Genomic DNA, 72,089 nt, shown 5'->3' on the forward strand with positions numbered 1-72,089 from the left:
AACTCTATTGCTTTTATACATTACATTGAGTATTGTTATTTTCTCATTTTGGCAAAATATCCTCTATGAATATGTGAGTGTATGTATATATATATATTTATATATATATATAAAGAATTCATCCCACAAACTGATGAATTGACTGCAAACACAGTATTACTGGAAAAGAGACAAAAAGTAAATAATTATTTAGAAAGATAAATATAGTTGTTTTTTTGCTAGTGGTGTACTAGCAGCTTCCTATAAAAAAAACAGGTACAATTTTGAAAAGATTAGATACACAAAACGCAAATAATATAAATGCCACTCACTTTTCCTGCTTCTGGAAAGTGAAATGTTTCAGGAAAATAATGAAAAAGATTGTACTAATTATTACAAAGGATTCAGCAATAATAATTGTCTTTTGCATAGGGTTTTCACCTACAAAGTGTGCAGACTCTCATGGAAGCAAGGCTGTGAGTCTTCCCCATCTCTTAAAGAGAAATGAAAAAGAAGGTTGTAAAACCAAACCAGTCACAGTGACAGAGACAGAGACAGAAACTGAGCATCCTCATTCCCAGCACCCTGCTATAAGCATCACGAAGAAATAAAGAGATAGAAATACGCTGAATCCTTGCCTCCGTATCACCCGCAGATTTCTAGAATTATGATTAAGGAGACAACACAACTCAGTCAGTCAACCACCTGTCCTCCCAAGTAATTACATTTTAACTATTAAAAGGCTTTGGTAAACTGACAGCTGTGTGAATGTTTGGTTTGTGTAGCATATCCATTTGCCATCTTAAGATGATTAATGTAATTTCCAGCCCAGCAGACATCAAGTAATGAGTTCAGAGCAGTTATAGGTATCTGCATGCAACTGACCAAGAGACATGATGGAGTCATGCTACCTTTCATTTGTGGCTAGTGAAAGACTTCAAAGAAGAACTAGAAGTCAGACAACTTCCGCTGCAGAGAGCTCCTCACATTTCACTGAATCTAGGCTGTTTTATTCCACAGGGCCTCCCTCCATGGAAGACTAATAGTGCTCCTAAGCAACTTGGCTTGACAAAGAATCAAGAACAAATGCTTTTCCGGACTTGTATGAAGAACCAGGAGAGGAAAGTGACATGTAGTTATCAGGAATTTTATATGCAGTTTAGCACTTGGCTTCACGTGTGGTGCTATGTGGAACAGTGTTTCTGGTTCCTGCTTCCTTGTCTTTAAAAGGAAGCTGGTACCTAGCTATGAGATATGAGTTCCTCCTCCTGAGACTGCGGGGCTCAGTGTGTGTTGAACAGTTTGAGGTCTTTGGATGAATAACATAAAAAATCATTATTGGCTCCCAAATGTTTTGTATATTACGTAGTTGTACTCAGTATAACAATCAAATATAGAACATGTTTCTGCAAAGCCAGCACATATAAAATTCTCTGTTGTCTCTTTCTACTTTATCAAGTAATGTTTAGGAATCTTTAGAGTCCCCATTTAATGCTATCTACAATATCAAGGCTGATTTTACCCTCCATATTTTTGTAGTTTTCTCCTTCTCTCAAACAGGTAATATAATTGTGGGAAGAATGTCTCCCCTTAATAATTATTACACACAAAGCTTCAGACATGCAAATTCCAGGTAAAGGCCTGAAATTTTGAAGGCTGTCATTATCATTCCAACACAAAGAGACCTTCCTGAGGACCACTGGTTTTGCATAAAAGGATGTGTCTTTTGTTTCCTTTCAGTGTTACAATGAAAGATATGTCATGACTGCCTCATAGGCTTTTTGGTAATACATTTCATGAACAAACTCACTTATCGTATAAAGCTACATTCATGCAAGAAATGATAAGGTGTGGCCTAGGAGAAAACTTACACCATCTTGTCCAGCTGAAATAATCAGCTTCCACTGCATGTCTCTTGGAGTCACGGGGGCTAGTACATGAATCTTGCCAGCCCTGGAAATTATTCTAAATCAGTTCATCACATTCCAACCCAACACTTCTTCTGATTACAAAGTTAATAGCTTGAAATGGACATTCTAGAATTAACACTGTGACCTGCCTAATTGGTGACACAAAGAGTGGCAAAGTGTAGTGTAAGGGCCAGGCTGAGAGTGACAGTATCCAATGATGCTTGAGGCTCCACTGCTAGAAGCAACACTGGAAAAGGGAGATAATTGTAGGTTTTTCATTTCTCCTTTTGGCCTGTAAAAGTTTGCTTTCCATAATTGACTTTCACAGGCTACTTATTATGTATATTTTTCAATAGGAAAATATCAGTGATGAGCCATATGATGCAGCTTAATCAGATGCCTGGCAGATTCTATAATGTTTGAATGCAGAACAGAATTTCTGAGAAAGGAGTGCAGGATTCTAAGGACACTTCAGTTACTCAGAGCTCCCTGAAAGCACCTTTGAATGATTTTCAGCCAGTCCAATAACATATGATATCAAATAATACAGGTTCAGAGAAAAATAAATCATTTTTAGAGGAAGTTGCTTTAAGATTTCCTCTCAAAAACATACAAACAACTCCTTACTCCCCCAAAATGTAACAAAAATTTGCACCTTCTGCTGATTTCGCTATCTAACTGGGCTGAATAAGCAGCAGTGCTCACAGGGTGAAGGGGGCAGTGAAAGTGGGGACTGTGCTGCTGACCCCATGTACCCACTTGGTTGGCTTAGCTGTAAGGTGAACCTACTCTCTGACTGATGTCCAGGCCTATCTGTGGAAGTGCATGAGACAGGTATCAACAGAATGAGTCTCACTCTCTGGGAATGAGACTTGACAGGTCTGACCGTGGGTTTTAAATGGTTGAACAGGGAATGAGAGAGAGATTCATCTGATGAAAACTTTTCCTAGAACAAAGACAAAAACAAAAAAAAAGCCAGAATCCACACTCTGTACAACACTAAAGACATCATTTTTTCTTTGGAATTTATTCTACAGTTAACTGAATAAGAATGCTAAAAAATAAAGCTTCTTTTTATTCTCTCCTTGGATTTGCAATGGGAAGGATTTAAAGAACTATATTTGATCCATTAGGTTTGGGAACTCACAGTGCTGTACATTGTTTTAGTGTACTAAATTTAGTTGACTTCTGTCTCTTTCAATTACCCTTCTGAAAAGGACAGGTGAAAAATAATGTGTCTCCTTGTATCATTTGGTTTGCTGTTGTTTAATTCTTCTCTTCTAGTACTGGATTATGTTTTGTAGGGTAGGGAGGACAGAACAGCTTAAGGGGGAAAATGCCTTAGTAAAAAGTTATCTTTTTTTTTGAGTTTGAGTTTGAGCTTGAGCTTGTACCTTCTTCCCTTTCATATTTATATCTCACGCATAAAATGTCAGGATTGTTGATAAGAACACAAAAGTCACATGGAGAATGGGCTGGATCTTAACTCTGGTAAAATAGGCCTACTCTTAGAAATACTAAAAATAAAAATAAATTCCTCTGCAGTTTATCTTCATGCCAAAACAGTTCATCACTAACATGAATCAAAATCAAATAGAAGTTCTATGCATGTAATCCATTATCTTATCCATTTTTGCCACAGCAAAGAACTGTAGAAGAATAGCATGCCCTAATTCTTAAAAGAAGAGCTGTGCTTCCCATAGAGGTACTCTTAAGCATTTCAGAAATAGTTCAGTTCCATTTAGTATCACTTACGTGTATGCCCTCAGTTCAGCTATGCACAACATCCCCTTAAAACCCCTCAATCTCACAAAAGGAGGTAGAAAGTAGGCATGAATTCTGGGGCAGATCTTGAACTCAGCTTCTTCTTTGCAAAGGATACAACAGTAAGAGGTATTACGTTTCTGACTGTGATGTCCTCTAACCATCAGATAATTATCAAATACTTTGGTGAGGAGGAAATAAGAAGATGAATGTGCTTTAGCGATCCATTAAAAATTTCTAAATAGTAATTGCTGAACTTGACCACCCTCAAAAACCTTGTTCTGAAAACAGAAAGCAGCAGCAATGGTTTCTCCTGATTTTCTGCTGTGGCTAAAAGATGAAACAGACGCTAGATTTTTATTCCCCTACCTTGTTTCGGTGCTCAGACTGGGCTGATACTCCAGAGAGTTATTTTTAAAAGGGCCTTTGGAAAGGAAGGGCTCCGTTCAAAAGTTCAGCATTTCTTGTTAACCTTCCTGTTGGAAAGGTTAGAAAAGTCCACCTTCCTGTACCTGATAGTACTTCATTAATTATCAAAAGTAACCTACCACTGAAACGTAATGCAGAAAATTCAGCAGTGAGCACCTAGGTTTCACTAATTCCTCCAGAGACCTATGAGGCAAGGAAGCCATGCTCTGTAATAAGGCTGAGAAGAACTTATGACAGGAATGAAAAATTTTCTAGTGTATCTTATGAAAGTGCTGGTGACTGTGGTTTCAGTCTAGCTGCCAAAGGGAAAACAATAAAAAGTACTTAGATTTCTTTACTTTCTTTTCTTTCTTTCACTAGGGACAAGACAGCTATCAAAGGCAGAGATACTAATGAACAAAACTACATGGAACCATTGAGGGCTGTGACTTCTTGGAGCAAAGTATCTTTGAAGCAGATTTCCTGGCATTCCCCTTTCCCATCTATCCACCAGACGTTCTCTAAACTTTATTTTGATGAATGTCTTATTCAGATATCAGGATGTCGCCAGGATCTGGGGAAAACAGGCCACATCTGTGACATGGTTGCTACAAACATGAGTCCTTGGCAATGCCCATAAATTCTGCTACCAGGTATGTAAGCAGCAAGTATGATAGTCTTTGTGGGCTGATGGCTTAAATAACGTGCAAACAGATTACACAGTAGAAACATGTCACTGCCTGTGCTATGACAGCAGGTATGTTCTTACCCATAGCTGGAGTGCACCTACTAGGGCAGAGTTTGAGGTTCACCATCGCAGACAAAGATATTGTTTTCGGATTGTGACAAGGCAACAAAAGAACAGAAATATCTTAGCAGAGATGCATTTTTTTTCTGTAGGAAGAATTTATTCAATAAATGTCATTTCTCAGTTAAAGCTCTATTTTATGAACAGGCAATCATTCCTAAGACAGAAAAAAAAGATTAAAGTCCCTTTGCCACAAAAGGCTCGGATCCCTTTTTGGCTGTTTTTCTACCAGACTGATCAAGTGTTGGGCATTTTGAGCACATAAAGTCCCCTGGCACCTCTCTGAAGGAGTCTTGCAAGTAAGGAATAAAACTTGCAATTTTAAGATGTTGGATAGTCTCCATTGCTTGTTGTTGCTTCAGACTAACTGCTGACCTAAGTGGACTATCCATGCGTTCAAGTGGGTTTCCACAGTAAACAAGCTCCCAGTGGAATGTGAGATGATATACAGAAATATTTGTCTGTCTTCCAATATAGATACTTGAGAACTCATGAGATAATTAGGGGCTTATAATCTATGCTGCTTCTCCCTTGGGGACCATTACAACATTGAGAAACTAAAACACTCCTGAGAAACATAATCAAGACAACACATCTACACAGAAAACCATCATGCCTAGTAAGTGAAGGAATACTCTAGTGGTTGAACATCAGACATTAATATGGCAATTTGCATCTGGATAAAATATTTTTTCAGAAGAAATCACTTCTGCACAATACTTTCATTCCCGGTTTGCTCATCTTTTAGAACAACTAATAGGATTGTGGAAGGAAAGACTAAGATGCTGTAAGAACAGAGTGAACTGAAGGCTTATGGGATGAGTCTTCGGATGTGGTTGTGGGAGAGGAGCAAGGGGAAGATGGATGGATCCTACAAATAAATGGTCAGGGAAGGTGTTGGGGTAGGAGAGGGAAGATATGCACAGAAATCAGTGGACACCGCAAAACACAGTCTTCTCTGCTGTTCCTGCCCCCTGGAAGGCTCCTGGTGATACCACAGCCCCTGCCAGGCTGAGGAATCCAGACCACTTGCACCGATCCCATGGGCTGCTCTATTGCCAGTTCAGGGTCCAAACTACTGGTGCAAGAGCTTTGAACTTCGTGCCCTGGTCTGCTCCAGTTTCTGCCAGAGCCTCTGGTCTGCTCTGGCTCTCCGTATTTTTCGTAAGGCTAATTAGCCTAAGAAGGCTAAAAACCATAGTCTAATAAGGCTAAATGGCTTGTCGGACTAAACCAAAAATTCCCTTGGAAGGAGGAAGTATATTTACATGAGGTAATTAAAATAATTAATAAGAGAATATTCATCTTACCATAAGCATTCAGATCTCACATCCTCATATGCCAGGTGCTATGCAGATAGGTTAGAAGACAACAGCTTCTTGAAACAGCTTAAAACAAAGCCAACATGCAAAACCTGTGAAGAACAGAGCAAAAACACAAATACATTTCAATACATTTGTGGTTCCTCATTACCTCAATTACAATATCCTTAGTTAATCAAGGAATAGCATGTTCAAATTAAGTTCTGTGGGTGAACTTAACAGCTATTCTGTTGCAATGTGAAACCTCACTTATGAAACACTCGTGTCCTGTTAGGACCTCATTTGCAATTTTGCTCCTCTTTTTACAGGAGAATTTGGAAGTATGCTATATAGTGCACAAGCACCTTGCTTTAAGACAAGGGATACATTTTTAGAGGAGAATACACTTTATTTTCAAAGATACTGGATAACTCTTCCGGGCTTCAAATTATATTTTGGGCAAAAAAACCTCATATTTTTCTTACAAATGACTCAAATTCACCTCAAAACAGAACAGTTTCCACACAGAAAAAAAGTATTCTGGTCAGATGTGCCCCCAACACCCACTTATGTTAAAGTGAGAAACTCCCTTCTAGTGAAGGGATAAAAGAGCATCCAAGTGTTCCATCAAATGTTTTACTTACTCTGATATTGAATAGTTCTACAAGGAAGTCCTACCTTCTTGAAGAAACATTAATAACCCAGTGTTTCTTACTCTTTCTTAAAAAATACATATAATATTTCCTCCTTTTTGTTTTCACAGAATCACAGAATCACAGAATGCTTAAGGTTGGAAGGGACCTCTAGGGATCATCTAGTCCAACCCCCCTGCTCCAGCAGGGACACCTAAGAGCACGTGGCACAGGGTGGCACCCAGGCAGGCTTTGAAGATCTCCAGAGAAGGAGACTCCACAGCCTCTCTGGGCAGCCTGTTCCAGGGCTCTGTCACCCTCACAGTAAAGAAGTTCTTCCTCATATGGAGGTGGAACTTCCTGTGTTTCAACTTACACCTGTTACCCCTCATCCTGTCACTGGCCACCACGGAGAAGAGCCTGGCCCCATCCTCCCTACAATCACCCCTCAGATACTTGAACATGTTGATCAAATCTCCTCTCAGCCTTCTTTTCTCCAGACTAAACAGGCCCAGGTCGCTTAGTCTTTCCTTATGTGACAAATGCTCCGTCCCTTAATCATCTTCATGGCTCTCTGCTGGACCCTGTCTAGAAGCTCAATGTCCTTCTTGTACTGGGGAGCCCAGAACTGCTCGCAATACTCCAGGTGTGGCCTCACCAGAGGTGAGCAGAGGGGCAGGATCCCCTCCCTCGACCTGCTGGCAATGCTCCTCCTGATGCAGGCCGGGATCCCATTGGCCTTCTTGGCCATGTGGCCACATTGCTGACTTGTAGTTAACTTGTTGCCAACCAGGACTCCCAAATCCCTCTCCTCAGAGCTGCTTTCCAGCAGATCAACCCCTAATCTGTACTGGTGCCTGGGGTTATTCCTCCCCAGGTGGAGGACCCTGCAGTTGTTCTTGTTGAAGCTCATGAGGTTCCTCTCTGCCCAACTCTCCATCCTGTCTAGATCTCTCTGAACGGCAGCACAGCCCTTGGGAGTGTTGCCCATTCCTCCCAATTTAGTGTCATTTGCAAACTTGCTGAGGGTGCACTCTGTGCCCTCGTCCAAGCCATTGATGAACTTGGGGACACCACTGGCCACAGGCCTCCAACTAGACTCGGCCCCTTTTATAACAACCCTCTAAGCTCTGTCATCCAGCCAGTTTTCAATTCACTTCACTGTCCGCTCATTCAGTCCACACTTCTGGAGCTTCCCTATGAGGGTGTTACGAGAGACTGTGCCAAAAGCCTTGCTGAAATCAAGGTAGACAACATCCACAGCTCTCCCATGGACATCCAGCCAGTCACCTCATCGTACAAGTCTATCAGGTTCATCAAACACGACTTTCCCTTGGTGAATCCATGCTGAAAGTACTTACTTCTTTCAGTACTTACTTCTGTGTTAAATGCAGATCTTTCAGAGAAAATGTGGTGCTGTAGTTATGCGACAAATCAATGAAAAATTACAAAATTGTTTTTAGGAGGATTTTGGCTCTAGGAAGGGAAACAAGCAGTGAGATAACTTTCTGTCACACATGCAATTAGCTAATGTATGAAGATAACAGAGGCAAAAAATGTTCTGTAAACTGATAGATCCAGTTTCACCTGGTCTGGGTAAGAGATGAGCTTTAAATTCCATCTCCTTTTGGGTGTGATGCCAGTGGAAAAAAAAAAAAAAAAAGAAGTCTATAAATTATGGATGATTAGCTCTGTCACTAATAGAAGGAAGTATTTGTTAGACCATGTCCAGATTTGTTAGTCCATATTGTCTTCTAAATATGGTACTATTTATGCTATGACTTCCAGTATGGCTACTACTAAGCATTATTAGAAGCGAGTCACAGACTTCACATCTGCTAGCATAGACCCACCTTAACAGTTCCAAAAAAAAATGGTCTCATAATGGCAAATGAGTAAGAAATCAAAAAAAAAAAAAGGGCAATTTTACCATTTGCAGATATGTCTATTTGCTGAAAGGAATTCAATTTATTAGTAAAACCATTTTTGTTCAGGTTTAGCATCAGACAAAATTAGCTGGAGGGTTACTTACTTTCAAGTAGATCCACTGTTTCACTCTTCTCCTGGCAGAAAAGGAAAGGAAAGTACCTCTAGGTTTTCAAGGCATAGATCATGTCTTTCTTGTGGTATGAAGTAATTTCTTTTAATATTCTGCTGTGCAATTCACCAATTCCCAGAACTGCATGTTATAGTTTGCATTCTGAACAAAGCTAAGTACATTCCCTTCCAGGGCTCTTTTGTCTTCTAAATGCATCCTCCTTGGTTGTGTTTCATGTTATTGTGTTCACACTGGTTCTGTATAAATGAACATATTAATCCTTAATTTTCTAGTTTTTTTTGCTCAGTTTGCCAAGGAAGGATTTTTCTTCTCTCAGAAGCTGCAGATGCAGGTTACCACTGTGCCAGCTTCTGTCTTGTCCTGGCAAAGGAATTAATTCAGGAAAAGTCCATAAAAATGTGCATTTTCTTTTCATTTTTACAGTACTTTGTGGTTGTCTCACTGCATTCTCACCACTTTTCTATCATTCTTTATGAAGAACCCATCACAGCAGCCGAGGTCTGCAGAGCTGGAGCAGCAGATCTTTCCAAATGGAGGGCAAAGCTGCGGGAAACTGTCTTTCTCCCACAACTACCTTATCCTTTGCAGCACCCATGGGAAAATGCAAACCCATCATCTTGGCTTATTGCAGCATTCACAGTGAATAAGGAAAAGCTGCCAGGGTGCTCTTCATTTCTCAGCAGCTTGAGGTCCACTCAGAAGTACTTCAGCTATCTGCATGCATTTTCAGTAGACCTAAATGCAAGACAGGAATTAAAAAAGGAAGCCTGCACAGGCAGGAGATGTTCTAGTCTGAAAGGAAGCAGGTTTGGGATGGGGTGACATAATCCATGAGTGGAGTACAACCGCAATACTGCTGGAAACTTCACCCGTGAAAGCACAGCACATCAGTGCAGAGGAAACCGGTATGTGGCATCCTGCTAGAGTCCTTGCATGTTTCAGAGGAGTCTGGCCTGGATCCAGTCAAAGCTCAATTCATAGAAACAATATATTTCCTTTCCTATGTATCCCTTCTGGAAGAAAGCAGAAAACAAAGCCCTATTGCTGTAGAGGCATCATCCAAAATAATTTAAAATGGCCTAAAATGTACCAAAGTTGATGATTCATGGAACCACCTTTCTAGATCTTCAATCTAGAAACAAAAAAGCTGCTGAGTTAACATGTGGTTGCATAAAGCTATCCATGAGATCCTGGTGAGGACCCTAGGAATCACTGAAGAACAACTGCCAATCCTTTCATGCCTGCTTTCTGCTTGCCTATGGAAAATGACACCCATAGCACGGATAATCTCAGCCACAAAAGCAGACTCTTTCCTTGGAACCCGCTATCCGTCAGAACCACGGTAGGCGAAAAGATCAGGACTTATTGCCACAGAGTTTTTTTGGTATCAGTTTTGATGTCCTAGTCCAGCTACAAACAACAGGGTCTGGCTCATGGTCAGACTGCATAGCACGAAGCCCCTTTAGCAGAATGGGTGTCCCATGGAAACTCCAGTTCAGATATTCGAACATCCCTCCTTGAAAATGGATCAGCTAAACTGGTTACACAGAAATAGGTTGGTCCTCAGTTCACACCTGCTATGATGAAGTTACTTGTTCTTATCTACCATCATCCACAAAGGGCATTGCAAACCACCTCTGAAACAACACATCTGCAACAAGGTATGAAAACTCTAGCGGCATTAATATCTGATGTCTTTGGAACAGTAACGATATCTTCTTTTATGAGTAGAAGAGTCTTAAGAAAGTCATTATTTGTCACGGGGTGATCCAAAAGCTGTTAATCTCCTGTCTACACCTTCAGAAAGAAGAGAGGAGGAAAATCTAATTTAAACTAGTGCTGCTAGGAATAAAAAAATTCAGGCTGGTGCTATGTTAAATTACTCAGGAGGCTGAGATACCCAGCAATAGTCTTAAGAAAAAAAGAAAATTATAGGGTCTATCAATTAGAGAAGCGGTGCTCCGAGCCTATGTGCTGGCATGCTTACAGTTTTTTTAATGTCTGGCAGGATGTTTTACAAACTAAACTCAGCAAGATGACAATTCCACCAGAAGGTGCTTCAGATGGTTTTGCTAATAATTTTGATCAGCTGAAATGCAGAAAAACATCACTTCACTTATTTGGCTTTTCTAGAACCTGTCAAATCTGAGCAAACCATTAATTGCCCCCTCCTGCATCTCTCCCCCATCCCTCCCACCTCTTTCTGAACAGACACACTTCAGTTCATTTTTTCTTCAAGTATTCAGCATAACCAGCCTTTTTTTTTTCCCCAAAAAAACAAAGTTTGGTCATTCCTTGTGCACTTCCTTTGCCAGAAGGAAGTACCATTTCTTGAGAATATCCATTGAAGGCTGGGAATGCTAAAGCTGCAAACACGTAAGTGCTAACCACCATATATTGGCTTTTGTTTTAATAGCCTTTTAACCAACTTTGTTAATGGACTGAACACAATTTAGATATGGAACTTGGCTAAAATGTAGCTTCAATTGGCTATTAAAATTTAAGAGCCAACTAAGATAGCTAATTACAAAAAAGCTCCAGTGATAATGCTAAGCAGAATTAGTAATAGCAAATGACAGTCTGTCTAGTCTTATTCCCAAAGGGAAAGAAACTCTTAACTGAGAAGTCAACCAGACAACGTGCAGAAAACCTAATTGCATTACTGGTATTATGGCATCCCAAATCTGGCAGCTCACTAGGACAAAACAGTGAGTAAAGTCTGTCAAACTACTCAGAAAAGCAACTGACCCCCTTCTCAATGCTTGCTGCAACAGACATCAGGTATTATTATTTCATCTGAACTTATTCAGAAATATTCTTGTAAAAGCTATAAAATCAGCATCATCTGAAAAGTATCTTATACCTATTCTGAATTTGATTCTCTCTCCAGATATTTGGGATTAGGGGAAAAAAAGATATAAACAGCAATCTGTCTGCTAAATGCTGAAGCACTAAAAGCAGCATTCTGTGCTTCATTATCAATATCCTCATTACACCATCAGTTGAAGTGCCGACTAGTTCTCCTGTGAAGATTTATCATGTATGGTGGCCACTTTGAAACGTAGGTAGCAGAGTCTTTAACATTCCCTCCTCAAGTGTCTCCCTGCTGTGCCTGTAAATGTCAGTCCAGTTTTTTCACGGCTGTGCGCGCAGATTAGAAACAGCAGGAGAGCTTGGGAGTATGACTACAATACCAGTAAGGACACTTGTCTTCATGGCACTGCTCAAGTGATTCTTGGAATGCAGGACCCTGCTGTTTTCTAATATTTACACACAACTGGAGTCATCAAGAGCAGTAAATGCAGTCTAAAGGCAGCTTGCTTCTTTTGTGTTAGGGGCTTTACTTTCAAATGGGGATGTCAACAAAATCCTCTCCTATAAAGTGGCATATTTCCCCATCACGGTTTTGCAAAACAAATGCAGCCACACGAGCAGCAGCAGAGCAGGTCCCACCGCCGCGTCCTGCGTGGTTCACCCTGGCTGGCCCACACCTCACACACGACGGCAGCTCACAGGCAGCCGGAGATTCCGGCCAGCAGCTAACGTATTTCCACACACCGGCTTCTGCGAGCAGGCCCAAGACCTGGGATAACATTTATCCAGAGCAAAAAGCAGCCGCTCGGTTCTTAGAACACTTGTCAGCACAAACTTCCACCAAGATATTTCACAGTGGGTAGAGGACAGGAGAGATTTTAACCAAATCTGCAACATAAAAAAATACTTGACATATGCTGGAATCAACTTGTTTCTTGGCATTTGGTTTTGGTGGCGTCAAAAGGAAGCACCCTCTTTGAAAAAGTGGAAGGTAAAGAAGACAAGTTTAGCAGTAAGTTACTAAAATAAATAAATAAAGTAAAATACAGAAGTTCAACTAAGTTACAAAACAATGGGGTTAGCTTTGAATATGTAATAAGGGCAAGAGAATCTAGTTTGCTTTCCTGAAAACATTTCTTTCGAAGTGTGCATCACACATTTTGATCAAATTGATTCTTGCTGCCATTAAGGTTTGGTCTGAAGAGATTTAAGCAAAACTGGGCCTCAGAAATAGAATTTTTAATTCTGAAATGAAGATAATTTTATACTTAAATTTTTCAAACACACTTTGCTAGTGCACACCTGGGCAGAAAGAGATGAACTTATAGTGATCAAAACAGAAAAGACAAGGCATGTATTTTTCCAGTTTTTATTTCAAAAATCCCTAATTATTTTCTTTTTAAAAACTAACCCTAGCATTCATTCAGCCTTTACATTTACATCAGTTTTGTACTCAGACATTACATAATCAAGCAAGCAGAACACAGGAGATCCACACAAATACACTTTTCATGGCTCAGATGGATTTCTTTTGGTTTGCCAGACCTCAGAGCAGGCTCCCTGATAGGAATGATGTCCGTGCCCACCTTCCATGCATTTTTTTCCAGACTCGAAATGCAAAGTAGTGGGTGTTTGACACTCAAATTAATCATTGCATATTTTGACTTAAAACTCAGAGAAGACTTAAAAGCCATCAAAAAGTGTTTAAAAAAATTCAGAAGCATATGTATATATGTCAACTCTTCAAAAACATGAAATAATTAATTTGCTATGAGAAGCATTAAGATTATTTTCTGTCTTCTCTCTTCTCCTGGACCCTATCCCACAAATTTTGGTCTCTTTCACAAGAAACTACAAATACATTGGAAAATTGATACAAAGAAAATACTATGGAAAAAAAAAAACACTAAAATTCACCTGTTCTCCACAGAGCACATGGCGCTGCTGTAAACTGTTTAAACACTTCCATTTTGTAACAGACTAGAGTAGATGTGAAACATTATTTTGGTGGTGTGTTTTCTTGTTTTAATTCAAACACTCAAGCAACAGTTCAGAGATGTCTCTATCATTTCAGACCGACTGTGCAATGGTCTAAGCATTTCATCCAAGCGGCCTCCAATAAGACTATTCTCAAAATTAAACTGAGATACAACAGTGCTGGCTTCTTATAAAAAAAAAAAAGCCAAAACTAAATAATAAGTCTTTATTTCTACATTTTAAAGTAGCCAAAAGCACTTGCCATGAAGACAAGAAATTTTGTAGATAGAAAATAAAAATGTATCCTCACTTTAAAACTGGCAAAATTTTGCATTTTAAAGTATACGTAAATTATGCAAATATTTTAATAAAGCATTTATTTTTCAAAAAACAGGTACAAACAGCAGTCTAGTTTTTATAGGATTTATCATCTAAAAGGGGAAAAAAAAATTCCAGTGCTACAGTAACTGAGAAAAAGAGAGGTGAACAGAGGAGCATCTTATTTTGTTTCAACTACTTCTGGACTTTCTTTCTGGTTGTTACTCCCTTCTTGGCTTTGGGGGACGTCCTCTTCCGTGTTTTGGTAGCCGCTGCTTCTGCAATTCAAAAAAAGTCCAAACTTTCCATAAATTAAATACCAGAAATGTACAAAAAGAATATAATTTGCACTATTTTCAATAGATAGGTCGAATCAAATTACTCATTTAGCTTTGATTTACATGATGAGAAAAAAATATATAGGCAGGTTGATCAAAGAGACTATAATCAAATACAATAAAATAAGAAATTTCTTCCATTCTGATCTTTTTCTTGAGCACCAGCAGGGAGGAGGAAAAAAACAAACAAAACAGCAAGTTCACATGAATCACAATCATCTCTGGTCACTTTCAGAAAAAATATTAGATATAATAAAAATTACTACTATTTTTAGAAAAGTAATTACCAAATAAAGTGTTTTTCATCCTCTAGTCATAGTATTTAAAAAAATATATTTCTGACTTCCTCCTTGAAGTCACTATGACTAATTTAACTTCTTGCTTGTAAAACTATATATAATCCTACAGTTCCTGCCAACTCTTAATCTGCATTAGTGCCAGAGAAATAAAGGTAAGGTCGAGTTTCACAGCAGTCCTTAAGAAAGAGGTTGGTTGCATAAGGCAGCAGCCTTTAAGCAGTGTGAGTCACTAATCGTTCAGGCTCAATGGGTAAGTTCAGAAGGAAGCAAGGAGACAGGGAACAGTGCAAAACAAACCACATTAGAGTCTTGAGTCCGTCCTAAGCCAAATCATACCAAGACAAGTGTAGAATCATTGCAAACTTGCTTTGCTTTTGTTTAATTTTATGTAACAATTTTCTCTTAAAATGTTGTTGTAAAAGCAAAACGTTCAAATTATCTTTCAAGTCTGTAAAAATTCTTCAAAATGTAGAATGAAAAATATTTTTCTTTTTCTTGGTTCAAAAGTGTTTGTTGCATCCATCATAAATCTAAAAATAGATATTGCTATACAGTGCATGTTTGATAAATCAATTTATAAAACCTCTGCTCATGGTCTCTTACTGAACAGAGCCCCTTGATCAGTGAAAGATCCACTCTGGCAAACCAAAAAAAAAAAAAAAAAAAAAAAAAGCGCTCTCAAAAGACTGGTATATAAAATCACATCTATTTTGGTACTCTTAAAAGTATTGGTATTTAAAAGCTATTGCAGCACAGGTAGGTACCAAAAATTAAAGGAGTAACTTAACTATGTGAATCATTTCTCCTACCAGCTAAATTTTGGCTTATCATCAAGTATGAGCAGTTTATAGCTTTCAAATTCACAACGTATTTCCAGCTGCTAGAAATGTGAATTCTAGCATTAGGCATGTCTTTTCGAGCTCAAAAGAGCTTTTAAATTGAGTTCTCAGTAGCAGATTAGTCATTGTGTATTTTGGTACTGTTTTTCCCTCTCCTCTCCTGAAATTTATCCCTGGAAGTTTTTGTACTGCAAGAGACAACATAGAAGAACCAAAGTTTTCACTTAAAAAGAGCCATGTAATGGCCTCCTCCTTCCACCCCCCCCAGCATCCCCAAAAATGCAACCTTGGATGCCACCCTGTGCCACGTGCTCTGGGTGTCCCTGCTGCAGGAGCAGGGGTTGGACTAGATGGTCTCTAGAGGTCCCCTCCAACCTCAACCATGCTGTGATTCTGTGAAAAAAACCTAATGTTTACCCTTCACCAGTTTTGACTGATCTACGTGTGTTTTTTATTCTCATCTAAGATTGCATAATGGAGTACTCAAATAGGTCAAATTCATGTCCCATTATCAGAAAGATTCCCAATACAACAACTTGGACATTGGCTAGGAAAGTATCACTGATATTTGTGCAGAGAGAAAGATACTTTATCAAATGTTCACACTCACAGTTGAGGACAGCAGGTAGTATGGTATGGGTGGTAGTCATGGACAACGCAAGCAGTCCAACCTCACTTAAACCTAGGTCAGTAAGAGCTCAGGCATTTTTAATTGCCCACTTTGGAATACCAAAAAGGGGAGGAAATCCACCCTGCCTCCATTTTCTCCTTTGCTGCATTCATAAACTCTTTTCAAGATTTTTCTAGACAAATCACGATCATGATGAATCTCTGAGTGGATTCCATTTAAGTAGATTGTAACACCAAATGAGGGTGCAGACAGAACTATTACAAGCAAGGGGAAAGCTTTTATAAAATAGATTAATTTGAACTAAGTTGAAACAGGAATTTAGGGTGAGGAAGAATTATATTTATAAAAATAAAACAGTTGGTGTCACTGCACAGCTTGCTTTGAGACTGCAGCAAAGTTCAGCAGAGACACAAGGAGAACCACAGGCTCTAGAGCAACTCTTACAGACAAGCTGAGGATGATAGATAAACCCCTCTGTAAACAGGATCTCAAAGCAACATTACAAAATAAACAGAGCAGAAGCTAGGTGCAGAGCTGAGAAATACCCAACTGGAGTTGGGAAGGTCTGAAATAAATGAAAGAACAAGAGTGATGATCATAGTTTTTAGCTCTCCAATGAAAAAAAAAAAAAAAAAAAAAAACCAACACACACGCACAAAAATAATTTATCTGGCTGATCTGAAGTACCTCTTCTTCCCACACCTCATCTCTGCAAAAACAAAAGGAAGAGCTGTGATGGTGCACTGGTGGCACTGGTGCACTCTTCCAGTATACAAAAGGTTGCTACACAGAATGAAAGCAATTTTTACATCCATAGCAGACAGAAGAACTAATACGAAGCCCAAAACTCTAACATGGGAAATTACAGAAAACAGCAAGAAAACAGTAGCAAGAAAACAACAATCACACCTCACCAGCTTTTTAGCAGTCAGGTTAGTCAAGTATTAGAATAGGCCTTGCCCAAGGATGTTTTAGAAGAAAAGTTTCTATATAAGGACTATAAACAATCCTGCCTTTCAGATGTTGAATGCAGCTGATGGCCTCTTGATATTCCTTTTCACCTTGCTTTCTGATTCTGCAAGCATTGTTTTAGAATCACATGCAAATCTTACGAGTAAGGGCAATAAGAAAGTATTTGAGTCATAGAAAAGGATGGTTTCTATTGAATTAGAAAGGTTGAATTAGCAAGAAGGAGCAGAAAAAGAGAGTCCCAAGGTTCCCACTGAAATGCCTGCTTGAGGGAAATGTGGACAGTGAGGGAGTCTGAGTGTGAAAACACAGCTGCTGAGCAGCTGAAGTTGGATAAGATTCAGGTGTTAAAGGTGGCTGCTAGGTTACATCATAGGCTACAACATTCAAAAAAACAGAACCCCATACCGTTTTTAAGACTCCAAGCAAACATCATAGTAAGTGAAAAATACCTAGCAGTGGCCATGCTGCAGGTTAGCAACTGCATCACTTGCATATGCTGAACTTACACCTGACAAAGACTGAGGAGTACGCGCCAGCCTCTGGGTAACAGCTCAAGAGTGCCAGCAATTCTAGTCTCTGTACCAGCTCTGAAACTGGGCTTACAATAACCAGCTTCATTAAACAATAGGGCTAACACATTCTGCCCTCAAAAGCAGCAATGTACAGTTGAGTATGTCGCTTAGGTATAGCAAGGTTTCATTTAAACAAAATATATATCAAATTCTGAGTGTGTGTGTGTGTGTGTGTTTGAGAGATCTTGCACTCACGCTTTGTTCTACATTTCTCTTCAAAGAATCCAAGGCCAACAAATGTGGAGTGTTGGACTATGTCGTGGAGGGTTCTCAAGTGGCTTCTGATGGAGATGTTCTCAAACTAGCCTCCACATAGATAGAGCTTAATCATCATTGCTGCACAAAGACCCAGTGTGACACAGCAGGACAGCTCCGTGACAGAACTGACATTTAACTCGGGTGATTTCATGCCAATGAATACTGAATTACCACAGTTCGGCTGAGAACTGACGAAGCAGGAATGGAACGGCCACTATACAACACTCTTCCTAGTCAACTAGCCTTGACCTTACATAGACTGCTATATCAGATCCTAACATTAATCCAAGAACATGTTCTGTTACCATTTAACAAATCAGCAACTAATTGTGAATTTGTGATTTTCAAGGAAATCACATGAAATTATCAAGTCATTTTCCTGGATGGCTCCCTAAGAAAACCTTTGCTTTATCCACCCTTTACAAGGGTACTACAGTTGTCAAACCAAAAAGGAAAGGCCAGAGAATGGAACTCACACAATTGTTATCTACATGTGAGAGGAATTTAAAAAAAAAAAAAGATAATAATTGGCAGCTGAAAAAGCACACGCAGCACCTGGCTGCAGACACCAAATGGGAACTGAAGCCAAGCAGTGCAGCACTTAATGCAAAGCAAGTACAACTAACCTCACCAAATCAGTTTGGGCTGTTCCAATATGGTGCCAAGAACAGTTACTTCTCCTTTGCGAAGATGAAACAAGGAAGTGCATACAGACACCTGACAAGACCTTTCTCACAAATTTCTACCAGGAACCCTGCAAAAGGCCTGTAATGTTTCTCAACGGGCAACTTTTTTGGTATTTGGATCAGACAGTTTTAGTTAATTGGCTTTTTCTTGTTCCCTCTCTACAGTAAATTCAGAAACATAACTCAAATATGAAAAAAGGAAAGAAAATACAGACTTGAATTCCAAACAAAACAAGATTGCAAGACAGGGAGGAGAGAGGGGAAGTAAAGTTTGTTGAGATGTGAGATGGAGTTTGGCTTTACGTGTTCTGTTCTTCTGAATCCTGTTTCCTGATAGATAAATACTGCAACAAATTAAGCCTACACATTTCCATAGGAATTATCCTATGGAAAATCATCAGTACACAAGGGCATATTATTTCATGGCTTTGTGTCTGCATATTTCCAAAAGATAACATGGGGTTTGAGAGTTCTGTTAAAAGAAATTAATACTAAATTGTTCCAGAAAAAATGAAATATATATTTACTTCTCTTTATAAAAATAGATTAACTGAAGAGGTTCCAGAACACAATTCTACATACACATATAAATAAGAAGCCACATGCAGCATGTGTTTAAAAATAGTCCTCCTTTCTATCACACAGTGAATTCCAGGAGGAACAAAGGGTTTAATTTGAATATATTACTTACAATCTTGAAAAAGGTTAGATCTCCCTGCAAAAATCTGAGTCAATGCAGCATGATTTTTTTGTTGTTGTTGTTCCTGGAGACAAATTTCACTTCCACATTTTCAATCTACATTTGAATTGCAACACTTTTTCAGCATACTGCAATATATCTTCAGACCACAGAAAAATAAAAATAAAATAGTGATGTCTGGTTTTGTTAAGTGATTTAACTCTACATCTAAAGCCAATATACAAAATCCTACCCCAGGGAAAATCTTTCTGACACATCACTATTTAAAAACAAACAAACAAAAAAACCCTACATTTTGCTACAGAACCTTATCACAAAAAAAAAAAAAAAAACCCACAGGTATTACTGCATTTCATTAGCAGAAAACCAAAGAAACTTCTTTGATTAAAATATAAAGGAAGCCCAAGTATAAAACTATCTTCCAAACAGAGAGAAGAGTAAACAGAAACTTTTTTAATACTTTACATATTGGAAACTAAAGTTTGGCTTCTTACTATCAGCACATTTTCAATGCACTTCTCAGTGAATTACTTTATCACTTTCAAATTGTCCAAGAAAACCATTTCTCAGGAAGAACTGCAAAAATGTGTTCATTTTATATGTATTTAATTTATTTTAACCTTCTTACCTATAACACTTAAAGGTCTTTCTACTTAATATCACCTCCTACAACAGCTTTTCCAATTTAAATAGCTTTTGAAAAAATCAAACAATTCTGGAGCAGGCCATAAAAAGACAGAATGTTTCATATCAAGTTTAAATATAGTTAGTGCAAAATACAGAACCCAGTTCGTCAGTATTTCTGACAACTATGAGCGCTATTTTTCAGTTCTAAAACTACGCTGCTTCCTGTAAATGCTTTTAACTCCAAAAAGCAGTTAATTTAACTCCAATACTAGAACATTTAACTTTTCTGAGGGCTAAGGGAAGGCTAGGCACAGAGCTGAGAAGGACATATCTTTTGGTGATACTCACACGAATTGACAGAATATTTTAGATTAATATCCATTTGCGCCTGAAATATGTTGCTGTTACTGGTCAGTCCCAAGGACTTCACAAGAAGGAACAAAAGAATAACAGACAGTTAAAACTATCCTAATCAGTACAGGTATTGATTAAAACATTAATACTAGAGTATAAAATTAAGAGATAAAAATCTATCTATAATATGGGCACTGGCAAAGAATAGAAAGCAAGTGGTGCCAAGCACAAGTTCAAAAGAACCCTATGATCTGCATTCTCCTAGAGCATGATGACATGGCCACTAGTTCTTTACAGATAAACACTAAACTATGTATGATCTTATATTAAGTAAAAATCTTGAATGAAAAATAGCTCAACTGGAGATTTTTAAGACAATCCAGAAATTAACTTATATAAAGTTGAGAAACAGAAATAAATGTAAAACTAAATCCTTTTTTTTGTTTGTTTTTTGTTTTATAAGATTGGATTTCCTATGGGCTTCCTGAGATTCTGTTTCTAAAAAGAAGAGTCTTGCTTGCCTGGTCCAGAAACACCGGCGACCCACAGGGCTGAAAGAGGCAGCCTTTACCATACTCATCTGGAGGGGTCACTTGTTTAAAAACACAGAAGAACAAGGGGAACAGAGGGGGAGGCAAGCAGTGGCACCACGTGCAAAATGCCTGACTGCATTCTTTACTCCTCCTTTGACAACCTAAAGCAGCAAAATATTTCCTTACTAACAGAGTCAGAGTCTCTGCAGCCACTGATCGCCTTGGTGTGCTCCAAAAGTAATAACCGTGGGATGTTGCAAACATACAGCTTCCCAAACACATTTAATTAGTCTAAAAAGACTAATTTGCAGAGAGTACTGCTTGGACTGCAATTCCTCAAGCTCTTTTGCATATTAATCTATGAGAGTCTCAGTATACAACCCCAAAAAGGGAGGGGGAAAAATATTATATAAATTATAAAATTATAAAAAATATATATTATATATATAATACTCAGGTGCATCAAATGGCAATCGGTAAGCTGTCAGCTACACTTTTAAATATGAAAATCAAATTATTTTATTTCCTTCAAAGAAAAAATAATCTGGCTATTCAGCCAATGACAGACTAAAAAACTTGTAATAAACTTAAGGCAACATTTCAAAAGGCATCTGAATAAGAGAGACATAAGCCACTGATTAAAATGATCAGAATTGTATGTTTACACCTGAAATGAACAAAACAGTGCAACCTCCCTGCAGGACAGTGTCTTTACTACTTGTACTTTGTATCACACTGTTTGGGTAAACAGTCAATCCAAGGGTTAATTATTAATTCATCAGTAATACTACTTTCTTTTCTTAAAAAAAACCTTTTCCCCACCCTGACACATTACTACTTCACACCTTATTTTTAAACAGGTAGATCTGTTTTGAGTTAGAATCAAATGTTTGAGTTCTACTGTTTTATTATTTTTAGACTACTTGACCATGCATAACATTTGGCCTTTCACTTAAAGTCTAAAAAAAAAAGTCTCTAGAATAAATATCTTCGTAATTGAATTCAGTCCTCGTGTACATGAAGGAGGAATATTTTGACTAGACACCACAAGTTTAACCTATACAGATCTGCTGAGGAATTCTAAACTCGAATGTGCGAGATCTTAAGCCTACTTCACCTCCCTATGATTATTTTTTTCCCCAGAAAACACTGACAGCTCTGCCTGCCAAATTTAAAAATCTAACTTTACCATGAGCTATCCTTATAGCTAATCCTTTCCTTGACTTTAAATACACTCACTCTTGTAAGCAGCTGCTGCTAGCCTCTGACTGCAACGCACTGAGGAGAGGTCCCGAGGAGCCGACATTTTCTGACATTGAATTGGACAAAATAGGAGAGGAGAAAAGTAAGATTGGAGGAGAGAAAGAACAAGGGCAAAGGGACAGGGTGCTACTACTAACTTTTAACAGCCAGCATTTCCACCAGCTCTATGTAACACATATAGTTTGAATATTTCAGTATTAAAGGTAATCTAAAAAAAGAAAATATTAAAGACAAAAGCATTTTAACTGCTGGAGATAAACAGGACACTTGGTGTGAGGATGGCCTTCTGACTTACTAGAAGTACGCTTCTTTTTCTGTGGACTTTCTACCTCTTCCACTTCTGCTTCAGTGCTCTCATCGGTTGCAGCTGCTGTCTTCCTTTTTTTCTGTGAAAGAAAAACGCAATTGAATTCAAGAGCAGGAAAGGCCACACAAAGCAGAAAACATCTGCATAAGGTATGTCCCAATTTTAAGCATTTTTTCCTCACATATTGTAAAACATCTCTATTTACAGAGAAAACTGATTCACGTATGAACATTATTAATGCTACACAATAGTAAATTTAAAAGTTCGGTTTCATTGTCTATACATCAGTTTAAGAATCTGTATTTTAGCATATGAAACCACCAGTTTATGATCAAAACCTGTTTTTATTTACTTTGAGTAATTGTTATGAAAGGATCAATTTGAAAAATCTTAACACAGAAAAAACACTTTACCCAAAGTTGCTTTTAATTGCTTTTTGTTTTTTAAAGCAGTTATACCTCATTAAGTTCAAGTTTATCTGAAGCCATGCTTAAGGCTTTCTTTGCACAGCTTAAAAGTAGCTAACACCCACTGACAGTACATTATTTTTTTTTTTTCTAATAGCGACTATGGGTTCTGTTCCAGAGCGAAGTGCTTGGAAAAGCTGAATTCTATTCAAGGCACATTATCTTAAAACTTCTAAGTGGATAGAACTATTATTATCTGTGTATTACAATTAATCCTACTATTGCAAAGTATTCTTAAGGTGGTTATGGAAAGATTATTTTTAAAGCCACGTCACTTTTGCAAAGGATGAGTTGCCCTGTATTGAAATCAGACAGACATAGATGTTAACTTTGATGAACACAGAAAGAGTTTACCTTTCTTTTCCCATTTTTTTTTTTAATTATGGGAGACTGCACTGCCTTCCTAACACAGCTCTAAAAGTGGTTACAACTTCACATAGCTCACCAGAGAAGGGGAGAGTGCATTACATCTTTCTTTTCCAAAGTGTTGCTTCATGATTACCATCTAAACCCTGCTGGGCTGAACAGATTGGTTCGATAATTACATACAATAACTGCAGTGGGCAGGTAACCCTCAGCTGGCACAGGGCAGCTCCCCTGTGAGAACTTCCATATGCAAACTGCACTGATGGAGTGCATTAGGTACAGCCTTCCTGCCGCTGCACAGGCCTGATTACCGCCAGCCAAGACTCCAAGGTTAGCATGTCAGCAGATTTGTGATGCATTAGGCAGGAATAAACACAGACACTTTTGTTCATTCTGACCAAAATTAAGGAGGACTATTTCAGCACCGTACTGCTTTTATGAGAGATAATGCATTCCTCCCAATTGTCCTAGAAAAGATTTTGAATGCTTATCATAAAAACAGATATTCAATACGTGCTACACAAAAGCAAAATACATTTATCTTGTTTCCAAGCTTATTTAATAAAAAGCGGTTTCTTAATCTTGATGCAGGTGAATTACATAGCAATATAAATCAGGCTACATTCATCTGACAAAGGACCCGCGCAGCTGAAGCTGAACATCCAAGGGGCTGCAAGAGACAAAAATCCCTATTCCTCCCATTTAGTTTACTCCCAGTAATTCCCAGCAACTGGCAAGTGACGTTAGCATACGTAGCACTTCAAGAAGAGAGTAGTAAGAGTGGTCCTTGCTCTAAATAATTTAGTCAAGAGCTCCAAATGCTGCCTTCAACACATGATATTGGTAGCTTCTTGTTTCACTACAACTGTTACAAAACACCACACATGCCAACATGCAAACCTTATACAGAACCGAAAAACTCCAGCAGAATTTTCGACTGTTTCATTTACTGATACATCTGGGGAAACTTGAGTCATGATATAGAGAATAAAATGTTAATTTTTAATATAGCAAGCATCTGTGAGTATGAGCCAGATACAGAGTGGAGAATGACTGAGATTCCACAACCACCCTGCTTATATGCAACACACAGTGCACATCGTGGCTCCATTAGCTATATAAGCAGAGTGCACCAGAGAATCCTACATTCAGATAAATTATTTAAACAGAAGTTAAAAAGTATTCTCTTCCAGTTACGAAACAGTCTAACTTCAGAACACTGAATAACACTGAAAAAGGTATTATGGTAGTTTGCACCAAACAAATATAAGGATGTGTATCTTAAGAACTGTCATGACTAAAAGACCAGTACAGAAGAAATGCCACAAATTGTCTCTCCCAGAGTTCAGCTTCTTCTCAAAGGAGAATGCCAGGTTGCATTTTTCTTTTCCAAACTTGACATTAAGCATGCCAAGAGAATTCAACGTGTGCTGGAAGATACTGATTTTCAGAGGCAAGATGCTACTGATCAACAGCACATTCTACCTGTGGAAAGCAATTTAACAAAGTTTGGAACTTATTCTTAAAACACTCAGTCATCAAGTCAAGCTGACTGTCACAGTGGAAAACATACACTTTTAATTGGCATAAAGCTTTCCTCCTCTGTGAATCCAAATGCCCAGCTACTTGCATGACCCCCATCTACACAAATCTCACCTTCCAGTTCCCCCAGCCTCTCACTAATGCGTAACACCCTCTAGAAAGAAAACGCAGCAGCATCTCGGTTGAGAGTATCCGTTGCCAAACATATATTTTGGGAAGAATGAGTTCTTGGTGAGTACCCTCATCCTACTTATTCTTCAGGAACAGTCCGAGATATAACCCTGGAAGGAGGGATGGCAAAATCCCTAGCCTACAGCCATCACAGTTGTTATCAGACCTAGAAAATCCAGCATAGAAGCAAGAGTTTTCTGACCCACTATTCTTTCAAAAGCAAACAGAACATGCCAACCCCATTTCAGGTAACCAATCTTATTCTGCCCAGACACTCTAGCCATAACTTCATGAAGTATCACTGCAGTATGAGGCAGACTGCTGAAAACAATTATGCAAAAGGATTGACAACACCTATGATTTTATTTAAGTGCCTAAACATATCTGTGACAGCTGACCAAGCTGACCATTCATGTGGTGCCTCAAAGTTAAAACGTAAGAGCCCTATTGTAAAACGTCCTATTTGATGCTAACATACAAGAACAAAAGGATTATCCCACTCTTTGGGGATGGTTTTTTCTGAAAGCAAGTAAAGAAATAAGATTTTTGGAAGTTGGATGTTCCATTGGAAACCTGCACCAGGCATCTCTGCTGGGCAAGGACAAAGAAGGTCACAGATGTTGGCTCTGCAGCAGGCCAAGTTATGCAGCAAAGAAGTCAGCCAACCATCAAAAACAGATTTTCTCCAAAACACAGGTCTCAAGCCATGTAAGTCCACAGGAGGGGATGAGAAGAATTTATGCTATGAGCTCTCCTTTTGGACCAATCATACTCGCTTCAGGAGAAAATATTAGCACAAAGACCAGGTGCATACAGTTTCAGTCAGAGTACTACTTCCTAATCAAAGGAACTGAGAAAAAAGGTATATACTTAGAAAACTTTAAAGTCTTACTATTTTTGTTTCTGTTTTGTGTTTCTTTGTCCAACTTTTACATATAGCTGATCATGTCACTAGGCAGAATTCTTGGACTCTTACTCTGTATTATAATTCTCAACTCCCTAGTTTATGCTAAAGGAACTAAAAAGTTGTTTTGTTTGAAGTGCACAAAAATGTGTGTCCTTTTTTAATGCTGTTATTTACCACTTTAACATACTATATACCTAACAAAAAAAGTTCTCATCCAATATTCCAATGTGCGACCCAATTTAAAATACATTAAAATACATGCAGTCTACCATTAAGGTTCATAGGTAACTGTTCATAAATACTAGATAACTGAGAATTCAATATGGAATTCTGGTACCTAAGACCTTGCATAAAGATGTGTATGTAAGATTAAACCTTGAAATAATCACGGAAAGGGAAGAAAATAATAATAATAATTTATTTTGCCATACATTAATTTTGGCTTATCTGGAGAGTTTTGAATTTTGACAAACATAAGTAAATTAACTGAATGTTCAGCTGTTCAAATGTCATTATAACTAAATGTGTATTCTGTTACCAAAGGTACTATATTACTTATTATGAAAGTACACCTACAAACATCATTCTATATTTAAGCTTTCATAAAAATTTGTCAAGTTAAAAATTACAGATATAGCATATATGAGTAGCACAAGCAAATATACATTTGGCTATTTGCTTATTTATTACTTGATCTAGCTACAACACCTACTTCCAATACCACTCTAAATCTTTACTTAGTTCAAAAACATTAAAATTTTAAAGTAAAAACCTTTTGTAAGGGCTTGGTTTGCAAGTCTCCATTCTCTAACAGGCCAAAGTCTAAAACTCCATCATCTTTTTGTCCAATGGTCTTGAAGCCTTGCAGAAGTATTTCTCGAAAATGCTGATATACAGGCTTCTCGTCATAGCTCAACAGTTTCACCTTTTCCATATATTTGGCTATTTCATCTAAAAAAAATTGTACTTCAAATTAATTTGTTTGAAAACATCTTAATCATTAGCTTTTACCACAAAAGAGTCAGAAATTATGCATGCACTATTTATACTATTTTTTGAAATGGTTATTTATAAACTCATAATTATGACTTCATTACAACACATTTTAGAAAAAAATATACCAAGGTTCATTACCCTGTGATAACAGCATCGCTGTTTCTTATACATTTATTGTAACGAAGAAAACAGTCGATCGTAAAAAATGTAATAAGCCAATCTTCACCAATGAATGCTTCTTTACATAATATTTCTTATGCCTATATTTTAAAATGTTGAAAAGAAAACTCATTGTCATCCAAGCACTTTATCATTTAAAAAGAAAGAAATATGAAAAATAAAACAGAGAAAACAAATTTGGACATTGAAAAACCACATAAGAAGCAGTTGACAGAGAAAATCCTTTACTGACTACCAGGAAACAACAGCTGGAAATAACAAAATATTTAAGTTTATATTCCCAATAAAGTGTATTTCTACCAGAAATAAAACCAACTCAACAAAATTACTAATGCCAAGTAGAAACACTCCTCCAGAATTCAGATTTTCATTACTTTATGACTTACATATTTCATATGTGCAAATTCATAATTCTGTCTTCTAGTCAGAGGCTACAGGCAAAAGGAAAAGACTCTAAGCTATTATTATTCAAAAACCTTACCAGTGCCACTTTGTTTTTGCTGAGAAAAGTAAATGAAAAAAGATGCAAACTCCAGTAGGCAAGGGGAATTTAAAGAAGCAACAGATGAAATTCCATTCTTGACACATACCTCTCAAAAGTTGCCAGCAACCTGATGAATCCTCACCTTTTGCAGCAACTGAATTTATCTGTTTTTATTTGAATTTAGAGTAGCCCTCCTCTGCACACATTCGATTTACCACATGAAAGTTGGCACATTAGAGCTTCTACCCAATCTCTAAAGCTTTCTAAAACCTGATGATAGCCCCCAAAGAGGGGGGGGCTTTTTTTCTTTTATATAATATATATATATATATATATATATAAACAAATTATTTAAAATGTTTAACTTTTTAAAATAGCTCCTCTTACCTGGTTTATTTTTCCCTGGAAAACATTTGTCCATCAAATCTGAAATATTATCTCTAAATCTGAAAAACAAAATTATTCAAAGCTATTACGTTTTTTTCAGGTTTGGAATATTTGCCCTGTTCTGACACATTTCCTAAACATCTAGTTTGGGCCACTGCCAGAAGCAGAAAACCCTGGTAGATGAACCCTCCGTATGACTTAGAATGGGTGCATTTTTATTAGTACAGTGCCTTTGAGAACCTGATGAATGCCAGGGAGGCTACCTGAAACACAGTAAGCTTTTTGTTCATCACTTTTTGGTTTTTACAAAAGCAAGCAAGTGGAAGACTGAAGGAAAGGAACTGTTCCATTTTAAGCTCTCTCATACCAGTGCCCTGTTCAAGGACTTTCACAAACTGATACTACTCAGAGCAGCCTCCCAGCCAAATCAATAACTACAAAGGAAAAGCCAAGCTTTGCTTACTGGTGGAGGCAGAAGAATTAAAAGTACAGAGCAGGAAACTATACAACAAATACTTGTGAATTAGACAGAAACTGACAGGCTGAGACAGTTTTCTCAATATTGAGTATCTCCAAAAAGAGATTTGAGGGTCAGAAGGAAACAAAACCAAAACAAAAACAAACAAAAATGTCCTAAATTACACATTAGCAGCCCTCTAGCAGGGGCAATGGTCAAAGAATTTGAAGATCCAACTTCAGCCCTGCCCCTTGCCAAAGATTTCAAGAGACAACCCTAAAAGATTACTCAGAAGCTGTGCTACTGTTTCACCTTCTGTAAAGCAGGTTATCACCATCCTAATAAAGAGTGCTGTGTGGAATCGCCACGGTAGTGTTCAAAAACACCAGCTCTGCAGCATAAAATACCATCTCACAGACCCAAAAAATTCACAGCTAGAGGAGAACTTGGAACAAGAGTACAACTAAAAAAAGTTGAATTACAAGGGAAATGGAGGGAAAATGGAGGGTACACCGTATGACACAACTGCCAAAACAAAATACACCAAAAGCACAAAATACTTATACAACAGGACATTTTTATTCATTTCATTTATTCCTATATTTATTTTCAAAAGAGAAAGAAAGAAAGAAAGAAAGGAGTTTCTCACCTGATTTTTGAGTCTCTGACAAAGTTTGGATCTTTCAAATTATCCTCCCATGGTAGATGGCCACTAAGCCAATGAATCAGACAGTAACCTAAGATCTCCAGATCACCACGTCTCGAGGGAGCTAAGCATGCAAACACACACACACACACACGAAAAAAAGAATAATTTTAGGAGCACATTTTAACAACTGCTAAAACTTGTAAGTGTGGCAAGAAAACAGAAAGCCAATACTGACAATGTAAAACTATTTTAAATCTTTTTTCTTAAGTGTAAAAGAAGGGAAAAATATTATTCCTACATTTAGAAGAATAACTTCATTTTCAAGTCCTTTATCAATCTCTTTCTCCTCATTCAAGGGTATGACATGCTGCAGTTATCCCAATTTGTGAAGCTTTTTAAGTAGTTGGATTAGGAAAAAAAATAGAGCCTGTAGAGAAGTGATTGACTTTCTGTTCAAAACATTATTTTACATTCTCTCTTCTATTGACAAAAGAAAAAAGAAAAGAAAAGTTGGGCAAAAGCCCTGCTCTCCACAATAACTGTTCTGCAACATAGAAATATTTCATGTGGCCTGGAAAGCCAAGCACAGTACAGCAAAACATCACATCCCTAGGGCTTTCCAAAAACACCCCATGTGGATATTGACCACAAGTTACTCTTTCAAAGGACAAGTGGCCTAATCAAGCCATCTTTGTTCAGTCAGTTTTAAGTATAGGATAGATGCAACAATTCATATGGAAGAAAACACTAATTTTCAGCACTGACATTTTTTGCAAGACATACAAGACAATGCAAGACATTTTTCTGATAATTAAACAAAATTTAAGAATGAAGAAAATAAAATTGATGTTCACGACAAATCCTCAATGTTCATTCATATACAGCCCTGTGACTTCCATGTTCAACATTCTCACGACTTGCCTTCTGATGTTCAGTGACTACAGGTGTAATTACAAAGTAATGGATTTGTTAACAGGACCTATTTACCCCCTAAAAACGGGGCCCATTGCTTTGTCAAGCAATATTCTATAAACATCTTACACAAATTCATAAAATAAGGAAACTATACAAGAAGTTTGGACTAAAAAACACAGCAAATAAAATCAAAGCAAAAGCTAGTAAGTGTAAGGAAAAAAAATAAATGCCAACATAGTTTACAGAGAGAAAAAATATATATATTATTGCAGATTCAGAAACTTGTTTAACAACATAGTACAGCAGATAAATCTTCTACATTTATTTTTAAAAGGAGACGCAAACACCTATCACTGAGAAAAAAGCCTCTGCCTTCTTACCCACACCCTTGTGTGCATCAATACTGGTATATTCAATAGTCCCATCATGACACCTCTTAGGATCTTCTTTATAAGCTTTGTGAACCCCTTCTGGACAGTACCGGTAAGCAAGCCCATAATCCACCAGGTATACCTAATAATTTCCACACAGAATACAAGGATTAAAGAATGACAAGCACAAAAATACATGAACAGAATTCTCAACTGCTCTCATAATTTCTTATAAAGAATTATACATGGTCTTTTTTCAATTTAAATGATCTTTTCTCAAAGCTTTACTGAGATTACTACACACAACTTGAAAGCAGCATGTCTGAAAGCTTTTGTCATTTTCCATAGAACAGTCTGTTCTGGAAGTCAGTTCTTGCTAATGCAGGGCCAAGTACAGTAAAATATTTATAATTGGACTCAAAATTCATACAAAATTATACATATACTTACTGTCCTATCCTCCTTGAATTCAGGTGTCCTGTTTGAGCATTGGACTTATAAATAATATTGTAAAACGACCATAGCTACTATTACTACTCACTAACACCACAGTTACTTCAGGAGAGTTGACATTATTTTATTCATTGAATAAGCTAAAATATTTGGACAAGATGACATGCCCAATTCAGAAATTCTAATACGCATTTTTTGAATAGAAAAGAGAGTTAAAAATGCAGAAAAAAATGAAAGACCTCTGCAAATCAAGTGGAACAATCAACATTTTAAAGACCAATTTTTCCAAGTAACAGAACACTTATCTGATGGATTTCTTGAACAAAGGAATGAGGAACAATGCAGACAGGCAAACATAATTTACTGGTGTACCATATAATTTTAAGCTTCCACCTGCAAATATCTATTTGAGAGTCAATTTTGTTTTAATCATGAGAATTTCTCTAGATTATTTAGGGCAAATAGTCAATTTGATAAACTGTCCAGCAAATTGCATAAAAATGTAGAATATTAACTAGATATAAATGTCAAGCAGAAATAATGTTACCATACACATTTTTTAAAATGAGCTTCTGCTAGATTTCACAAGTTCAAAGCATTTCCGTGATAAAAACATGATTAAAAAAAGCCTCAGAAATACCTGATTAGGGTTCTTGTAACTCAAAAGAAGATTTGACGCCTTGATGTCTCCATGCACATATTCATGTTCATGGATATATTCCAGAATATCAAGCTAATAAAACAAAATATAGTCGTATAAGTGCAGTACCAGGCTCCAACCAGCAGAGGACCTGTATCCAGCACAAAAGCATAATTTAACAGAACAGTTTAGGAGAAGTCAGATTATAAAATTCTTTTTTAAACTTACTATTCTCAGGCCTAATTGTAATACAGTTTTGTGGGTAAATCGCTTTGCATTCTCTTCATATATCTTCTGAAGATCTCTCCCAAACCTGTCCATTATCATAAACCGATAACTAAATTCACAAAAAGAAACAACAAAAAATTACTGATTTGCACTTTGCAAAGTATTTTATCTTTATGTTCAAAACACAAACTACAAAAGAAAAGGTCTCTACCTACAGACAAACTTCAAGAACAGAGAAACAAATATATGGGATATACTTGACATTTTTTACACTGTACTTCAACTCTTATTTCCTTTATATCAGCTGGCTACTTTTGCCATACAAAGCAAATATCCATATGGGAAAATACCTGTAAAAAAATCCACTATAGATGACAAGTATCAATGGCTGAATAACTTTAAAAGGTCACTTAAAAAGTTGGTTTCTCTGATCTGATGCTTTTCTTTCAACTTATTAAAAAACTCACTTGCTAAAAATGTTTTGATACTCATTGCTATAGTCAAATTAGTTCTATTATCATAAGAGCTAGCAGTAACTCTATTAGTGTAAGAGCCTCATATACTAAACAACAAAAAGTTTACTTGGAAGAAAAAAATCTTAATGTTACATTTACTTTTGCCTCTCAGAATTAATATTTTTTTCCAATAGATTAGCTTTAAATTTGAGGATTTATTGAAACAAAGCAATTTCTGGCACACACGACTCCATGTACCAACTACCCTACTCAGTGGCCCATACAAAAAGAAGAGCACCTAGTAAAATTTATTTGTAGCATCACTATACGGAGAATCCACTGGGAAATCAGGACTAATACATAAACACACCATCCAATACAAAGTAACAAAAACACTTTGCAATATCAAACAATACTAAGAAGTACCCTTAAACTTAAGACAATCCTACCATGAGACTAGCAACTACTGTAATTTACAGATTAGGTCAAAAAGCTACCCCTAGAGAAAATCAAACAGGTGTAGAGACTGCACTAAATCTTTTCTATGCATGAGTTAAAATCCTTTTAACTGCACGCCATGCCAGAATAACTAAAAAGGATAAACTTTAAAAGGTAGTCATATCAGGCAAGGACATCTATGTTAAAAGTTAACTTTATTTTAATTCAAAAATGAAGAGCTTCTAAACCACTAATATGTAGAGTTACCCTATTATGGTGACGTCTGAGAAAAATAAAAACTAAATCAGTAAGAATATGAGACACAAATACGAATAACAATCAGAATACAGATAGAATACATCAATTCCTTATATATACACTACTATGAAACATCAGGATAGGTGAAAATATATCTTATATACCGGATTTGGTTAAAAGAGATAGTAGTCGTGCATTGAATAAATCCACATGTGTGCCAACAACAGATATATTTACCTGTTTCCACTTTTTTCATGTAAGCCAGAACCCCAGTATCTTGGGACTCCTAAATATTTCAGTTTATGGGACTTAGTCCACTTCTGAACTAGAAATACAAACAAAAGCAAGTTCATGAATTCATATCAGGAGAGACTTACCTAAAAGGTAGCACTTACATCTCTTACAGTTTCTACACACATGTAAGCTAATTATTTTACAGAAAGTAGTATGCAAACTATACTGGTAAGCAGGTGACACATCCTTTACAGACAGTGTACAGCTAAATGCATATGTAATATCATCAACACATTATTAAGAAAAATCTTACCAAAAACCTTAATTTTACTACATGTCATTTTTATAATTTAAAAATATTTTCAAAAATGATCTTAAAGGATTTTTTTAAAGAGCTACCTTACTCCTGTAGGCTTTATTTTCCTAGATGCTGTAATTCATTCAAAGTATTTTAATAGAAAGCTTACTTTCATCTGGCTTAGCAGCTCTCATGTAGAACTTTAACTCAGTAAAAAGAGGTCCGTTCTGGCTGGGTTCCTTCAAGACAATTTAAAATTAGTCAAGAACTGCTATGTTAGTAACTAAGAATTATTATGAGCTCACAAAATGTAATGCTTAGTCTGTAAAATCATATTCTCCTTCCTATGTTCTACTCACTGCAGAGAACTTCAATAGAGTATGCTCTCTTCAGAAAATAAAGATGACTAAGCAGTTATTTTATAATAAATTGCTTAGCATTAGAGTACTAAAAATTCTTACCCCTACAAAAAAAAATTAACAGAAATGTGTAGTAATATCAAAAAGTGACAGCAATATAATCATTTCCAAAATTAAAGCTGAATTGCACCAATCTTGTATATTTTACTAATCCTAAAATAACACCTGAATTAATTTGCTGGAAAAGTATTATTGAAAGTTAAATTCCTGCTGAACCATGAGGCATTTGTCCTCTTCACACACTAATTGATCACGACAAGCATTGCAGGGGATTTCACAATTTCTCCTAACAAACAGTTATCAAAACTGAATCTACTTTGAGTTAAGAATCTACCTTTAAGCTATTTAAGCTAACCTAAGGTCTTTTTACTCCATTTTCTAGGGACAAATCTATAACTACATACCACAAGTAAAATGTTTGAAAACACCAAAGCTCTGAAACATTACAAGAATTGCAAGCGAGTTTGCACCTTAACTGAAGATTTCCACAATTCGGTGTAGAAAAAAAATAAAAACCCTGAAGTTGTGATTTCAACTCTCAGTTTTTCATTTTTAAAGTAATTGATTCTGAGATAAGTTTCAGCAATTTATTTTATGCTAGAGTTACTCATATATGTCCAAACTCATTCCATTTCATTGGAAATATCTATTTTGGAATATCCTATCAAACAAAAAACAGGTATGTCATTACTGGTAAAGAAAGCCAGAGATAACTCAATTATGTATTAGCAAAAGTTCCAAATAAATAATCTCAAACCACTTTAATTGTAACTTTTGAATACAGACGTAGTGATCCAAAAAATTGTTAAATGCCAGAACACACTGCTCAGTTAATATGGGTTTACTGCTGTCTAACACTACTGAAGCAATGCAAAGAGATTAAGCTCATTGATGAACGTGGCCTTCAATGTGCATCTGATTTACTGGTTGAGAGGTAGAGTAGGAAAACCAGTCAGAAGCCAGCTTTGGCACCCATCATAGGCCTTGGCATTGCAGGAGAATGGTTCTACCTGTCTTCACCTTACTTCCTTCAGCAACACTGCCCTGAAAAACAATGCAATCCAGAAAACGGTTTTCCAGCTCCTCTTTTTGGAACAGACCACAGCATTTGTTCAGACCAGTATTAAGCTGTGACCCTGCAAAAAAAACCCAACTATACCAACTAAGCTATGCCCAGAAACTTTAGTACATGCTTAACAACTTCCATTTATTTTATTGATGTACCATATCCAACAGAATAATCATATGTAGTTACATACACAGAGAAGGTGAAATCTTACACTGCAGGTACCTCAAAGTTAAATTATCAGAGGCAATCACCTTTTTCTGTGTAGCATAATCAATTGATACTTTAAATTCATTACAGTATAAGTTAAACATATGATTTTGGTTTGTTATTCTGTTACTAAAACTCAGCAAAAAAGTGTAGGTGCTGAAAATCTTAAAATATTTACCTGTTTAAATACATTATCTAAAACATTTTTATAGGCGAAAAAGAATCTCTAGTCAGAGCAAATGTTGAAAATCTGGTATCTTCATACTTGAGGCACTGGACAGCTAATTTAAACACAAAACAGAACTCTGGATTGGCTACAAAGCTGATGTTCCATAATACAATTAATTCTACATACAGGTAAATAAAATGCTGTGTTAAAAAAGCTCATGTAAGAATGTCCAATATTTGCCATACCAGTCATCTTATAATACATTAAAGTGAGAAAAAGTTCAAACTCTAATTTCCACAGAGTCATTCTAAACACACTCATAGTTTGCAAAACTGAAATTAAAGTCTAATTAGAAGACAAATCTTAATGAAAGAGATTATGAAGTACATGTCAAAACTCAACTAATTTCCTCAAGTAGTATTTTAAGGATTCTGATCTTTTTTTAGCTCGTAGTTTAACAAAGTGTTATTAAACTCTGTATCCACTCCTGCCCAATGACATCTGAAAGGTCCACATTAAAAAAGCATTTCTTTTTATTAAAAACTGATTCATTTCATACTGCGTAGACATCAATAGCATGAGGATATGTCAAAAACTAAGCCAATTTCCATCCCGGTTTAATAGCTTAATTTGAAGAGCATTATGATCCGAGCACATATTTTGTTAAACACTAATAACTGTTCAAAGCTGTTAACCACTTTGCTTCAGCTGATGGATCAACTAGGAATCACCCAGAGCATCAGAAAATAGGCTCTTATTTGTAGTAGCATTATACTGGGCTGTAGAGGCATGGAACATTATGGATCATTTGTGACGGCAGCACAACAACTGGGCTACCCTTTATTGCCATAAACTCAGAATCACATAAAACAAAGTGAAAGCGTATTCATGAGGGAGATTTGCAATGGGGTATTTACAAATTGCTGTAACATCGTGAAATCTCACATAAAAACAATCAGATGTTACAACAAATCTTACAACCAGAGCCCGAAGCGGAGGAAAGGAGAAGGAAGTGAACAGGAAGAGGGCCAGTTAGAAGCTGGAGGAGAGAGGATGACAACGGTGCACAGCAGTGAAATAGCGTGTATCTGACACTATTCCAAAGAAATTAAGTTGGATTCTTCCATGAAAGTCAAAGGATTCTGCTCCCTAGTCAGTCTGAATTTATGAAGCAGCATGATAACCTGAGTATCTGTTATTTGCTACTAAAAGAGACCACAGGTCCTGCAGGAAAACAGCCCTCATCCCCACCCAGCTCAGACGGGGCAGGCTGGGCATTGCCACCATGCAAAAACTACGGGCTGCAGCTCCTGGTCTTTGTAGAGCTGCTGCCACACACACCTAAGGCAGCACTGTGATGATGCTGAACAGCACGGGGTTTTTGCAGCAAGCGGCATTTCCAGAAGAGGGTCATCACTAAAAGTTTTTTTTTTTTTCTATTAATGTAGTATAAAAAACAATATTCTAGAATTTCCTTGCAGCAAGGAACTAAAAAATAACTAGGCACATACTAACACACACATACTAACTAAACTGATTTCCACTCCAAATTAATCTGATCTTTTAGTCTGGGGGGAAAAAAAATGTTAAGAATATCTATCTATATATATATATATAAGCAGCAAACTATTAGGTCAATGCTACACACCATTGCTATTGTTTTAATAACCAAAAGATGAAACATTAATGCTTCTGAACTGTGCAGAAAAACTAATATCCTATATTCTGAAGTCCTTGGAAAGTTTTATGCTACCTGCTTTTGCCATAAAAATAGAAGAAGTATCAATATAATTAATAGCCTGGATCATAGTCGTTTCCCTCTCTTAAAAAAGGAAAAAAAATCAAGCAAATTAAGCAAAATTTTAGAAAAATAATTTTATAAATTCACCTTAATAATATTTTTTTTTACCCAGTTCAAGTTAATTTGTTTTAAATTTTAAAAGTTATTTGACTAATAAAAAGAACTCACTGCTATACTGCCGTCAGGTAGAAAATAAAATTTAAAAAGGCTTTTTCTTCTATCTAATCATTAGATTAAAAACATACATGTCAATACCATTTCTACTCAGTAGAAATTAGACATGTGTGTGTTTTATGATAAAACATTTAAATGACTTTATATCTGTCGAGACCTTGGGAATCAAAGTTTTGCAGTTTCAACTCCCAGGCCATCTGTCAGCCGACATCCAGTGGCAAACAACATTTCGCATGGACTCACTGTTGAGTTAGAGAAATTCCTCAAAAGATATCTAGACTACATTGATTTTGTTTGGGTTGTTTACAGCCAAGAACAAATGAAACAGAATTTGAACCATTTAATTTTTTTTTCAACACCACCAACAGGCCAGCATTCACCTTCGTGCACCAGGGTCTCAATTCTCAGCAGTTTCCCCAAAGCACCACACCAATTTTCAGAGCACACTTTGACAAAATATGCATTATATAACTGCATTATTTTTAGTGAGAGGGTGATTTAAATTACATATGCTATTCTAGAACAAGCATTTTCAAATTCTGAAATAAAGATTCAAATGTTCTCTTACCACTTTTACAACATAAGGTGCATCACTGCCAACCGACTTTGAAGAATTAACATCAGCTGTTAAAAAGTAAGTGTTTATTAGTAATATGAAAGTAAACTATTACAAAACATACATTTCCTTGCTATGCAGCATGGATTCCAAATGACAGAGCAATTAAGCACTGAAATGAACATGAATATCAGCATGTTATGCCAAGGTAAGACAAATATTCTATATTGCAAGCCTACTCAGTGTTGATGTGGCCTCACATTCCCCCTTCCGTTCAAGAATGGAAAGTTCACTAGCTACTTTTCATTATTCAATATCTTTTTTTTTTCTAGACAATAACACTTTTTTCATCTCTAAAGACTAATGAATGTAGAGAAGCAAGATCCTCTCTACTATTTTGTTATGTCGTGTATTTCAAAGGGGCTTTCTGTTGGTGCTAAGCTCTTGATGGCTGTCACAGGTGATACAAATACAGAGGACACCAAATCAGGGAAGCACTAAGTGTGCAAGGAGTCGGGGCATGGCACAGCCTTGGAGAGGGCAAGCTTTGGCTTGAACAAAGCAGAAATTTTTAACATGAAGAATGACAACAATTTGAGTGAGATCAAACTCCAGATGCAGCATATATAGAAACTCAGTGAGCAAAACTGAGCAAATAGTAGAAGGATGCTTTGGCAAGAAGTAGCCCACTGGTCCTGAGCCTTTGCTCAAAATGATTCTTAACCCATTATGCTGTAAGCATAGGAAGTGTATTTGGAATTGATTTAAAAAAAAAAAAAAAAAAAAAAAAAACACGAACACAGTTGCATGAAATGCATATTGTCTCATCCAGGGAGAAAGATTATACGTATTTTGTAAAAATACCTTTATTAACATGGTTACCTTAAATTTCATCCCTTCAAGGCTATTTGGAAAATTACTAGGGTTACAGCAAAAATTCCCTTTGATACTCCATTGTATTCTCAAAGTCTTTCCTGTCTTTGTTCATTTGTTCAAAAAACAACTATTCTGATTTTAAGTATGAAAATCGATGCATTAAAAGTTTTCATTAAATTCAATGCACACTGTCACAAAGCAAGATCTGTGCTTCTGTGAGTCCAAAATTTCAATCTGTTATAAATACTGGTTGCGTAATAAAGTTTATGACTTATATCAGAAGTTCAGAACGCAATAAAAGTCAAAAACAGCACAGAAGTCAACAGCTGTTCTTTGATGGCTGATCAATAGCCTGCATAAAATGTGTTTAGACACTGTCATTCAGAATTTGTGAGATAAGGATACTCATGCAAATATTTCTTATTTCAGACATACCAAAGAAGAAATTTAAATAAGTACTGAATTATCCTTTCGCCCTCAACCAGAGGTCAATGAAAATCAGAACTGAAACACCACCAAGGCAACACGGGAACATACCAATCCCATTGCTCTCAATATCAGCCATCTTTCACAATTAACTTTAGAAATGAATGATTGAGAAATAAAAGCAATTATGCAAGAATATTAGAATTACAAAATCTGTCTACAAACATTTAAAAATATTACAAAGAAAGAGTATGGTTTGCAAAGCACAAAGACTTAACTGAAATGAACTACCACTCTGAAACATCATATTGATAACTGCAACCTCATGCAGCCATTGTTTTCAATGAGCATTAGTCAAATGCTGCTCAGATGAAATTATAGTTCTATTCAAACAGAGCAACTGAAGATTTTCCAACTAACTCTTAACTTTGGCTCAATTTTTCATCACTTTGAACAATGACAAACATTTCACTCTCCATCTCAAAATATTACCAACAATAAACAAACTTACCAAGATAGAGGCGTCCAAAGCCTCCTTGTCCTATAGGGACACCTAATTTCCATTCTTTTTTGCTTGTATCTGCTAGAATCTCTCCTACAGGAAACTCTTCAGCAAGTTTCCTCTTTGCCGGACCTCTTTTTCCAGAAGTCTTCTTCATATATGGCATTTTTACTTGGGGCTACAGGAATAATTATAATTAAAAAAAAATGGTTATATATTAAGTATGCTATTTCATATGTCATTTTTTCCATGCTCACTTTTGACAAACTTCTATATAACACATGATTTAATTTTTAACTTGTTATTACTAAAATACTTTAAAAATCATAAATCATTTCATTTGCATGAATTCTAAGTGAAAAACAAGTAATTTTCAGGCATAAAAAAAACTGAAAGAAAAAAACTTCACAAAAGAAATCTATTATAAGTCTTATAATACACATCACAAAAATCTCAAAATCTATTGCTGTCAATCAATCACAGCAATCACAGTTCTACATTCAACAAAGAGTAAACTAATGAAAGCTCATCAGTCTTCTAGGAGTAAATTTTTCTTAGTTTTTAAATTTCCAAGTCCAATTTATACTCCAAGACTTAAATAAAAGCAAGTAAAGGTATTAATGGTTACACCAAGAAATGAGAAAGTAAATGTCAACATTTCTCAGTGATTCCTATTAGCTGTCAAAATGCCACAAAAATATTATATTATTCAAACTTAATTAATTTTTCCCCTTATAGAAATACAACCAACAAAACTAAAAGTCTGCTTATTATTCTCAGGACAACATTTAGTAGATGATTAACATATTAGCACATAACCATCTATTTTAGGATCATAACGTGAAAGTATTATTCATGCCAAGCTCAGGTCCAATATCAAGAACGTTTTTGCAAATAATATAACGGCTGTCCACAACCAAACATGCATGTCTTTCTCCATAACAATCCTCACTTGCATTACATAAGGTTCTTTTTCTTTTTCACATTTGAGCCAGATTTTCAGTTAATAGGGGAACTTACTAAAGACTTGGCCATGACACGGTAAAAATCTCTGCATATGAAGAACTTCAGGATTTTTCAAAGAGCTGATCTCTTTGTCTACCTTATGAAGATGAAAGTTACTTTCTAAAGGATATTAGGTCTGACTGGTGTGTTTGGGGGGTGATGTTGCTTGTTTTTCCTGGGAAAGAATAGGGAATATTAATAAAAATAATACACAATTGAGGAATCTTCTGGATAGCAAAGTATCTTCCACCCTGCCCCCCTCATCAGTTACTGGATAGAATAACTAAGTCAAACACAGTTATTTAATGTCAATTTTCTTCTTTTTGTTTTAATGTTCCAGGAATTCATTTCCCAGACAAATAGGAAATCATGCAATAGTGACAGCAGTTCCAAAAACACTCCATAGACCCCTTTTCTGAGTGGCATCTTCAAGAATTTACAGCACCACACAGAACCATCACATCTTAATGCCACAAAACCGCCCCTAATTACTGATGGTGGCTAAATGAATAATTGCAACAAAGAATATTATGAAGTACGAACATTACAGAACAAAACTAGTAATTATTCAAAACTACACGGCACAAGCTTCCTCATTTTCACAAAACAAGACGTCTTAACCAAGATATAATTCTGACATTCTTAAAAAGGCTAACTGCACCCACAGCTTTCACTCTGTCTTCAAAGAACTCACATGTCTTTTTTTTGTCTTCAAGGTAAAATGTACTACACAGTCTCAGAGGAAGGTTCTTCCTCCAAACTTTTGACAGGAAAGAAATTACAGTTCCAAGTACCAAATGGAATTTCAGTTAGTCAGCTCAGATGGTGCAAATGTGATCATAATGACATGGAAGCACCAGAAGGAACAAAGCATGGCAGGACTGGCAGTGTTGATATCACTTAGAATAGCAAGCCATCGGGATCACAGCACACCTGTAAGCAGCTTCTCAGGCCACCCAGACCTTCTGGGTAAGGATAGACTAAAACAGCAGTCACCTGAAGTCACTAGAGATGGTGGTGGCAGGAAGACAAGCAAAAAGCCTGGAGCACTAAGACTAAGGCTGACTGCACTCAACACAGTACAAAGATCATCAGTGACTCAGAAATGGGGACAGGATGGAAGCACAAAAAATCACAATCACCATCAGCTTCTAAAAGTTACAAAAATGAGTCTGAACGAGCGTATGGACATGACAAAGACTCGAGAGCCGGTACTGCTCGACCTCCACGTTACTGAAGATAATCCTGGCCAGACCACTCGGACAGACGCACTAAAGTGCTTGAACTCTGGGTGGGCAGACCCCTTGGACAGTGCATGGGTGCTTGCAGGCAGGCTGGCATGAGAGTGATAGGCACTGAAATGGTTTTGGTTTTAAGTAATTCACTGTACCCTCTCCTATATTCTTGAATAGAGCTCTGTGAACTGAGTCTGGTGCTACAACACTCTGCAGCTTCTATGTCCATTTTGGTTGCATAATACTATAAAAAATCCTGAAAATGTGATACAACAAGCCAACTGAGCTTTGTCTTACATAAAAAACATGCCTGCAAAGCAGCAAACAAGAAGAGTAAAATTAGTAGTTGTTTTGTGAATAAAATTAGCAAGCCAGTAAAACAAAACTACAGATAAATTTCACATCTTTGCCATTCTTAGTCTGTTGATGGCAAGTGTGCTTAAAAGGGAAACAAGTTTACTTAAAATATCACCACAAAGGTATTAAAAAAGGATCTGGTGTCTCTTCCCACACCTTTTTTTTCTTGTTAATAAAGGCCAATAATTATATGCCTGAAGATATTTAATAATAATATTAATAATAAAAAAGTGAGATATCCCTTTATCCACAAAAGCAAAAATTCAAAATGGACATAAGTTTGAATGTCCCCAGCTGGGAACCCTGCCCTTAACAAATACACTAGATACACATACATGGTTTCTTGGCTGTCTCTATTCATACCCATCTGTTAAGATGGCACTGTGCCTACTCACAAGTTGGTCAAACTATCAGTAGGCCATAGGTGCCAAACACTGATCGCTTTCCACGGGCAGCACGCATGAGACGAGGCACTCACTCTTTTGCAAAAAAGCTGTTATCTATGGAATTACTTGATCAACAGGCACGGATCACATTTATTTAGATAAATCACTTCACTGTTTGAAGTCAGAAGTACCTGCAGCTTTAAGAGGAAAAAAAAAAAAGTTTAAGACTGAAAAAGCAACAACTTTTTAGTACAAATTCTGTCATTTCATGTGTGCTTCAACTTACGATCTAGCAAATGAGTGGTTTGTCAAGAAACTTATAAACCAACATGATGTAGCCGTGTACTTTACTTTCCGCAGCTCGAATAAAGTCATCCACTTCTCCAGAAGACAGTACCACTTGTATTCTCTATTTTAAAAACACAAATTTAGTCCATGTGATCTTGAAACAGGAAGAAATCACTTCCCTCCTCTCTCTCACATTATCCCATTGCGACAAATGTAGGAAGCGCTATGAGGGTCACCTGCTGAGCCATCTACAGAGTTTTTTGCAACTCTGTTGCTTTTTCATCCAGGATCTCAGAGTCCTGAGGAAAAGAATGGTCTTTCAGTTCAGCACAGAACTAGAGTCAGGAGATTCCTGAATTTGACACTTACATCAAAACTCACCTTCACCCTTCCTGCCTCTCAATTACCTCACGCCATCAGTAAATTGAAATATTTTCTCTCTCACAGGCATTGTGAAGCTTAATTTATTAGCGCTTCTAAACCATGCTAAAGTCCTTGGAAACAGATTGCCATAGGTGTCAAGTACTGTACTATCATTCAAGTATCAAACAGACCTGGTTCTGTTTAGCTAAAGTTATCTGACAAGAACAATTTTCAAGGTGCATGACTGTAAACAGCAGCATTTTATGTGACTACAGTACTCTCAAAACAAAGATTTTGTTATGGATGAGTGTGAATAACAGAAGTTTATTTGTCTAAACTCTCTCCAAAAGCCTCTTTAGCACTACAAAGGTTACTTCTCCTCATTCTCCCTAATAAAACAGCTCGGAAGAAACTGAATACACTCTACTTGAGATATGCAGACAATTTTGCATCAGTAGTACCATCAGTGGTGCTATCTTTACAAATGTTGTCTGCAATGGTTGCTACTCTAGCTACACTTGAACTCTTGAAATAAACATGAATAGCCACTTCTCGACTCGTACTGCCTTCCACTCCCAATAAAACTCTAAAATTAATATACTATTTCTATAATAGAACGAGTAGTAGAACTATTTCTGCTGTGCAGCAAGTCAGAATGGTGAATTTCTTCCTGATCCTGTTCTTTGGTTTTCTAGAAATTGGCATTTATGATTGTGTTGAAAATAGATCTCACTGTGATGAACCTAGAAGGGAGGCTGCCGACCGGTGCTCCTTTTCTTGTCTTTCCCTGAAGGACCTAAAATCTACAGGTCGCCAATACTGCTTAGTCATAGTAAGACCTTTATGTCTGCCTGCAAAAAATAATAATAAAATAAAATAAAATAAATCCTTAAGGAAGAAGAGGGAAGGAAGAGGGAAACAACTTGACGCTTTCTTAAGACCTGTGAAAACTGCTGAACTGTTTTGCAGAAGGAAGTAACAAGTACCCTAGGCAGTATCAATGAAAGTAAGTAGTAGAGTCACAGAATGCCCGCTTTATGCAAGAAAGTCTGTATTCTTCATAGTTTAGTTCAATACCCTGTTAATCTCTATTCCTAAAGATTAAAACAGCTGACAAATGATGCTACTTATGAGAAGAATGGACTTAGGGTGCTTTCCCTAGGAAACAAGAAAATGCATTTTAAAGCAAAATTAAGAAATCTACATTGGTAGACCAAATTTTATTAGAATATTTTCTAATAATAAAAAAAAAAACCTTGCAATAACACGTGAGCTCACAAAGAGAGTTTTATAAGATGTCCTGTCATCTATCACTCCAAATCACCTCACCTCTAAATTATCACTAAGGACCCATTCTTGCAAAACACCGAACTCAGAGGCTTTCTGATATTTCGGCATACTGCATAAAAATCTGAATGCAGCTCTGAAATGCAGTACAAATCCTACTTAATTCAGGACTATCCCTACAAATGAAGTGGACAGTTCATTCCCACAGACGGAGAGCACAAGTTGCAGAAGTGTTTTAGCAAGGTAATAATGGCAGGACTTCCCAAAAGGTTTTATGCTCTTACGAATAACAAAAAGTGCCCATGGATCCCCTACAAACTAATAAAAGGTTTAAGTGTAAACTGAAAACCGGAAGTGGCAAGAGGCTTTAACCTGCCTGCAAAAAGTCCTAAAACACGAGAAATGAAGGCTGAGAAACAGGAAGTGAAGAAAAACACAGCCAACTTAGCCCAGTTTTTCCTACACAACAGGCCAGCTCGGATTCAGAAACTGCAGATTTTTTTTTTCTATTCGCAGGTTTGCATTTAAAAGAACAGCGCGCTTACATAAAAGCCAAGCTCTGCGGGGCCTCGCAGCTGAGGAGATATGTCGGGGGTGGAGGTGACACAGGGATATGCAGGTGACACAGGGGCCGCTGACACATCCCTCCTCCTCCTCCTCCGCCTCGCCGCAGTCCCGCGGGACGCGAGGGAAGCGGCCCTGCCGCCAGCGAGGCGGCTCGGCGCCCAGGCCCGGGCGGACGGGGAGACAGGGACGGCTCCCGCACGTCCCCCCAGCCCAGTCCTGCCAGGGAGGGACCCCCGGCTCGGCCTGCGCCCCACGGCGGGGCAGAGCGGCAGGGACGGGGTCCCCACACACACCAGCAGCAGGCGGAAAGGAGCGGGAGCCCGCGCGGGCCCGGCGCCGGAGGGAGCCGGGGCGCAGCCCGCCCAGCAGGGCCGGGGGCGCAGGGGAGCCCCCAGACGCGGCGCCCGGGGAATGGGAGGCAGAGGGGGAAGCGCCGCGGCGGCCGCCGCCACCCCCGCGTACCTGGTGCGCGCGCGGGCCGGGCGCCGCTCCGCGCGTCCCGTCCGAAATTCCCGCACTGCCCGCGGCGCCCTCCCGCCCACCGCCCAACACCGCCCGCGCCCATTGGCCAGCGCGCCCGGCGCGGGGGCCGCTGGGAGCTGTAGTCCGCGGCGGGCGGGAAGGCGGGAGGGAGCCATGGCGGAGGGGGGAGTGGGCACCGCGGGCCGGCGGGGCTCGTGCGAAACCTTCGAGTCTGGAGCTAGAGGACGCGGGAAAGGCGCCCCACAACCGGCCGCCTCCTGCCCGCAGGCCGCGGCGAAGCGAAGGGACCGGCTGCCGAGCGCGGTGGCCGGCCTGACCACCCCAGCTTGTCTGGGAGCCATGAAACACGGAGCCGCCTTCCCCGGAGGTGTTCGAGGCCAAAAGGCACCTCAGCCCATGGGGGCGCCTGCCCGTGCCGGAAACACCCACTCTGACTAGCCGAGGGTCACCCCTGCCCGTAACTGCGTTTTGAGCATGGGGTTTCTCTGCGCCCTGGCTTCGAGTGCTGCAGCCATAGGATCATGTAGTCACCATGGTTGGAAAAGACCTCCGAGGTGATGGAGGCCAGCTGCAAACCTAGCTTGCTCCAAAGAAGCTTTTCATGTGTCTTTTAACAGTCTGTATTTATTTAGTCTCAATTGTTTTCTTTTTTTTAACATCAGGTTCTATGATACTTAAATTGCTATTAGCGCACAAGAACATTTTACCACGTTAATAGTAACTGCAAAGTCATATAAAAAGAAGGCATTTAGAAACCCATGCCCTTGAAAGGTCAGAACGGCTTTGGCCCTTTTCCTGCCCCGCCACAGCCTCCATCTCCGTTCTCCAGGTCTGAGTCAGGTTTTAAAGCGTTGATTCACCTAGCAGGTCTCACCCGTTTGTCATCTGACATCGCTGCTTCTGGTTCGCCTAATGTCGTGTACAAATCCATACATGGCTTGCTTCTGCCAACCTCTGAAGCTGAAAAGAGATACAGAGGATCAGAATTAAAGACATGTGAAAACAGGCACTCAGGGGATGAAGTAGGAAGAAACGCTTCTTTTTTTTTTTTTTTTTCCTAATTTGCTGGAATGTTGAGCCTTAGCAAATAAGACTGTGATTTCGTGGCTACCACCTTCGTATCATCCCGTGGTGTGCTGATCATTGTGTACTTCCATACTCCCTTGAAAATCTGAGCTATATTAAGAATACCAGAAATATCCAGTAGGAATCCTAGGTATTTGGGCACACTTTTGACAATCTGTGCTGTTTTGACTGCTCTAGGGTGTTGTTGCTGATAGGAAAGCTAACGTGTGTTTGTTTTTAAAGATGCTACATATGGTAGCATTCAACTCAAAGTACCATTTTCTTTCCTTAAAGTGGATGAAATAATGTTGTGATCTTTTTTTTTTTTAATGGATAAATGTTTCCATGAGTTTACTGTAGCAATCCCAGTTGTGAGGTAATTGACATCAGATCACTGGACTTATAAAAATATTTTAAGATGTCCACATAGAAAATAAAATGAAAAAATATATGTATATTCTGTTTCTGTATACTAACCACATTTTAGTTTACCAGAATTTAGTCTTCTAATTCCAAACCAAAAATATTTGAAGTTTAATGAAAAGCTGATCTTTAAGATAGGTTTCAGCTTCCAGAAGGAAAAATGAATGGTCGCTCTTTTGAGAGAGTCACTTACACTCATCAGTTCCAGAAGACATGCAAACTGCATTTCCCCATCTTCATTTCTAGGACAAAATTAAGAGTGTGCCTGCAGTGGGCTCAGAATAGTACAAAGCAAATTTGAATCATAACTTCATTCTACAACAAGAAAACTGCAGCATAGTTTGATTAAATTATTCACTCAAGGTCCTCAGGGAGTATTAGGTGAGGTCAGAAGGTTAGCCCATATCCCTTGAGCTGGCTCAGTGCTTTCTCACAAAGCTGCGTTAGGTTGTAAGGCAGGAGTTTGAGGTTGTGAAGGTTCAGGTAAGTGACAAGTTACAGAGTGCCAGATGTTTGCAGCTGGCGAGATCCAGTGCTTCCCCGGAGCTAGGCTGGTTTCTCCTTTAGTGCTTGTCAGACAGTGCTGCATGGACTGCAGCTCTGCGGGATCAGAGACGATTATTGGAGGAGAAGACACATACATGCATTTCCACATACAATGGAAGTAAGCAAGCAACAATCCAGAAACAAGAAATCAATTTAGAATTTTCCTTAAAAATATTTAAAATTCTTGCCATGAAACCTCACAATTTTGTTTTTTATTTCTTTTTGAAAAGACTACTAAGCAGGTTTAATGCTAGTAATGCCACAGTAGTAATTTAAATGTAGTTAATATGTGATGTTCCTTACATTTCCACCTTTTCAAACATTGAGGAATAAAATGGCCTAGAACTCCAGCGTGCATTCCTCTCTTGCCACCTTTTCATTTTATTTTTCTAGTTGGAAAATAATAAGAGGCCTAATACAGCTCACAAACCTTGCCATAGTACCCACAATGCTTTACAAAAGCCCAAATCAAAATAAATCATTATAATTCAATTTCAAAAATGAATGAGGAGAGGACACTACACTACTGTAGTAGTACACTACACTACTCTACCCTGTGCTATCGGATATGTGGAGCACAGACAGGGATAGTGATTAGAGATTGCTGTACCTAAATCTACCATAATCTTTGCTTTAACATCACAGTTTTCTTCCAATGTTAGTCCAAAAAAAGTCTGGGTAAAAACTCGGTGGTCAGAGGACATGAACGATTTGAGAAGAAACTATGATATGATCCAAGAGGCAATTCTTGATTCAGAAGCCTTGTGTTTCTATCCACCAATGATATATGTACTGTTGTGTAAAAGAATTATGCTTTAAATCATATCTAAGATGCTATCCTGCAGCACAAGTATACTAGCTCTAGGGAAAAATGTGGTTACTGCAAAATTCTTCCCTTTTTCGCTTCTCCCCTTTTCATATTCTTTTCCTTTGTACAAAGATTTGTATAAATTAAATGGAAGTTTTTTTTTCATTAATATACCTTTATTAAACTTTAAAAGGGTAATAACTATTCTCAAAAAATAGTGGTAAGACACTCTGGAGTCATCTGTATTGGTCCATTAATATCCATTTTAGGAGTACTTAAAAGTTATCTGCCCAGTAACCTCACAGCTCATGATGCACTCCAGGTGTATTGTAATAGCCCAGTACAGCATCATATTGTGCCTGAACGCTATTAAAAGGTAGTTAAAGGCAACACTATTTCTGTCATAGGTTTAACATTTTCCCATGTGTCTTTTAAATTTACACTATTTTTTGTGTTTGATTAAGGAACTTAAAATTTTGAATTCTGAAAGAGTTTATATACAGGGATTAAGAAAACAGAGAGAATCATTAATTCTTTTGACTATTCAATTAATTTGATGTGAAAACTGATCTGTTCAATAAAGATGTTAATCTTCTGTCTAGAAAATTCAACATATGATCGTATCCTTAAGTTTTCCTTCTCACCAAAGGGAAGTACAATATATTCAATATACAATATACTCATAACAGTACTGAATTATTGAATGATAATAATAAAGAATTATTTCAACAAATAGATATTCACTCCTTACAAATGGGACACATGACATTTGTTTAGCCTGATGTGACAAAGGAAATTGGTAACGAACTTCAGAGTAAGACCTGGCTTTCGTGATTTCTAATTCTATATTTGAAGACCATTATTCCTTGCAGTATTCCAAATACATTAAATCCAAAAATGAAGAGGATCAGGCAGGGAAGGTATATTGAAGCTCTTTGAAAATATCCTCTGTATTCCCCAACTTAAGCAGTTAAATAAAGAAATGAAATGTGAGGAATAGGAGATCTGAACTTTGTAGAATGGTCAATAATTTGATGAAAGGGGGATAGAATATTAGAAGATAGTATTAATGAAAATGTTCTGGAAGAAAAGCTGCAGCCAGATCCATTGGCAGTTTAACTTTTTCTGGAAGTTTTCTGATGCTAACAGGCATGATCTGAAGCTGCTAAAGGAAATCATTAAAATAACTTGAAACTTCTGAGAGTAGAACTTGTTTGAAGTGCATTAAATTAATCCAAATTAGAGGGTTTTTATAACTTTCTAAAGGGTTTGTATGTTTTCTTTGGTCAAGGTCCAAAACTCAGATGCTTGGGCAGTTTTCCTACTTAAAAATAAACGACCGTACTGGCTTGGACATGAAGTGTCTTTCCCCAGCTCAGAAGTTTTTTGGGGAAGTTATTTATAGGTACACACACTGTTTTATCTGGGGAACAGCGTATATCCTACACTGTAGATACATTCACATGCACACAAACAACAGTGCATGGTGTCTAACTATAATGATACAAAGAACTTCTGTTTATCATCAAACATTTCATATATCCCATTACATGTGAAAGAATTTTATCTATCCTGGTGCAGTGCAACGCTTTTTCCTATAATGGAATTTTATTCTGAAAATTTATTTTGGTATTAAAAGGTTCCACTTTATAATGTCTATGGTTCAATCAGTGATCTAAAAAGTACTTAAATGCTTTGAACAAGATACATAAAACGCTTTTATTGCAAAAGCTTTGCTGTATCTACCAATTTTACCATTGATCTCTTTCCATGTAAGGCAGTTCTGGAAGCTGCCCATGCTGTATAAAATCACATGGTGGCTTTTGATCTCCAGCTGGTGATTAAAGCACATTATGGAGGTTTGAAATTTCCTTGTGGTCATTAGCATACCTAGAAACACTTCTCTGCTTAATAGTAGTGGTGTTCTCACTACATGCTGTTTAAACAAGAAACCAGGAATCCATAAACTTGTGATTTACTGTCCTTTGTAGCTCACAGGATACGGATCTCTTGAATGATGTGAGCTTAGTCTTATCAATAGACTTACTGATCCAGCAGTGATTTTTAAGGTAATTAGGCTCCAGCAAAATGCAAGGAAGAATAAGGTTATATATATTTTAAACCCTCTTTTGATATAAACAGGCAGAGCTCTATGCTTTGCAAGACCCTGTATAATTACTCCCTATCTGAAATTCCATATTTCCTGCAGCTTAAAGGCATTACCCATGCTTCCAAGGTCACCAGACTATTGTGAGTTTGCCATGGTGGACTTTTAAACCATTCATTCTTTTGCCTGAAAATGCCATTTTTTTCCCCCACTTTTTGAAAATGTATTTATGCAGTGGAAAAAATAAAGAATCGGTTAGCAAAAATTGGCTATTTTCTCCATCAGTCTCTTGAGAGGGGATCCTTTAGAAGAAAATAAATGAGGAAGTCATTTTTAACTTTTTATATTTCACTATATTATATTATACTCCATTTTATATATATATATATATTTTACTATTTATACCACACTGGCAAGCAAAATTAACTGACTGTTCTCCAGGGAGGGAACACAGTGGTTTTGAGTCTCTTATACAGCTCCTCCAGTTCTGCGGATCTAGGAAAAACAGATTCCATTCTCTGCTTTTATCCAACAATTAGCCCAACACTTGGAGAAGGAGCCGAACGGCAGAGAGAGCGCACTGAATATCGTTTTATTTTTTGTTTCTTAGCAGACCCTAAAGTGCCTGTGATCTTTTATAAGATTGGACACAACAATTCTCCTTATTGCAGGATCTTATTGTTCAAAGAGACAAAAAATAGCAAGAAAACAATGCACATTGCATCATTTTTTACATCAAAAGCTGATACATATTTTCATAAATATGTGTTTGGTAGATTGACTGTCTCATACAAGCTTTCTTTGAGAAGGCAGAAGTCATTTAGTATTTGCTCAGGAGAAGATATCATACAAGGAACGTTAAAAATAAAACATTGTGTTTAATTACAACACATGGTTTTCTATTTCCTCGCAAGCTTTATCAGGAGCTAGGTTTTTGGAGAGGAAAAATACCCAGAGCTGGCTGGCTGTTCTCAAGCCTACCATGGACTCTGTCCTGTCATGCTTCTCTACAGAATTTTCTCTACACTTTTGGTGTTCATGACTATGTTAATCTGCATAAAATTTACACCGCACGTAACAAAATAAGTCATTTGCATTAGAAGTGGTTTTCTCCAAGTCCCAAGAGCACTAACAAACTGCTAAAAAAATCCTACCACTAGGTGTCTCATTGGTTTCAATATACTCCAACCGAAGAGCAAGAAATGCTCAACAAAATTTAACAAAAATACAGTTAATTACCACTGACATTCCCCCCTTCCTTACACCAGCACACCCTGAATTTAATCACATGCATTATTGTAATCAAGCTGTCAATCAAATTTTGAAATATTTCATTTTTTGACATAATTACAGCAGAATCCCTACAGCCCGTCTAGAACATGGGTATGGCAAGATTGATATTGTGTTACAAAATGTGATCTGACAAAAAAAAACGATGCTTCTGTGCAGAAATTAAAGAAACACTGCACTCCTAATGCAAATATGTTACATCAGGTAGAATGTCAAGAGTTAATATAACTGCCTACCCATTCACTGAATAATATACTCATTCTTGGCCTTCTTTAAATGCTTCAGTGTTGTCGATGCCATTCTTATTTTTGTTTAAAAAATCTATAACTTTAATTTGTTTAATTGGCACAAACTGTGTAGGGGACTTTCTTGCTTTCGGGCTTACAGCCTAAAAGGTAAACGAAAGATTTAGAGAAACAGCGAGCAAAGAAGTGGGATGCCAAGAAGAGAGTTGGGTTCATGTTGGAACTCATCTAAGACAATCTTGTCTGTGGAAATCCACAAAAACACTGGGACATTTAATTAGTTTGCAAACAGTTCTTGTTCATGATGAGGCATCCATAACACATATCGATACAAATAATCTTTTTTTAAAAAAAAAAATCATATTCCTAGTTTTTGGTGCATGTTGGGGAGCATATATTTTATCTTAACACTTCAAAGGATATGAAATGTATATGGAGGTAGTAGGCCCTTTGGATGGTACCCATCTGGCAGCAATTCAAAGGGTTTCCCCAAACACATATAACAGACTTCTGCCTGGCTCAGGTGAGTAGTAGTCAGATACAGGCTCCCTCACTTTTGGGACACTATTTTGTGTTTTAACCAAGAAGGTAATTTTTACCATCTGATGACTATTTCGTGGCCTCTGTGAATGGGTTTGCCTGATTTTATGTAGACAGATGTCCCCCTTCACAAAAACAACTGTCACAATTGGCAATAGTTGTCACATGTGTTGGCAGCAGCAAGGCTTCTGAACGAATGGACTGCAAGCAGGAGAGTGTTTCCTCGCTTTCAGGAAGAAGATAAAGATGAGGATGTTCGCAACACCACTGAAAGTGCTACATTTTGGTGTGCAATACCATCAATTCAGTCATCTTTCACATGAACGGTGCTTTCTGCTTTAAAAGCCACTTGCTTGGATATTTCTCTATATATTCCAGTAGAAAAATGTATCTAAATATATGTAGATAACTTAAGCTGATCTTTTGTCCAATAGCAAATTACTAATTCATTTCTTCCTTTCCAGTGATGGTTGGGAAAAGTTCCAAGTAAAATTTTCACTGGGGAGATACATAAGACTTACAAGAAGTTACAGAAATGTGTGTGAAATGCCACACATTCCCAGCCCCATTGTGCCCTTTACCTGAGGTAACACGCTGTAACTGTGCTCCTCCTGGGCATGTTCATGCTGTCCTCAGGGTCCTATTTGCTCTCTTTCCATATACTCGACATTGGCTCTATGAATCAGAGAACTACTATTTTACTTGAGCATTATTTCAGCCCGTAAGAGCTCTGTTTGTAAGATGTGTTTTTTCTAGTTGAGTTTCCATACCTTCATGCAGACATCTGTTGGAAGCACAGAATTAATTGATATATTAGCTGCAGCTAAGAAAACATGATTAATCAGCTCTGCCCTCTGCCACAATGAACTTACCAGGTCACTGAGAGAAGACATATAGCATCTCATGGGTTCTCTATTTGATGATTTGTTCTTGAGAGAATGTTATTTACTTTTCTTTATGTCCTACCCATCTCTTTCTTCAGTTAAAACCTCCTCCATCCACACACACTGAAGACAACCTTGCATATCACATGGTGGAGGTGAGTTCTATACCCAAAGGTCATTGCATTTGCTGCAGGTTGTCTGCTTTTTTTCATGGGAGATGCCAACCTTTGTTCCTCTTCAATAGCCTATTACTTATATTCTACTGAAGAATGCCATCAGGAAAGTCTTTGCCATCTATTTTTGAAACCACTAATATTTTTGGTAAGGCCATGCCTTTGAAGATATTTAAATGTTATTAAACTTACCTCAGTGATATAAGCACATAAGTAAGTTCAGCAGCTTTTATGACACCATATACTGGCAATATTCTAAACTGTCCACTAAACACTTTTCATCCTCTATGGGATATCAAAATTCTGAGTGCAGTATTTCTGTCTATGTTCCTTTATTTGCTAATAATCAAATTGCAGCCACAACCTTTTCGTTTAGAACTACTTGCTCCAAAAAATAAGCACAGCCATTTGAAACAATTTTGTAGCTGTCTTAGAATGGAGGGTAAGTTTCAAATTGTTGAATTGCAAGACTGCCATCCTGTAAACACATTATAATGTATATTGGTCTATTTTGGTGAACAGCTGAATAATAATGTACTTTAAAAACAGTTTGAAATGCATCTTCTAAGATATAAAGCAGAGAGGATGACTAATACGAGAATATGGCATTTCACAGCAAACCTAATGAAAGCTTGTGAAAACTACAGTATCTCATCACCACACTGGCTACATTGGCTGCAATACAGTCAATACCATATTGACTGCTAGAAAGGATATAAGTATAAAGTGTTCTATCTTTCCTGATGAAAGTAATTGTGCTGGGCCAAAATAGATGGGAAAAAGGGCACGTTTTCCAGTTTCATGAATTTTATATAGCTTATTCTTGAATATTTTTTAGAATTTTGTCCTGTGTCCTTGACCAAAGTAAACTTTGCTTTTCCTTCATTTTTGAAGAATCTTTTTGATATAAAGTAATAGCATATTTTTAATGTACAATTTATCAGCAGAGCCCCAAAGTAGAGCTTGCCATGCCTGTGTTTCCAGTTCAGCAAACTTAAGAGAAAACAACTACTTCGGAAAGGATTAGGCTACTTCATCAGATGTTTTACAGTTTTTAAAAACCACTTGTTTAAAGCTGAGGCTGTTTCTTAAGCGTTGCCGTTTTCTTGGATTTGCATTGCTTGTGCATGGCCATTTTCTTAGGAGAGGGCTGGAGTCGCACTCCTGTTCGCTCCCCTCTGCCTGCAGAGCGAACCGAGCTAACCCAAAGTGCCCACTCCAAATCCCGGGCAGAATGTTATTTAAACATTCATTTGGGGATGCAAAGCTCCCTCCCTACACTCAACAGTCACTGAACATCTATTTAAAATAGATATTGCCTCTAAGTCTTAAATTAAGACCCACTTTGTTCCTCTCCCAGCCCAGAAACAGAAAACACCTGTTCCAGAAAGCTTGCAATAAAAATGTGAAGATAAATCCTGTGCAGCCAGCTAAAGATACGTTTCACTGTGTTAGTCATATGTCATATCAAAAAGGGAAGGGCTACTATTCAGAATGCTCCGAATGAGATATTAAAAAATTGTTCCTTATAAAAAGACTCTAGAAAGGAATTTGGATGTGTGTAAGTTTGTCCCTTCTTTACGTGATTGGTGAAATAAGCTACCTAACCTTTCCCTGCAAATGTTGTTTCTCACACTTTCAGCTTGCCAAAGCTTCTTTTAGAAAAATTAAATCAATTGCATCATGCTAAAATGTAAAAGTGCATGCAAGGAAGAATTACATATAGTAAGTGGGTAACTTTACAGGGATATATTGAACAACATTTCTAAGTGGTTTTTCAAACCAGCCAGAAGTTGTGAATAATTAATTCACCCCGCAGGTAGGCTATACTATTGATACAAATATTTGAAGATTTATTGGTTACCAAGATTCCGATTAATTAAATGTAATAGTTACCAAAACCTCAAAAATGCTAAGCATAAAAGATTGCAAGGAGGCATGGAATATTTTATTAGTAAAACGGCGTATTTTAGCTTCAGGGTTGTTTCTCCCTCCAGTGAAAAGCCACATGCAAGATAAAAGATGTAGGTTATTATATATCTGAGAACTTCATTGCATTTGAAAACTTCATTGCAAACCATCGTATTTAGGCAAAGCTTTTTCAAATTAACAGAGCATAATGAAACTCAATTTGTATGCCCTTAACATGGTAATTTTTACCAAGACAATATGAGCACAGAGTGAATTTGAATCATTAAAGGTGTGATCTAATAATGTTTTATTCCCCTTTGATTCATTGTGAATTTCTATCTCACATAAATAATTATCTGCAAAAACTTTCAGGATAAAAATAAACATAATAGAACATTAGTATATTTTGGCTTTTCTACAGTATGCAAGCAGTGGAGGCAATAAACACAAACAAAATTATGAAAAGTGTACATACAGAAGCATACACAAAACGCATAAAAGAAGTTCCAAGAATGAACCAGAAGGGACGTTTGCCTAGAAATAAAGGAAGCCTGGGGACGTAACAGATGAGTGGCAGAAATCACAGCAGGTGAGAATGGGCAGCTGAGGAGTTTGGTCTGGTGGCAAGGAGAAGAGAATTGCACCTGGTGTTTCTGGGCACAAAAGTTGTCGGGAAGAAGGTAAAGCAGAAAGAGGGCACAGAATCCAGACAGAACAAGGAAAGGAGATCTGAGCTAGGGAAAAGGCCTGGCCAGCTGCCTTTTCAAATCGGTGCAGATTGGAAAAGGACAAAGAGCGGGAAGGTGAGGAAAAAGGAGACGTATTTGTACCAAAGGTCTTCTCCTGCATCATTGTAAGGAAGCGTTTTCCAGCTGGGGAAGGCGGGAATCTGAAGCAGACAAGGCAGCAGGTAGAAGATCCTTGCCAACAAGTTCCCAGCCAAATTTGTTTAGCATGGCCACACATGCTACACTTGGCATCTGCTAAGCTGACCATTCACAATTGTTCAGAATTTTACTTGTTTGGTTTCCACAGCATTAAGTGCTAAGCTGACCATTTGTAATGGGCCTTATTTTCACTTGCCACCTTTCTACTGCATTAAATGGTCTTGAAACACTTATACCCAATATATAGTTCAGAAGGTTATATGATGAAGCTGTAGTATCTGAAAAAATAAGTGCGTTGTAGAAGTAAAATTAAGTAAAGAAGGCTTGCTACCATGCAACTCTGCCAATGCATTTCAAGCTGCTCTTGGAAAATACCCTATTAAAAAAATTCCTTGCCATCTCTCCTCAGAGTAGTGACTCAATCAAACTGAATTATGCCATCTCCATGGCAGAATACAATCTATTGTCTCAGTTTTACAGTCTTTGTGACTCAGAATCCAACAGAATACACTAAACAACACAAAATAGAGCAACTCCAAAAGTGTAATTGCCATACAGATAATTTTTCATAGCATCACTCAAAGAGTTACATTGAGTAGAAGTTTTGAGCTGGTACACACGAACTATATTGCATCTTAAATGAAGGTCACGTTATTAACAAGCTACATCATGTTTTTCAAGGTCCATGGCAGAGAGCAGAAGATGAAGAAGCTTAGTTTCTTTTTTACTATCACCATTACTGTCCGAAACACCTAGGACTCAGCAGCTCAGGGACCCGGAGCTTGGGCAGCTTTCCATTAATCATTCCATTCTAATCGTAGGCTAGACTTGAACTACTGACTTACACCGAAACTGGCAGGAAACCATCTGAGGGTTGCCAAGTGACCCACATACTTACGTAAGTGACTATGAATAGTTTGGTGGTCTCATCCCTTATTGAAAAAGTATGCAGACAAGAACCCTATCAGTTTTCATATTGGTTTTGCAGACAGGATGTCAGCAAAGACTTTTTCTAAGCAAGGAACTGTCTAAAACATCTACTTATTTTCAGGTTAATGTAGGACACATGTTCCAGTATGCATCTACCTTGGTCTGGATCAGTTTAAGCCAATGGTACAGAGCAGCCACAAAATACTGTTCCTCATCAACTCAGTGAGCAGCAAAATTTTGATCTGGCAATGAGCAAATTAGTAAATCTCAATGGGTCTTGATTCCTGAAGAGCAAGCAGTGCAGTCATTTCTACTCTCCACAGAGAGGGATTTTTTTCCGCCTTTCACAGAAATCTTTAAATTTGTAGAGAAAATTTCACAGTTGTCAATGATATGACCACTCTGATCTTCATATCCATAGCCAAACATATTCAAATGCTCTCTGAGGAACAGTTTCCTCACAACCTATTTTTAACTTATACTGCTAATAGAGTTTTCTCTTGTGACACATCATTGAGCTATTCAGTGGCCACTTCACGTACTTGTCAGTACATTTCTCCAGTCTCGTTCCTTATTTGAGATTTTTATTAGTGACAACAAATAAAAGCAATAAAATCTATCTTTAGTGATCAGTGATATCTATTGGTTTGATTGTAAAAAAACTGAAGGGTATGAACATTTCTGATCATTCAATGATGTCAAACAGAAGTGGTCTCCTGATATTGATTTAATAGGGAGGAGGGATGGAAAAAAAAGAAAATAAGCTTGTAACTTATGGAAATAATAGCAAGCAGCATCCTGGTCCATCCTTTTACATCTGAAGGAAAGAACATTTATTTAGGTTTTAATTAAGATTCTAAACTTCTATGACTTATTTAGGTTTTAATTAAGATTCTAAACTTCTATGACTTAGTTTGTCATGCTTCTTAATGCCTCCGATGCTCACCTCTACTGGAATTAAATAAAACCTTCTTCATCTCTAGCATTAGGAGGGCATACCTCTTTTTTGTTTTTACAATCTTCTGGCCTGATATCAAAGGATTTCTTGTGGTCCCCCATTTATTCTTATCCACAAAGCAGTGGTTTTTGCCTTTTTTTTTTCCATCATGGCAACAGTAAGTATAATTTAAAACATAATAATAAGCAAGTTAAAATAGCAATGATATAACGTGATAAAGCAATAGTTCAAGAAGTCACTGCTGGTATCTGCACATAATCTAATTCCAATCAAATGGATCACTAAGGCAATTGTGTTTCGCACAAGCAAGCTCAGCAAGTAACTTTAAGCAAGCCCTCCATCAGGCTTCTTTACTCCACCGAGATCTCTGTTAACAAGCGGCCTGTCCACAGGTACGCACAGAGTTCTCCTGACTCATAGAAGAGTCTCAGAGATATTCCAAGTTATATCAGTGCCCATCCACCTACTAATCTGCAAGTATTTCTGATGTGACATCTCTTCCATAGCAGCAAGGATAAAGAAAATTGTCAATGGAAAATTTCAATAAATCAGAGCGTCAAATTTACTGTTTCGATTGTGCATCTGTCCTCTTTAAATGCACATACTTTTCTACTAACAGTAGTTAATATCAGATCTCAGTATTTGACCCCTGTGAATTCTTGTCACAACACTTTTAATTAGTTCGTACCAGATCACCTCACTTTTGTCGACACTACAGATTTGTGACTGCAAAATAATAGTTTAGTATTTGAAATAGCAAGAGATATGTATCTGTACATACAAGCAGAGATCCAACCATTGAGGGCTTGAATAAGCTAATAATGAAGTATGATGTGAACGGATTTTCATTTTAATAAACTGGACAAACTAAATGCTAAATAATGGTGTGATAGCAATAGTGGGTAGGGCTTGTCTTAGCATGGGCAAAGAAGATCATTAAATAAATGAGGGAGCATCTCAAGAGACACACCTACAGACAGTCTGTCACCCCCTGCTTTAACATTTCATTTCAAAATTCAATTAGATATCAACGTTGGAATGCCTAAATAAATTCATCCACTGTGAGCAGTATCAACAAGCATCATCTTCCATGGATAAACTTAAAGCAGAACAATATTCTTCTTCCTGACTTTTTCAGGGGTAAAGAAAAACATCTGAAGAATAGCCAGAAAGGAAATTCCTGGTTCTGGTAAACTTACATCATTTCTAATAAAAGTAAGCTATGCTAATAGAATATTTGCTAACTACTGATACACTAGAGCAACAGCAAGACTTTATAAAAAATAATACTTTTCATCATCCTAGAAAAGGACAGGAATAGAAGTCTCTGGTATCCCTGTTTAATAAGGAAACTCTTCTTTTTTCTCAAGAGACATTGTTAAGATGAAGTAAAAACACTGTCATTCCAACAAATATTCTTCTATTTTTCAATGAATTATAGGTAAACTTAACTTTATAGTAATGAAAGCAGTTGTTCTCTAATAAAATATAGTGATCACAAATTTTAGGGAAAACTTTTACCTTAAAAAAGTTAGCTTCGAGTAGCTTTTGTATCTACTTAGTCTGACCAAGATTTGTAGCTACTTTAAGAAAACTCTCAGTGCAACACTATGACCTAGCTTTACTAAACTTTGCTCTCTGACACCATATGTGTATAATTCTCATATTTTGTAAGTGTGCCAAAGTGGGTAAAGATAGTTAATTTAGGGTGCAATAAAGAATAAAAAGTCAAAAGCAAATAGTTTTGTTCTGGGAACTAGTTAAATTCTAATAAGTGTTTCCCTTCCTTAGGCAATGTCAGTAAGTCAATTTAATGTCCAGATGATGGAGCAGATGTACTCCATGTCACAACACAGAGTCCTGATGTCTGGGTTTTCTTTCCATGGCAACCAGGGTTTGGAGGAGAGCAGTGGCATGGAGCATATTCGAGTTTCAAGAGCCACTTAGACTGAGTTTTCATCCTCCAAAAATTAAATATAGCTTATGAAATAATTGCTAACTACTCAGAAATATGAAATACTGTGTGAAAGTGCAAGATACCTTCTTTACTTGTGTCAGTGTGATTTCACTGGGCCATTTTTAGGCCCCACTATCTATATTTTGCAAATAGTTCAGTACAGTTCTAGCAGGCTTAGCTATGTTCCACAAGAGGTGGGCAGGATGACACTGTAGACCATCTGTCCATTTGTCTGTCTCCAAAACATATCTCCACTATTACACTAGTACACATGAATTATACCATTAGGTGGCTGGCAAAATCATCTCCGTTTTGTCGGTGGAGTGAAGCTAGGGTTGTCCCTCAGGTTGTAGCTGAAGTCTGCAGTACGTATCCCTTCCATGGTAGCACCCAACTCACTGGACAGTTTTTCTTCATCTGCTCCAGGATATGTCCCTACGTGGGGCTGGTATCTGCAGCAGATATGGTGCAGAAAAGTCATGTGCTTCCTTAACACCTTTGATCTCGTGGGCAGCACTCTGTCTGGAGTGGGCAAAATCCATCTGGGTCTTCAGAATCTGATTGTAACCGTAAAGAGCTACAACAAAGAGGTAGCAAAGTCACTTGAGCTGCTTGTCAGTTCAGAAATGGGGGTGGTGGTAGTGGTGGTCCTAATTTATATTGCAGTCGTACCTGTATTTGAGATCCCTTTGTGTTGGGTGAACATAGCCCAAGACAATTTGCAAAAAAAGAGGGCATTGTGGTTTGCTGCCTTCATGAGCCTTCAGCTTATAGGAGCTATTCAGCATATCAAGTATTCAAAATGCTTTAAGGTAGATTTGTTTGTTGTTTTGCGTTATTATCCATATTCCCAACCTACTTCAAAAGCAATAAGGTCCAGGCAGAAGGAGAATCTTTTCAGTAGCATTTAATGGCAAGGACGCATGCATACAAAGAATTACAAATTGTGTGCATGGAGCTGTACAAGTTGGATGAGGTCTTGGTGAGAAGGCATCAGGTCTGCAGGCAGCTGATTGTGCACTCAGAACAGTAACAGTCAACTAAAAAGCCCTATCTCCTTGAAGCAGTAATGTCACATATGGTCCTTTTGCTGAGTAGTCCTACAGAATCTGTTGCTTTTTTTTTTTCCCCCTTAATGTCAACTTGCTAAGACAAGGACCATGGCTTTCTTATCTGCAAGGAACTGTACAAGCCGAGAAATGGTTAAACCCTAAGAGATAGGCATTACGTTCAATCTACAATCTTGCCCTGTATTAGGTGATTAATATAGTTTCCTATTTGATGCATCGTCTCTGCTCTGGTGAGAAGCTATCTGTTTTTTTGGCAAATCCTAGTTATTTCAGCTTCACAGAGCTCACCAGGCTGAGGGGCTTCAAAGTCCAATGAAAGGATGCATCCCAACAAAGTTCCTGGCTATTTTATGAACCAGAAGAAATTTCTAACGAGGGTTTCTAGTGGATAGAAGGGGCAAAACATTTGCAAATGAACAGTGAGAAGTGGCAGTTCGTCTCAGTTAAGTGACAGTAACTGAGCTCATTTCTAAATTGTGAGACAATCCGTGGGTGCAGAGACGATCACCACCAGCAGTCCCAGACCCCAGTTTTAGGCCTGTGTGTCTGTCTGCTTGTTATATTTAGAGCTGTGCATCCTGCTAACGCCTGGTAAAACTGAACTCCCGAGCTCTTAACTACATTTCCTTGGTGTTTTCGTTCATTCCTGCCCAGACCATTCCCCAGACGTACAGAACTTAAGGCAAGTTCACACATTGCCAAACACCTTTATTTTGGCACAAGAGCAACGAAGTGCCGTTGTTCTCGGAGCAGCACAAAGCATCGCATTAGCAGGGACACCAGCAAAGCGACTTTGGGTCTCGGCAGCCGACTCGGCTTGCGGAGCTCCCCGCGCTGGCGGCCGCGTCTCCAGAGGAAGCAGCGCGGCTCCCTGAGGGCGCAGCGCAGTCGTATTCCCAGGCATGAGAGAAAAGGCTTTTAAAAGGCAGCGTGGAGAGGAAGGACGTGTGCCTGGGCTCTGCCCCCAGCGCCCGGCCTCCTCGGCGGCATGGGGAGGGAGGCTGTGGCATTAGAGGGTGCTGTGGGGTGCCGGACGGCGTGTGGGGACAGCGGGAGAGCCGGCACGGCGCCGGCCGCCGTGCTGCTGCTCCTGCCTCCGAGCGCCGCTTCTGCGGAGACGCTGGGGACCAGGAGCGAAATTAGATTAAAGCTCCCGTGCTAGCGCTCTGGAAAGCGAGGCCAACTCCGCACCGGCCATCGGCGGCCAAGCGAAGGCTCCGCTCGTGAGCGCGTCCCACGCGGGCACAGCAAAGTCGCACTCACCTGGGGGTCACGCAGCGGTGACACCGGCGCTCCAGCTGCTCACCGAGAAAGCCAACACAGTGTTAAACAGCACGCGGGATGCCCAGCCCACCATGGACTTTAGGCAGGAAATTATCGCTTCAAATTTTGGTTAAACGATAAGAAGCTTTTAAAACTAAAGAAATGAATGATGTATGCAAAGCTGTACTTGAAATGATTCTGGTGTTGCAAATTGCCATGCTCTTACTGTGGAGCTGATGAAAATAAATGAAGCTCTGCGTTGCTGGGCTTTTTCCTCCCCCTTCTAATAAATGAAATGAAAAAGCCCCATTATTGTGCCACCTGCTTCAAATTCCTAATTGTGGTAACTGAATTCTGAAATTGTTTGTTAGCTGTGTAATATCAGAGGCATTAAAAATACTGAGAGGCTATTAAGTTCTTTAAAACACAGCACCGGATAAAAAGGTGCAGCAATCTTCAGATTTTATTTTCATGAAATAACTTTTCCAGTGGAGAATTGTGTTAAAGTCCTACAAGTATATCCTAAAAAAAAAAAAAAAAAAAAAAAACTTGTTAATTTAGCAGAGAGAGAAGCAGGAAAGTAAAGATATAGGAGAGATCCATCTGCACATTTAAATATTTTTAAATTGCAGCAGTATGCCATTCTGTTCGCATGTTTTCTAGTATAGAAATATGAAAATTTCACAAGATAATGAAAATGACTTGAAATTCAAGTGTGATGTTTCTGATGAACAGGTAGGTATGTGCACAAATATATTTCTGGACTGCCTGTAATGAGGGAATCTTGCTATGCGACAGAACTATTGTTGCATGTGTGTATATTGCATCTCACTTTACACCGGAATTTCTGCTTCTCATTTTAAGAATGTTCTAGCTTAGATATTTACATATATTTATTCTGCAAAATATTCTGGAAAAAATAGCAATTATCAAGCCAAGCCAAACTGTTTTTCTTTAAATAATTTTTCATCACAAGCAATTTTACTGTATCTCTAAATCCCATTGCATTGTTTACTTTAATGAGAAAGGACTGGAGTCAGTTAAACATATTTTATTCAAAAAGTTATCCAATACAGGTCAATGAAGGTTTTTTATAATTATACATATACATACATATTGCATATATTTGTGTGTGTGTGTGTGTGTGCATACAATCCATATAAATTGCTAGGCAAGATGCATCTTTTTCTCTTAGATGAACTTCTAATGTGTAAAATCCCAGCACAAAAAAATGAGTGAAGGGTTAAAATAACAATCTCAAAATTCAAGTCAGCTGTGGCAGTATGCAGAACATTGAACTACTGAAATCTGTGTGGAATTAGACATCCCTTTGTCCAGACAACCAAACTATTTTGCTATTACCTTACTTAAGCAGTATTTTAAACATTTGAGGGACCCGAGTGCATCTGTGTACAGGGAACAGGAGGAAATGGTTCATTTTTGCGCAGTTGCTCTCCTCCCCACTTCCCAGCCTTGGAGGTAGAAGTTAGCCAAGCAGCCTGAGAACAAATTCCAGTAACAAAAACCTTTCTCAGCTTTGCTCTGGCACACAAGGATGTCCCTTTGCCCATAAAATGTGGCCTCCAAAGAGGCCTACCAAACAAGACCATATTTCAAATACAAATGCAAACAGAGTCCTAACAATTATGTGGAATTTTAAAAGGCACAGTAATAAGAAACAACAGCAAAAAAAAGGAACAACCAAAGAAGACCTTTGTTGACAAAAGAATGAGTTTAGTAAAAAGTTAACTCTAAATTGATTAAAACAGAAATAGAAAGATTCCATATGGAATCTAGCAGATGCTATCTCAATAATTTTAAGAAGGGTTGCAAACAAGGAGGAAGCACAGACGAAGGGATGAAGGGCAAGTGAAAAGTTACAAATCTCCATAAATTTATTGGCTCCTTTTATCTCCTTTGTTGTACAGGGAATGGCAAATGGCAAACTCGAAGTTCTGTTTTGAGGGATATTTAAAATGATAGGGTGTTTTATTTGGACGGGCATGTTTTAGCTCTCTGTTTGCCTGCCGCGCTCCATGGCCTCCGTCACCACCCTCACCTCCACGTCGCGCTCACATAGCATCCCGGGCCACAGAGAGCTTCAAAAACGGCCACTCAAAGATACAATGCGCTTGGACTTAGTGCAAGTGATGATTCACATATATATTTCTCTTTCTCCGGAGCTAGCGCAATGCATTCATTTCTGGGAAATATTTTTCAAGAAAAATTATGGGAGAGAAAATGTTGGTGAAGAATGCCTGGGAGAGGGCAAAAACACACACGATGGCAGCAGCGTGGCTGCAACTCAAACAAATGTTTGTGAATATTTTTGTAAAACGAAACGCATCTTGTTTGCAGTGTACTGAATGGCATTAGAAAGAGAATATGTAAAAATACTGGCTCACATCTGCAGAAAGAGCAGCGCTAATTATGAGAAAACAGAGAAAATGGACATAAAATGCAGTAATATATGCAGAGGGTTTTTTTAACTCTGCTAAAACTAAAAGGAATGAAAAACTGGTAAAAGGGGAATAAACCACGCATTAAATATAAACATGCGTGACTATCTATCTAGAGTATCTTATTTAGATTTTTCAGCTATTTATTGTCTGTTAATTTCCTGTGTTCCTGTTTTTCTATTGAAGCATCAAACACCAAAGCACAAACAGTCAAACTGCCTCTGCATATTTAATAAATACGTACACACTTTCTATAAGCTTATGTAGCTGCTACAGGCATGCATTTATATACCTTGAAATATCTCCATTTTGAACAGAATAATTAGCACAAATCAGTAGCATTTTTTATTCACGTCATATAGAAGACAAACTTTTCTAACATGATTCTTTCTCCATCTCGTGTAATGAACTTCACCAGAAAGCTGTAGATAGCAAGTTTCGTCTGTATATCTAAAGCTCAATATGATTTTTTTTGTATTAAAAATAAAGAGAAAAAGCAGGGGAAATATTTTGAAAGTCAATTAAAATTTTGTGTACGTTTTCATTTTTTAATGATAAATTAAGTTACTAATTTTGTCCGTGCTCTTTGTAGACACTGCAGGTTTAATTGCTAATTGTTAACTGCGAATGAATACATTTGCATATTAATTAGCTCCCAATTTACATTTTTAATTTGCTTCCTTCAAAAGGTGCAAGATAAAAGGTCGTGTTATTTTAAATAATTTATGCTTTATTGCATGAAATACGCTAATATGAAATGTGCCTACTAATTTTAACCCCTTTTCTAAGAAGCAAAGTGAAGAACATTAAAAAAAAGACAAATCTGGGGGTGTTTTGAAAAACAACATTTTGCTATGTTGTTCTTCAGCATTAGAACTTGCTTTTTTTCCTGAAGCCTGATCTGGTTGAAAATTAATGCATTTTTTCCTTCACCATCAGTTTAAAAAGTCATAGTATATTTGAAGAACAAAACAGCTGCTGAAGGGGAGCGAATTGTTGTTGTTTCCTGCAGAGGATTAACAAAAAACGTTCTGTCTCCTCCTCCCCCCCTCCTATCCCTCACCCCAATATATTTTCCAAGGAAATGAAAACCATGTACAGTAAAAGGATAATTTGCCGACAGCATCTCGCTCACCAGCAAAGGGGGGAAAAATCGTTTTGAAATGTCCACGTGTACTTCCATAGCGGGCTTTGATTTTAGCAGCCAGCAGGGCTAATGAAACGGGAGGAGGACACCCCAGCTTCCCGGACGGCAGCGAGGGAAGCGCGAGGAAGGCTGGAGCCCGCGGTGCTGCCGGGTGCTGCTGGACATGACCTCGAGGAGCTGGAGCCCGCGGTGCTGCCGGGTGCTGCTGGACGTGACCTCGAGGAGCTGGAGCCCGCGGTGCTGCTGGGTGCTGCTGGACGTGACCTTGAGGAGCTGCGCGGAGGGGACCCTGGGCGCGCTGCTCCGCGCGCAGCAGCGCAAACTGTGCAAGGCAGAGAGGTTATTGCAAGCGATCCTGCTATTCCATAAGTGTCGAATGCAGGCTGAAAAACGTGGAGGCACAAATCTGATCATATATTACCCCTGATTGCACGAGGAGTTTATTTTGTTTTCTTTTGTTTGCTACGGCAAATTCACTCTGAAGAAGGTTGTTTTTAGTAAGACTTTTGTTGTCCTAATTGTTCGAGGAATACAAAAGAATGCTCTTGCTTGTATAATGCCATAGAAACAATATATATACTCAGTGTGAGAAATAATCTTTATACTTAGGAGGAAACTGAGATATATAGCCTTCACACTGTCAGATCTCCAATGCAAGAAACAATCCTGAAAATAGGTCGTGTGTAGTCCTTGCTTCCCTATCATTAACTGAGAAGATTGGTACTGGGACTGGTGTGTGTGTGGGAGAAAGTTGTGGCCTACACCACAACAGGGAATGTAACATCTAGGAAAATAAATTTCACAGCACACTGGAAAGTTACTGCTTCCTCCGAATACCCTAGCATAACCCCCTTTTACTTCCTCGGTTAAAAGTTCTACTAACCATTTTTAATAAAGCAGCTTTGGGTTGATTTCCAGTAGCATATCGACAGCATTAGAAATTTTTACACATGAACTTGCAGTTTTGGTTGCCTGATAAGAACTTAAAAATTTTCTTAGTTCTACCACATGCAGGACACTGAGAGAAATACCTGCAATAAAGTATTATTCCCTCTAGATGTGTCAGCTGCATAATCAGATCTTGAGCTGTATTAATACAGCTCTTTAATCTGTGGCTCTCTATTTCCTTGCAACTTCACTACTGAAGAAAAGCACCGCCAATTTGTCCATTTAGAGCAATCAAGATAAATATAAAGCAGTCTCAATATTTTCCATTTCAAACTACACTGACACTGTGTGAAAACAACTCAGACCATCAAAATCCATCAGCTTCTAGCAATCAAAATGTACTAAATAGGGTAAGATTCTAATAGTAGATTAAAGATGGATGAAAAGAAATGCCCTTGATGAGGAGGGGGGAAAAGAAAGGAAAGAAGGGAAGAAAAAGAAGAATAGAGAGAGAGCTTGGTTAACACACATCAGTTACTTGGATACACCTGATACTGAGTTTTCATAATGTACATGAGGGATGTAGTGAAGTTAGAAGCACTGTGATTTAGGAAAATCTCAGAGCATATCATCCTTTCTATCCGTCTTGTCCTAATCATGTCATCAAGTTTGATGCTTCCGTGCATTGTATATAACGATCCTCCTGAATATCAAGGATTAACTGTGATTCATTTAGATTTGTTCTTTGTGTTTGATCACAGGTGAAAAAAAATATCCTAAAGTGCACCAAAATGTGCAAAAACATGACTGCAGAAAAACAATAAAGGGGACTTTGTCACTACTGACTTTTTAAATTTTCCTATACAAGCACAGAATTTTATCAGTCAACTTTGGTTACTAAAGCTGCTTTAAAGCAGCATATATCATGTAGCAACAGATTTGCACATGCATAGGTAATCTATGGCATCCATCCTGCTATTTCTTAGAGCAAGAGTCAAAACATTTTTCCTTCTTACAGGTCATGCTGATCTGTAGCACAATTTGAATTCTCGAGCGGTTAGCTACACATCATTCCCAACGACTTTACAAAGATCCAACAGAATTTCTGCTTTTGCAGTCAAGACAAGAAGGCACAACATGCACTTGGCTAGGTCCTGACTTCCTGTCAGGAAGACATTTCAGTCTGGGGTCAGATCTTCAGCTGAGTAAACTGCTAAAACTCTGTTAGAGTTAATGGGACGATGCCAGTTTAGCTAGCTGGGGATATGGTCCTCCTGTATTTCTAGCATGAAGCTTTGCCAACTGTTTTCAAATACACCTGAAGTGCCTGAATGTAGATATTATTAATTGATATCTATACAACACCTTTAATGCAGATGGCTACCATGTGCTTTATGGATTTTTGTGCCAGATTCCACCCACAGGAGCACTAGAGAAAATCAGGAGGAATGCCGCCGAAAAGAGCATAGTGGAGAGCAGGAGCAACACATCTTGATACAGAAAGGGTATCTGGCTCTTTCTTAGCTGAATTATCTTTACACATTGGTGAATGCAAATGCAACCAGTTCTGGGGTAGAATAAGGCAGCAGTTCAATATCATCAAAGTACAACCAAACAGGTTGCGTGTGGTAATAATTCCTTGATTTTAGTTATGACAAATGGCAATTAGCTTGTGGTTATATAAACATGTTCTTATCCTGGGTAATGCTCTTTATTTGCTCATCTTGCAAATAAGAGCTCTGCAGCTAAGAGACATGTGTGATATAAGAAGTTTTAGAAATGATGATAAAGAGCTTCTAAAATTTACTGTGTCATAAATAAGAGCATGGGCTAACATGTCTCCCAGGTTCCAACGACCTGTATAGCCTATTAATGGTTCCTTAACAAAGACATGTGGCAGGTTGGAAGATGGTCAGACAGAGCGTTTCCTCTGAGGAAGACTGTTCTATTCCTGGGACAGAGGCTCCTTCTCAGAACCTAAACCACTTTCCTCTATTCCATGTGCAACCCATCCAGTTCATACAGTTAGCTATATGATTAAAGAGGCATATTGTTGTCAGTCCTGAAGAGGTAGTCCTTCATATAGTGAAAAATTAATCAGATGAGGGATTTATAGATCCAAGGCAGAGCCTGCACTGGTGCTGACAGGGGCCTTGGCATACGTAGTACTAAAGAGCCCACAACATGCTGAATGGTTTACACTGGCGAAGACGTGAGCCACTGCACTCTGTAGAGGTGTCGTGTGTTGCCACTTTCTTTAGCTTTTTATACAAAGATTCACAATAAGCTGCTTGAGATGTGACAAGCAATAGTTTCCATGACTGTGTCCTCATCTGTCACGGAAGAGGTGAAACCTTTTGGCAAGCCCTGTGTGGAAAAAGACATTCTGGGTGTAAATGTGTGGTACAGTCCTGCACATGAGCAAATGAAGTTCAGCAAAAAAAAAAATAAGGTCTAGTAGTCCAAGAAGAGCTCAGAGCTGTAATCTCTGGAGTCCATGCAGACAGCTGGAGTTCACAATCCCTGACTCCCAGCTTGGAGGGGCTCACTAACCCCTGGAGCACCCTTGTACCTTATATATATATATATATATGTATATGTATATGTGTGTGTGTGTGTGTATATGTTACCTGCATATTCAGGTCAGCAGTTTGTCAGAAGTTGCAGAGAGGTGGAGTAATGCGAGACTGAGACTGGACATTTGTACCATGATTAGAAGACTGGAATAAAGATCAAGAAGTGAGAAACATGTGACAGTCAAGAAAAATTTGGGACGGGAGCAGAGCAGAGAAAGAGATGCAAGAGACAGACTGAAAGTTCTTCCAAAGCGGATTATTTCGATTGCTATTTTACTTTTGTGGGATATTCAGTGAAATAGAGCCTGACGTTTTAGAACACGTTCCTCATGCTGTGACACTAATGGCTGTCAGGGTATTCAGCTCAGCTGACTACTTTCAATCTATCAGACCTCAGTAGCATCTGAGACTTTTAAAAGGCTCGTTGTAGTGTGTAAATGTGAGACACTAAATGTGAGGTATGTGTGTCACTTACGAAATAGTGAACTAGCCCTGAAAAATTGTTTGAAAACAGTGGCTTGTGCTAAAGAATCACTGATCAGTAAAGAATTATTTTCTTTGATGAACTATTGCTTGCTCCAGCACACTTCTGTAGCACATAGGCAATTTTACCTTGCAATAAAGTAGGGTTTTTTTTTTTTTTTCAAATCCTTTCCAGGATTCGTAAAGAGTGTTACTTCACATACAATGCTCAATGCTATCTAAAATCAGAAGCTTAATTCTCCTTATGCTGGGTTGAGCCTGAGGACTAAAGCAACAACACAAAACAATTTGTTTGGTTTGTAAACTGAGAACATTTTCCATGTGACTTATTCGAACAGGAAGCACATGTTGAGAGCCCCCAAGTACCATTTCCGCAGAAGGATTCTGTTCACTGAAATGAGACCTTTAAAAATATCCAAGATGTGAAAAGATTTTCAAGATTTTTTTGTGTAGAATTTTTAGTACCCTCTGCTGTAATAAGCAGAAGGTGTTTAATAAACATGATATGCAGCAGTTGCTAAGCAGAATCTGATTTATGTACAGTAGCAGTTAGAAGCAACTACACATCAGGGTTGTACACTTTATTTGACTGTGAATTCTGATATTCTGATGGAAGCAATTGTGCTGAAACTTTATTTATAATCAGCTTACAACTTGGGTAGCAGGATTATAAGTGCTTCTCAAATTACGTGGCAAATCTTGTTGTCTCCTTGGGTAAATAAGAAACCTACATCAGGACCTTTAATTGTAATATAGGTCATTGCCAAGGGTAAAACACTTTCTATACCTTTCTGATCAGTTCATCGTCTGCCCAGTACACGCATTCTGAAAGAAACCATTCCTGAAACATGCTTTGTTAAATTAATGATTAAAACACAACATGTTCTCGTATGGATTATATCAGAGTTTGTGTGAGTGCAAAGGGGGGAGCCAGAAATGCTGATCTCTGCTCCACCCATGTAAACGGGGTGTAATTCTACAGCAATTAACATAAACCCGTTAGCTTTGTACCAGGGTAACTGAGCCCATAACATGACCCAGAAACAGCACAAGAAAGAGATGAATAATTTTATTTAAGGACTCAAACGCATGCTCTATATGTATACAGAACAGAAGTTCGGATATAAGCTTTGCTTGCTTGACATTAATCAGTTGCAATGTTCTATCTCATTATAAGTCAGTAAAATCAATGGAACAATGTTTACTTATATCAGCTAAAAATCTTGCCAAAGGAATCAGGCGACACACAGGGAAGTATGCAAGCCTCTTTCTCCCTTTACCTTTCCCTTCCCTTCCCTTTCCCTTTCCTTTTTGTTTTCCCCTTTTCTTTACCTCTTTCCTTCCCTTTTCCATCTTGTGTCAGTAGTTTAGAAATTTAAAAATAAAAGAAGACTTAATACGGTTCCCTGATGGATTTGCAATGCCAGCAGATGGATAACGACATTCGTATCGCTCACAAAGAGATCCTCCTTCAGGGTGGTCCCCTGACCTCGAGAAAACACAATTCTGAGCATGAATCTGTAGGCCAAGTTGGAAGCAAATCGGGAACTGAACTCATGTAATAAATATGGTTAATTTTTGTCAGACCAACACTTATGTTGCCAGGCAGTTATAACAGTATTGAAAATATATATGCTTTTTATTCACCTAAACAGACCGAAAGGTTTATTTATGCGCTTCCTCTTCCTCAGAGAATCCCCCCAAATTTTCCAGGTTAACAGGCCAGTTCCTTGATGCATAGGCCCTGCAGCACCAAACTGTCCCTCTGAGAGACTGTTTGCAGAGCAATGTACCCTACTAATTCTTGCGGTCACAGCAGCACAGGGTAAGAAATGCAAACACAGGGGTTTCAGGCAGCAAGACAAGAGAGAGTCAAAGGACTATTTAATGGAATAAAATGTGGTTGCTTTTAGACGCTCAGACAAGGAGTCCTTTCCTTCTCCTTAGTTGTCCAAATTTATATGCTTTGTGTGGTTTGGGTGCTGTTGTGCAGAAACCAAGGAAATCTTGTGCAGTTCAGCAAGGTGAATAACCTCCAGGAGAACAGCTTGCTGGTTTAATCCC

At 38.0% G+C, this 72,089-nt stretch overlaps 1 protein-coding gene across 2 annotated transcripts; it reads right to left on the minus strand.

Moving 5' to 3' along the window:
• Positions 1–13,843: 13,843 nt before the first annotated feature.
• Positions 13,844–45,464, minus strand: VRK1 (VRK serine/threonine kinase 1). 2 transcript variants are annotated; one of them, XM_088539682.1, is made up of 13 exons: positions 45,395–45,464; positions 39,454–39,622; positions 37,653–37,708; positions 33,415–33,484; positions 32,951–33,038; positions 31,563–31,671; positions 31,335–31,427; positions 30,251–30,383; positions 28,956–29,076; positions 27,850–27,908; positions 26,575–26,753; positions 22,338–22,428; positions 13,844–14,248 (listed from the first exon to the last, which is right to left on the minus strand). In XM_088539682.1, exons 2-13 carry the CDS (start codon positions 39,608–39,610, stop codon positions 14,166–14,168), a joined length of 1,239 nt encoding a protein of 412 aa, XP_088395808.1. In that variant the 5' UTR covers positions 39,611–39,622; positions 45,395–45,464; the 3' UTR covers positions 13,844–14,165. The 2 variants fall into 2 exon arrangements, with proteins under 2 accessions (XP_088395808.1, XP_088395809.1); XM_088539683.1 differs by having other exon boundaries at positions 30,251–30,377; positions 31,329–31,427.
• Positions 45,465–72,089: the final 26,625 nt, after the last annotated feature.

Source organism: Tinamus guttatus, unplaced genomic scaffold (assembly GCF_059628265.1).
Source record: "Tinamus guttatus ecotype Peru unplaced genomic scaffold, ASM5962826v1 Tinamus_guttatus_pri_ptg000048l, whole genome shotgun sequence".
Lineage (NCBI taxonomy): Eukaryota > Metazoa > Chordata > Aves > Tinamiformes > Tinamidae > Tinamus > Tinamus guttatus.

Coding starts and splice junctions, on each gene's coding strand:
- VRK1 (XM_088539682.1), bottom strand. CDS start 39,610: ATGCCATATATGAAGAAGACTTCTGGAAAAAGAGGTCCGGCAAAGAGG. Junction 31,672..32,950: donor CATGAAAAAAGTGGAAACAG/GTAAATATATCT, acceptor TTGTGAATTTAG/TTATCGGTTTATGATAATGG. Junction 14,249..22,337: donor GAAAAAGAAGCGTACTTCTA/GTAAGTCAGAAG, acceptor TTTGAATTGCAG/AAGCAGCGGCTACCAAAACA.